General features: G+C 38.3%; 4 protein-coding genes and 1 long non-coding RNA gene across 5 annotated transcripts in view; 1 reads left to right on the top strand and 4 right to left on the bottom strand.

The window, feature by feature from the left end:
- Nucleotides 1–457, bottom strand: part of LOC144712705 (uncharacterized) — a 1,725-nt gene extending 1,268 nt beyond the window's left edge. Inside the window, exon 1 of the long non-coding RNA XR_013583867.1 lies at nucleotides 320–457. This is a non-coding gene — a long non-coding RNA (uncharacterized LOC144712705). The remainder of the gene's footprint in view (nucleotides 1–319) is intronic.
- Nucleotides 458–507: 50 nt separating this feature from the next.
- EPC1 (Nucleotide-diphospho-sugar transferases superfamily protein) lies at nucleotides 508–2,502 on the top strand. The gene is made up of 5 exons (XM_078586927.1): nucleotides 508–726; nucleotides 804–1,197; nucleotides 1,545–1,783; nucleotides 1,879–1,949; nucleotides 2,042–2,502. The coding sequence occupies exons 1-5, from the start codon at nucleotides 512–514 to the stop codon at nucleotides 2,200–2,202; spliced, it is 1,080 nt and encodes a 359-aa protein (XP_078443053.1). The 5' UTR covers nucleotides 508–511; the 3' UTR covers nucleotides 2,203–2,502.
- A 26,291-nt stretch (nucleotides 2,503–28,793) lies between these two features.
- EIF2 (eukaryotic translation initiation factor 2) lies at nucleotides 28,794–32,068 on the bottom strand. The gene is made up of 6 exons (XM_078571264.1): nucleotides 31,746–32,068; nucleotides 30,144–30,223; nucleotides 29,646–29,875; nucleotides 29,371–29,492; nucleotides 29,170–29,283; nucleotides 28,794–29,047 (listed from the first exon to the last, which is right to left on the bottom strand). The coding sequence occupies exons 1-6, from the start codon at nucleotides 31,968–31,970 to the stop codon at nucleotides 28,958–28,960; spliced, it is 861 nt and encodes a 286-aa protein (XP_078427390.1). The 5' UTR covers nucleotides 31,971–32,068; the 3' UTR covers nucleotides 28,794–28,957.
- A 475-nt stretch (nucleotides 32,069–32,543) lies between these two features.
- LOC144717116 (glycerol-3-phosphate 2-O-acyltransferase 6-like) lies at nucleotides 32,544–34,723 on the bottom strand. The gene is made up of 2 exons (XM_078592443.1): nucleotides 34,040–34,723; nucleotides 32,544–33,582 (listed from the first exon to the last, which is right to left on the bottom strand). Exons 1-2 carry the CDS (start codon nucleotides 34,706–34,708, stop codon nucleotides 32,674–32,676), a joined length of 1,578 nt encoding a protein of 525 aa, XP_078448569.1. The 5' UTR covers nucleotides 34,709–34,723; the 3' UTR covers nucleotides 32,544–32,673.
- A 1,003-nt stretch (nucleotides 34,724–35,726) lies between these two features.
- LOC144699910 (putative aquaporin PIP1-2) lies at nucleotides 35,727–37,098 on the bottom strand. Its single transcript, XM_078571253.1, has 4 exons — nucleotides 36,718–37,098; nucleotides 36,328–36,626; nucleotides 36,096–36,236; nucleotides 35,727–35,994 (listed from the first exon to the last, which is right to left on the bottom strand). The coding sequence occupies exons 1-4, from the start codon at nucleotides 37,043–37,045 to the stop codon at nucleotides 35,899–35,901; spliced, it is 864 nt and encodes a 287-aa protein (XP_078427379.1). The 5' UTR covers nucleotides 37,046–37,098; the 3' UTR covers nucleotides 35,727–35,898.
- Nucleotides 37,099–72,089: the final 34,991 nt, after the last annotated feature.

The following is a 72,089-nucleotide window of genomic DNA, read 5'->3' as shown; positions in this document are numbered from 1 at the left end:
TCGATCCCTAAGAGAGAGAAGGGGGAAGAGAGATTGAGAGAGAGAAGGTGGGGAGAGAGATAGAGAGAGAGAAGGGGGGAGAGAGATAGAGAGAGTGAAGGAGAGCGAGAAGGGGAGATAGAGATAGAGAGAGAGGGGGAGAGAAAGTGGGATCTGGGAACAAAGAGAAAGGGAGAGATAGAGAGAGAGGGGGAGAGAAAGTGGGAACTGGGAAGAGAGAGAAAGGGAGAGAGAGAGAGAGGGAGAGAAAGAGAGAAGTGGGGAGAGAGAGAAAGGGAGGGGTAGAGAGAGAGAGAGAGCAAGAGAAGCGTATGCTTACCAGGGACATGTCCTTTGAACGAAGGAGATGATCCGCAGCGCGCAGTCTAGAACGCGTCCGACCATTACGCAAAGGGGCCCCCAAGTCACGTCGTGGGCCGTTACAAAAGGTTAGCCATCTCTATGGATCGTCTATGACGGTTACCGCCTTCGCATTGGACTCGTAGAATAGGTCAGCCGTCGAGAGGGGAAAATGCAGACCGCTGAGCGAGGGTGGAGATCGGCAAAAATGGGCGTTACCCCGCAGCACTCAGGCCGGAGGGTGATTCTGCGTTCCCGCTTCGTTGTTTCAACGAGGTTTCTCCTCGCCAGCTGTGTTGCAGTCGCCACAGTCCTCGTCATGGGAATCTTCTTCTCCGCTTTGATGTGCCCCAGTCACTTCCAAATCGACCCCGAGTTTGCACCCAGGTCCGTCCATGGACAATCCTCCTCCTATATGAAACAATCCTGATATCCGTTTACTCACGTATGAATGTGACTCACAGGACGTACACCATCTTAGTAAACACGTACATGAGGAATGACCTTCTAAAAAAGTCTGTCGAACACTACTCGTCCTGCACCGGCGTTGATTCCATACGTGTCGTTTGGAGCGAGGCCGAAGGTCCCCCTGGCGCCTTCATCGCGCTTCTAAGAAACATTGCGCAGCGGAACTCCGGAAATGGGATGACCGTGGATATAAAATTCGACGTAAATGCAGAGAACAGCCTGAACAATCGATTCAAGGGCGTGAAGGAGCTGATGACTGATGCGGTCTTCTCGGTCGACGACGACGTTCTCGTCCCCTGCACCTCTTTGGACGTTGCTTTCCGCCTTTGGCAAAGCTCTCCATCAGCCATGGTCGGTTTTGTTCCTCGGATTCACTGGCGGGAGAGAAGGGTAAGACGGCCATGGGCTGTTATGTTTAATGTAGATTGATTCTAAGCTATCATATACGTCCCAGCATTGGCTCAATTGAGATAATATGGATTTTGATTAATTTGTAGAGCTTAAGTGATGGGATAACTTAAGATGGGCTAAACAGGGTTAAGTTTCTCCTGCTGCCTTTAAATAGGAGACAGTCCTTGAGTCCCATTAAGGTTGAACTTCTCTGAGAGCACCCATTACTCCTTAAGAGATTAAGATCAACCTATTTCAATGGACTCGGGCATGTTCTCTATCTTCTGCAAATCAATTGATTCATTCTCAAGAATGAAATGGAAAATGATCCTGAGGTTTTCTTTAAGGGAATCTACCGGCCGGGAAAGTGGCCTTCACTTTTTCTCACGAGAGCTCACCTGGATGATTCGTTCTTCGCCCAGAGGGGGGGGAAAGGGAGCTACAAGTATGGCGGTTGGTGGGCGGTCTGGTGGACGGGCACCTACAGCATGGTTCTCACCAAGGCGGCCTTTTTCCACAGAAAGTACCTCGACATGTATACGAAACGCACGCCGGCAGCCATCCGAGATTATGTGACAAAGAACAGGTGCATTCTCAGATTCTTTGCCTCCTGTGTGAGTAGACACGAGGAAGAGTACAACGGTTTCCTTCGTCATTGCTCTCAACTGCGATACATTGCAGGAACTGCGAGGATGTTGCGATGTCTTTTCTCGTTGCGAACGAGACGGCTTTGCCTCCAGTATGGGTAAAAGGCGAGTGAAAGATGACAATGTTCTTCATCCCAGCTCTCATTCCGCTTGCTTGCCACTGCCTGTTGTTATATTGCTGAGTCTCTTTGACGCAGGGGCATTAAGAGATGCGGGATCAGCTGGAATTAGCAGCTTGGGGGGGCATAGTGACAGGAGGTCGCGGTGCATCAACGACTTCGCTGCAGTCTACGGGCGGATACCGCTGGTGACGACATCCGTGAAGATAGTGGACGCCCGCCGCAGCTGGTTCTGGTGATCCCTTAAATGGCCGAAGATCTGGCGTTGCGTAGTTTGATACTCGTTAAATTATGATGGGGAGAGGAGACTTTCTATGTTTGAAGTTCAGGTGTATAACAAGGGAAGAGGAGAATATAACAGTAGTTGACTAGATTGGATACAAAAGAAGAAGATTCAAGACTTTTGAAAAATAGTTCACGGTCTTCGGAAGGTAACAGAGTCTAGGAATCTTTAATCCAGAAGCCTCAAGACACTCCCACCCAGTGCCGAGTTCTAGAATATTCTTGAACCGTGATGCATTGAATCAATTCAAGCACAACGTCTGTGTCACTCTTTATATGATGTGAGAACAAATTCAAATGCGATTTAGATTTCTAAAAGAAATTCGCTCTCCTTCATTACAGTGTGTCTTGACTTCAAGCTACATTTTTTTCAATAATGATAGATCAAGGAATATCGAAGGTACTATAGATAAAAAATAAATGGTGCTAAAATTCGATCGATCATGGTAAGACACAGTTTAACTCATAAGAGGGAGATCGAATGAAGGTAAGAATAGAAGAAACTCTGATGTAGATGACAACTCAAAAGGATGGGTTTGTATAGTATGCTGCACGGTCATCGTCGGACGATTCATCTCCTCTCACCGTATCTCTTTAGCAATTAGAACAGGTCAATAATATCATATGAAATAAACGCCCAGTGATCTCCCACTTGACCGATAACGTTTTCATATAGTTCATAGGAGTAGAGTAATCACAACTCAAGTGACTGGAATAAAGTTTCTATTTTGTAATAGCATTTCTTACAAATATTTATTGGGGGATTATCATACATATTTTATATGGAAACCCAAGCATGCGTTAAATACCTGCATTTGATGTCAGGCATCAAACGATTGTGTGGAAAGCACAATGAAACGAACAGATAATGCCATGGTGGTCTGAACCCCATTCACTGATTTGTCTGATAATATATCTTATTTCATAGGCAGACAATAATCAGATATATAAAAAGGTTGAGATCATAAAACAATTTAGTGGCTCTAATAAAAAAATCGAACCAAAAACATGGTCAACCCCGTACCATAAACGTGTCCACCCTAAGTACAAGGCGAAAATGTCTTTGTAAGCAGGTCTGTTTGCGTTACTTCAGTCCAAATGGGCGCAATTCACACTAATTCTGTCCTTAGCAATCAATAATTTTAATGAAATTCAAAGCATCTATTCCAAAACATATAGATGATAAGTTGATAAATCGAATGGTAGTGCTTTAATCCTTCTGTGAAAATAAGAAGTTATATTGTCATGATTCCAAGCACCTGAACTCTCTTTGTTACTGGATAACACTATATTCTTTCATCGTCACAAATATTCAAATGAATTTCCGAATCTTACAACTCCCAGATGTAAAATAAACTCCTGAAACTATACTCAACATTCATCATATACATTGTGGTTGTCTTATGCGAGGTATTGTTGAGACACACCCACGGAAGAAAAAATGTTTAAGCATATTTTCATATTATCGTATCCAAGTATGTATAAAATTTTCAGTCACAAAAGCCCAAAACTTCTAAATGATCCATTATTTTTAGGCAAGCATTTGATCCTTCCTTCATTGCAGAAAGTAAAAAACGCTAGTTTCATCTTGCAATCCTGAGTCCCAAGAAAAAGCATGTCCCGGTAATTTTCATTTAGCATTGTATCAAGCAATATACTCACCCCCTCTATCGTAATTATCCATGAAAATTTGGTAATCATAAATTCTGATAATAATTCAATATTTTCATGCATAAGTTAGTTGCATATGTGTCTAGAATAATGGACAATGCAATAACTTTGAAAGTTTGTGAAATAAAAAGAACCCAAAAGACTACTTCAGCTGTCCGTCCATTCTGTCATAAGATAAGCATTCAAATGATTATACCAAATCTCTTTCAATTGAATGGAAATTAACTTCAAGCAAACCATCTATAATGTTTGTACCAACACACGTATTCCCCAGATTGGAAAATGACAGTAAAAAAAAAAGCTCTATATCTATTTTTAACTAGTTTGATTACATAATTAAAATTCTGAGAAATATATGGGTTGAAAAATGGTATCTAACAGGATATTGTGTTTTCCCACTAAATTGACATTTGAACCCATTAATTTTCATAGATAACTACATCTGTCTTAGGATCCCTGGGATAGCATAACATCAATATCTGTCATAGGCTGCCAGGACAAGAAACCCCGTGATCATATTTGAAATCTGACATTATTATCACTTTGAATTCACCTAGATTATTATAATGAAGAATAGAAGTTAAATTTATTACGTAGATTTTGAAATAATATATCATAAATGACTGAAACTTTTCCAATCATTCCTTCCTTTAATTGTAATTCTTCTTCTTGTGACCACATTTCCTATACCTATGGCACTTTATCTTTGCCCTAAAATTTATAATTATTGTTTGTTTATCCTTTGATATGCTTGATCTTTAAATTATGGGAATTAACATTATTTTATTTTTGAAATCAGTGGTTCATGAGACTCATCTTACTCTTAAACATCATACTTGCATTTTGTAGAATCATAGCTGCATTTGACACTCAATTTTTGATTTCACATTCCTCTATTCAAAGTGTTGTAGGTTAACTTTATGATAACTAAATTTGATGGCAGAAGTTTTTATTTGTTGTGAACCATTTAATTTTGCTACATGTGGACGTTAGGTGTCGATAGTTGCCTGACAAAATCATATAGAGCCATGATACAAAAAACGGCAATAATGTTTTCATATATTGAAAGGTAATTTGAATCCTTATATTAAAATTGCAAATTTCAAATTTTTATTTACAGAAAATTGCAAATTTCAAATTTGAATCCTTTTGGGCCTCCCTGACTGAAGCTACTATAGAGGCCAACGATAGACAATAACCCCCCCCCCCCAAACAGCTTGCAACTTTCATCTTAATGTGCTCTCCAAAGAGCTACTCTTCTCAACATATCAAAGGATGCTGAGTCAGAATCCCATTAAGGATTATTGTGGCTCTAGAGAATCCAGCTACATGAGAATCAGGAATATAGGGCTCCCCCCACCTTTTTCTGCCTGACTCTTTGGTTTTAAGAGTGCCGGTTTTAAGAACGAGTGATTGCCTTTATCCAACCCCTACAGCCCAACCAAAGAACGCACATATAATGGGTTCCACTTATTGAACATGTTCTATGGTCAGTCTGTGACCCCTAGATGCCAAAGGCATCCTTTGATTGATCTCGTAGTTCCTACGAGGTGGAGACGATGGGGTTGGTCAATGGATTTGCCTTCCTTTTGCCACTTTTCAATCAAAGGGTTGAAGGGAGGTAGTGCATCAAGCTGTTTACAAGTTCCAACTTGATCTTATTTCCTAGAGATCTCAACTGAGAGAACCCTAGAAAGTCACCAATGCCAACTAAGGTCCATGTACGATCCATACTAGATCTGACCAACTATCCATCCTACCTCCTCTATGTTTTTAACAGCCAATCTTTGTATCAATAGAGTCTTTCTGTTGCATGTTCCTGTCCTCTTCCCCATTACTTACAAAAAGTGAGCCACCAGTTCAGGTACAAGATACTATCATTACTGCATGGACAATTAGACATCCAACCCTTGATCACAACAGCCAAATTGCAAGAGCATAGCTCTACCAACTAAGCTATATCCCCCTGAGCCAAGTGGAGGATGCATGAAGGATGCAGATGTGTCTTCTATTATTTTCTGTAGCAGTGTTGGGCCATCCTGTATTTCAACTAGAGACCTCGCCCGTGAAGTAAACCATTGGCACATATGATCTAAAAAATTGGGGGAGAATCAATAGATTCTTTTTCAGGATAAATTCATCCATCCCAAATGCAGCATACAGCTCTCCGTCGTACTGCACTCTACAAGTGTGCTTTGGTTATTCCACCCTCCCTTCTTATCATGGCAAGTATTTGTGAAAAAACTCTGATCCTTTGTGAAAAAAGAAGATGCTAAGAAACCCTCCTGCCCAACCCTAGACACTCTAAGATCCTTTCTCAAACTTGCTCCTATTTTGAGTCAAGAGATAGATAAAAATAATTTCATATTCTTCCCTTTGGGAAGAAAGGTAAATCCTATTAATTGTTACTTTCTCGAGACCTTCATGAAAAGCATGAAAAAAATGTTCGAATGTTACGATCCCTCCATCATCCCCGAATGAAAAAAGGTGTGATCTCATAGTTCTTGATCTGTGAAGACGCATTGTTAGGTGCTCAATTTTCAAATTGAGGCCAAACCTAAATGCGTGCTCGAGAGATAGTTGTCCATGCATTGATAATGGATGTGTGAATTCTTAAGAAGAGAGGAGCCATATTGGTCTCTCCCCAGACTGCCAGGATCCTAAGAGTGAATAGAATGTTAGATCTATATTGGATCTCACATGAATTATGCCATCTGTCCACTTGAGGATAACTTTGGTTCAAACTCTAATTCTAATATGAGTAAGACATGCTAAGTACCTTGGATGATCCACATGTCTAGGTCACGCAGTGGTGAGCAGTTTTAGACCCATCATATTTTAATGAATTAAAATGAGATGTTATTATCTTGAACCACTCTCGAGGAAATGAATAGCTTTATTGAACTTATGGATATGATTTAGAAATTTTGGATCAATAAAATTGTGTGGTTATTCCGTGTAAAATGTTTCATGCATATTACCATGTAAAATGTATTTGAAACATCTAAGTGATGCATGTACAATTTTTGGGTCGTAACTATAATTAGTAAGAGATATATGGCTATGTTTCTTATAACAGGGCTAAAAGTTTCTAAATAATCGACTCAGTTAAAACTAGTTGTGACTTTTGTGGTTGAAAATCGGTAACTAGGATCCAATTTTTGGTCTTGATCAAGGATTGGAATTCTCGATTCATTGTTTTGATCCAGTGTGGAGACTGAGAAAGCTCGTACTTTATAGTTATGCAAAATAACATGTAACACATAAACACAATGGACGATGAGGAAGAATATTGGTTTTTCTATTTTTATTTTGATGTTTTTGTATGTGAGATTACCAGAGAGTGTCAAGGTCTGACCCTAGATCAAAGCATATGTATTATAAAGGTCAAGTAATGATAATTAAAGATGTTGACTTATTCTTTTGGTCAGCACTCAAAGATAAGGGGTCAGTAAGATGTGTTTAAAAACCAGTGATTTTACTAGTGGTTCATGAGGAGTGACTATACGAGAAAAATTAAAATCTATAGCTAAAGCAGCTTTAGTATAGTAACAGTGTGGGAACAGGACTTGAATCCACAAGCCTTGCACTACTTGGAGCAGCCAAGTCCTAAACCCACAGAACTAGCATCTCTAACCCTTCAGTTCACAAAGGGTTGTGCTTAAATCCACAAGCACTGAAGCACTCTCTAGCAAAGAGAACAGTCAAAGGGGAGAAACCACAGTTCCAACAAAACAATAGACTTCAATAATGATCCTTCAAGGGTACATGGGGGGCTTATATAGGCCGCAAGATGGGCGGGGTCATCCATAATGATTATACCCATTAAAGGACAACTAAAAACATTGAGAAAAATAAATTTTACAAGCTAAAACAAAGGATAAGCAGCCTGATAGGCCTCACCATAGATATTCTGCAGATTTTGGGACCTATAGAGTTTGGCATGAGATATTTGTGTTGCTTAAGAAGATCCTTATGGGATAAAACTGAAGATCTTCAGCTTTGACAAGTTAGAGCAGAGCTATTTTGTAGATCGTGGCAGAATAAGAATCTGTCAGAGGATTCTGTCTGAGATGGATCTGTTAGTGAATCTTGTTACACAAAATCTGTCAAAGGATCTTTTAAGAGAAAATCTATCAGAGAATCATGTCAGAGAAAATCCTGCCAGAGAAAATCTGTCAAAGGATTTTGAGGGGCTCTAGGTTCTTTTCTACAGATCCTGTTTGCTCTAGAAGGATCTCCTTCTTGGCCACCAGTTGCTAATGGGCTATAGAAAATGGGCTTGTAGGCTATATCAATATCAGAGTTAGTTATTAAAGTTGTAGGAGTTGAAATATAGGTGGATATATGTGCTGGTGGGTAGATATTAATAGGATGAGACCCAAGTAAATTTCTGCAGATATTATGGACATGATATTGAGGAGGAGGTAAAATTTTCATGGATTCATTAATTTTATATGGAAAATTACTTTTATTAAATACAACATTACGTAAAATATAAAATTTACATGTGTGAAGTGACATATACATGTATCTTTGATGCATGGTAATCTGTCCAAAAACACTGATTGTTCTGTTTCTAAGTTTGTTTGTAGAATAGGTCTAAGGTTAGGATGACACAAACACCCAAAGGTTTTTAGAAATTAATTTTCTTTTTTTTTGAAAAAAATTCAAAAAGTGATTTATAGTGTAAAAAAAAGGTGGGCATTCTGTCAATGAGATATGTCGCACTAGCAATTGCCTTGTCCACGAATCTTGAGGCATAGAGGCAGGACATAGAAGAGATGAATCAGTTTTTACAATTTGGATATCTATAGATGGATGATTGGATTATGAGATTAGTGAAATAGGCTTGAGGTCTCTTAAAAGGTTAGTGTCCATAGCTTTGGGTAGTAGTGCGGTTCCAAATCTGAGTTTGATATTGATTGTTAGGATACCATCGGTGAAGTTTTCATTATAATTTTCTTTGCATTTGATAACTTGCAAATTAACATGATTAATTGATGAATTTTATATTATATTTATGTGCTTTAATTACCATATTTGCATGTAAAAATGAAGATAAATGACTTACACTTTGATTTTACTATTATTTCTAATTTTTATCATTTTTCACATGGTATTTAACCTCATTTCATTGAAGAAATATTTTTTACAAGGCCTTAAATACTTGGCTAAAGGTTGGTAAGGGCTTTCCTAATTTTTCTGGAATTTTTCCATATTTTTATATAATTTTCTGACTAATAATTAGCCAAGAAATTATTTTTCTTATTTAAATAATACATATGCTATTTATTTGGCATTTTATAATATATTTATATATATATCAAGGGGCATCCACGTCATTCGCCCAAAATTTGGGCGAATAAGAGAATAAATATTATTAAAATAATATTAAGAGAGAGAGAGAGAGCATTATTGACTTATTATGGCATCGCAAATCACGATGCCATAATGAGCAAATTATTTAATCATATTGATCTACATGGAGCGGAAGGCGAGAGAAGGTACGTTTTTTTTCCTTTTATACTTTTTCATGCAATAAATGCACGCGGAGAATTGATCTCCACGTGCATTTATTAAACACGAATATTCCTCATACCGCAATTGGTTAGCCGCGTGCATTTAATGCACACGGCAACCGACACACGTGCGTTGAATATAAATCAAATATTACGGCGCGCTTTTAATCATGAAAGCCGCAATCGATTTGCCGTGTGCATTAAATGCACATGGAAATTGACTGTGTATTATTAAATATAACGAAAAGTAAAGTTCTCTTTTTGTCTTTTTTTTGTTTTTTTTAATTAAAACAGGGCGATGTGGCTCATTTTAAACCATCAAAAGAGCATTGATGCAGCAATGATTGCGCGCTGCGGACACGGACAACGACGTGTCAGAACGCGATCCGAGAAGGCAGAAAACGAGAAAATAAATACCAGCCATTAGAAAAATGCCATTTTTTAATAAAGATAAAAGAGATCCAATGGTGGAGATTAAGCGCCAGTAAAATGACGATATCTTGAGATCTAGACGTCCGATTGAGCTGAAATTTTGAGGGCATGTTTGTCTTTTTCCCCTCTACATTCCTACGGTTGGATCTTTAAATAGAGGTCTGGAAAAGGGCAAAATTGACTTTTTGAAGCTCTCCCCAAGGATTTGGCCAGGAAGGACACAAGAGTTGCTTTGGAAGTCGACAAATCTTGGTTCTGGATTCAAAGTTGTAAGTTTCTGATTTAAATTTTGAACTTCTTCTTGAGAGATTCTAAAACGCCTTGGCATGGGTGAAATGTACATGCCCTAGAAGTTGTTTTGAATGAAATTAGCATTGCATTTTGAGTCTGATTCAAGATCTGATTTTTAATCTTTAGTTTTAAATAGATTTGGAGCAATTCTGCATTTTTAGATTTTTAATTTGGGTCACATTTCACATTTTCCCCAAATTCTTTACTTCTCTCTCTAGGTTAATTCGTCTATTTTCTCTCTCTAGATTTCAAAATTGATTGTTTGGAAATTTAATTTAATATATAAAAACCGGAAATATAAAATTTCATCCATAAATTCATCCATCTTTGACTCCAATTTTAAAATCCCTTTCTTGATTATTAAATTCCCAATTTTAATTCATAAAAATTGTCTTAAAATTTTATAATAATTGGGAAATTAATAATCCGAATTAATCTGATCTAATAATTGAAATCATTCTATCTTGAGCTTTTTGACCAAAATATTTAAAATCAAAATTAAGTTTTTACTTAATTTTGATTAATTAAAAACATTATTAAGGATTGTTAAGGTTTATTAACTGCAAAATTAATTCATCCTTGAATTAATTCATTAAAATTTGATACAAATTCTTGCTTGCTGCCTCCCTGTGGTTCGACCCCTTGCTTGCTCTATATTCTATATTTAGTGATTAAGGGTATTTATAAATTTTATTGTATAAGTCTAAACGCCAAATCAACGACATATTTACACACATTTTTAGGCTTATCAGCATTCAAGAACTCTTTGACCGATCTGGCCACACAGCTGATATCTAGGAGTGTATTTATTATTATAGCCTCTTCCTTGTCATGATATGTTTGTGTTTCCTCCTCATTTTGATAACATGTTTTAATGAACCTGATTAGTCATTGATGGAAATGCATGTTGTTCTTTGTTTATGCTCCTTTTTATTGTCATTTCATGATTAGATCAGATTTTGGTAATAACACCATCCAAGGGCATACCAACAAAGTGAGCATTCAGACCTGACACGAAGGCATTGTACTCAGATGGGAGACCTTTAAGAAAATAAAAAATGAGTATGGCTTCACTAACTGGTTCTCCTATGTCAGCTAACTCATCACTCAATGACTTCAGCTCTTGAACATAGCATTCAATCGATTTGTCTCATTTGATGATGCTTTGCAGTCTACTATGGAGGCTCATGATATTGGACTTGTTTCTTTCTAAAACACTTCTACATGTAGCTTTCCAAGCTTCTTTGGCAGTTTCATCTCTTATTATGCATCAGCATTGACTCAAATAAATATGTGATTATAAGCATGCTGATCTAAACATGCCCAAGCATCATAATCAGGGTTAATTTGATCATTCACTTTTTTAACCATAAAGGAAATAGGAGGGGGATCTTGCTCAATAATTTAGAAAAACCACAGCTTTGAATCAAGGGGAGGAACTAGGTTTTCCAGAGAATAAAATTATCTCGAATAAGCATCAAAGGGACACACATACCAGCATGTATCACATTCAGAACATTGGCATGACTTTAACTGATGGATTGTGGCATTGATGTAGTGCTTTTTCTGATATTTAGATATGTGTTGACCATCTTGATGGATTGGCGCCATCAGGCTTTGAGCTCTGATACCATGAAAAAAATTGAAGCACCATAGAAAGAGAAGAGAAGAAAGAAGGAACAAGAAGAAGAAGAAGAAGAAGACTGATGAAGAAAGACTGAATTCTATTTACAAACCTACTAAAGATTAAGCTTTAAGGCTATTTTTAGCACAATGTTTTGATGTGTGTTTTGATGAATATTCAAAGTGATGCATGCCTCAATATGGATTGTGATCAAAGCACAATTGGCCCTCAGTCAAGTAGTTGATTGATTGTATGTGAAGATAAAATAAGAGCCTTCAATATATTAAAATGCTACTTAGTTCAACCATACACTGAACAAGTCAAATCATGTATTTAGGACTTGTAATTTTATGACATGGAGATAAATATAGTTTTTACCATTGTTCAGTTATTTGTGTGTATTTGTCTTCATTTGATTTGTTGAATAACTTGTTCAAAATTTTAATTACTACCTTCTAGTATTTCAAGCTGCATTTATGATGTATTTAATTACATAAAGATATTATTATCTGATAGTTATGCTTTATTTAAATGATGTGGTAAACATATCTAAAGTTTAATATTATTTTAAGTCACAATTCCTTGGCATAACTGTTCATTTTTGCTCATAACTCTTGAAAGGCATTTTTAATTGATGGCAAAATTGTAAATATAAAAAATAGAAGTTAAAATGATTATTATTTTATATTGCTTAATCATAATCAATTAATATTAATGTTGGAATTTTGACATATTACCATTATGTCCTTTTGGAATTCCAAGTCCATATATGCAGTTTTGAGCCCTAATTTCAAACCCTCCTTGCCCTATGAAAATCACAGTCCAAAAGCTAGAGATATCTGTCGATTCTTGGAGCAATTTTCAAGCTGTTTTTGCACATTCTTTGAAGAGATCATTTTTCTCTAACATCAATCCAAGTCCATAGAACTTGGAATCGTAGTTTTTGGTGCAGGGTATTTCAAGATTCAAAGAAAAGAAGTTTGGGATCTGAACTTCGCACATCCTCGACCTTGTGATAAGTTTATAACTTTTAGCATATTTTTATACTGATTTTAAGATTTTTTCAACATGAGTTGTTGTTAACATCCATAAAAACCCAAATAAATTTGAATCACATCATTTAGTTGAGTTTAAAAAGAGTTACAGGGGTTTAAAGTTGGACATAGAGGAATTAAGTAGTAAACAAAAGACGTTGAAAGATTGATCTCTGGAGATTTCTTTAATTTATTTTTTAATACTTTGAGTGAGATAACCGTTGTGCACAATAGTGTTAAAAAACCGTTCCAGGTAAAATCATTGCATTTGGTGCAGGATTGAAAAATATATTTTAATTTTAAGCATCAAAGGTCAAAAGCAAATTGAAAATTTTATCCAAAGAAAAATATGGAGGAGAAAAGGAATGAAGAAAGAACGGCCACAAACAAGGAGGTATTACTGAAGGGAAGTCATAGTCATATTAATGAATTTTTATCACTGAATTAATGATATTTTTAAATAAAATTTTTCTTGTTGAAATACTTAAAATTGATCATTGTCTTGAATACTATTTTGAGTAGCCATCAGTACTAAGTGATGTTGAGGAGAATACATTATTCAGAAATATACTGTTATTGCTATATCTTTTTTATCACTCAGGTTAAGGCTTTGGGGGCAATAATAAGAAGGCTTTGGGGCCTAAGTTGAAGTAGATTAAGCAACATCATTCTGTGAAAGTCTTTGATGGTTGAGGACGACAAAGCTTCATCAACTTTTTCTTTTTTCATTGTATCCTTGTTCATCCCTATTTCCAAGTGATTTTCTTGGGGCATTCACACAAACTTGGTTAGGACACATCATCATCTCGGGACGGATACCCCCGAACAGCATTAAGGATTAGCCTAAGCTGTCTAAAAAATGATTGTTGTGTCTCCCATTTCCCCTACCTCATTTCTTAAGTAGAAAAACCCTAGGTAATGAAAATAAAAATAAAAAATAATTATAGAACCTAATTCACCCCCCTCCTCTTAAGTTACTCCTTGGCCCCCTAAACTAACACCTATGACAAAAGATCACAAAAAGGAGATATTTATGGGGAAGAATGAGAGGGAGGAGAACTGTTACAGTTTACTCATTTATTAGTTTATTTCCATCATTGGAGTTCTAGCCATTGTATTATAACCATTAAGATTTCCAGCGCCCTTTTATATCTTGAGAAGTAAAACTCCTCCAACTTCTATACTCATATCCCATCTTTGTTTCATCATCAGACTACATATCGTTCAACGTCTCATTTTTACTCTAGTTATCATTCTCTCATCCTCTCTATCTCTCTCTACCACCAACATCTTGTTGCCTTTGCAACAGCTAGAGCTGCCACCACCACCTTTTGATGCTTTATCAGACTATGGTTTGGTGCTTGAAAACCATTTTGCAGTACAGAAAAATGCTAAGAAAAAATAGTATATACATACACCCCAAGCAAATCCCCTAGCGGTCTTGCCATCATGCCACAGAACAGTTTGTGGAACCATACCTTGAATGTCTGGCATAACAGAGGTAGAAAGTAACAAAATGACCACGGTTCTAATCAGGTCAACACAGGTCTTACCATATTATAATTTTTTCTACTTAATAAAAATTAAAGCAAAATAGTTTGAATATTTCTAGAAATACATAAAGAAGATACATGCTCACTCGGTATATATTACTTGTATTGTAGGATATATATTTGAATGAAATTAATATTGATAATTATGTTATAAGTGAAAGTTACAATAGAAAAAGGGATTTATGTATATTATATAGTCTATTACTTATATTGTTATTTATATAAATAAGACACCATTTAAGTACTTAAAATAATTTACATGTTATGATATTTAAATTTATTCATTTTACAAGATTTTCTTAGAATGAAAAAATATTGAATAAGTAAAGAAAGATTCAAAATAATTAAACATTTTTTTCTTGCTTATTATATGATTCCTTCCAAATTAAATAATATTTGGTTTGAATATTGATATATTTCACAACTTATAGTTAGTAATAATCTTCAATTATTCAAATTTAAGATTTGGTTCAAGGATTGATAGTTGGTGTATCAAGGTCTTAAATAAGGTTACAAAGTAATCTTCTATAGAGTGTTCTCCTCTCCATGCCTTATCATTAATTTGTGCATCTATACTCTTCAAAATCACCTCATTTAAATTAATCTATATGTTGATATAGTTTATTCACAATGTCTGCAAATAAAATGTTACTGTACCATTAAAGTTATTTTCTAAATAAAAGGACCTATAGGGGCACATGCATAATATTACAAGAATATTTGAGATAGCAAAAGGGAGAAGAGAGGGGGATGATGAAAGAGGTTCACAAGCTGCATTGTCATTTTTCACTGATGCAATATCTTGGATTTGAGTTTTGTTCATTGTAATTTTTAGACATGTTTTATTATTTTAATGAATTTTAAATTTGAGTGTTAAGTTTGTTAAAATTCAATAATGCTCTTTTTTTAATTCTAATCTTACAAACCTGCAAGAAAGAGCTAATAAAAGGATAATTTCATCATATTTGTAGGCTTTTAATGTTGAAAAATATTAAATTCTAGTGCATGTTATCATGATTTTATGTTAAAACAACACTTTTTCTGAATTTTCAAGATAAACAATACTTTTGATAAATAATAAGGTTAATTAATACAATTTAAAAGTCTTGAAATTGAATTTTATAAGATTTTAAATGTTTTTTAATTGACCTATTTCTATAAACAGTAAGAAATTAACAAAAAAACTTAATTTAGAAGTCAATAAAGCATTTTTCTTTGCATTAATACACAGTTTTTACAATTTAGTTCAGTTACTTTTAAATAAAAATCATTTTTTTATTGAAACTGGCCCTTATTGGGCCAGTTTAAACCCTAACCCTAACGCCCTTATTGGCCCTTACCTGGAGAGCACTGGTCAATCGGAGCTACGATAGGTGTTTTCGATGTGCGGCACGCACGTACACACCATCGTGCATATTGTGTCCCATGCGAAGCCAGATGTGGACCAATCCCGTGTGGCTTAACTCACTACGTGCGACGCAGTGAGTTAAGCCCGTGCGAAGACAAACGTGGACCAATCAGTAGCGCAGATCGCATGTTGACTGGGATGTGTTGTCCGTGCAAATCATACGTAAGCGGCACTGTGTGTATGAGGAATGAACCATACGTGGCACCAAGTGAACCAATTGCGGTGCGCCATTCAGCCTGCATAGAAAGAAAAGAATTGGGCTAGTAACAGAATGGGAAGAACGAGTTCTTCTGATTTTACATCGATAAATTGGGGAAAATGAAAAATACATGGCATTCTTGATGATAAAGCGAGAGGAGAAGTCGCCTAGCTCCCTCTCAAACTCAAGATCAACCTGGAGTGCATTTGGAGCTAGAATTTGACGGCAATTCTGACGATCTTGCACCGCATTCTTCCCCAAATTGAAGCATAAATTCGTGCGAAATTTGGTTGTTTGTTGCGGGAATCTGTTCAAATCGACTCACAGATCGTTTCTGGCACTTCTAGGCTCAATTTGAATTCAATTTACACTTGATTTTGTGTTCAATTTTATCAATTTGGTAATTCAGTTTAGATAATGATTTCGCTTAAAATTATGCTTTCCATTCTTTTAATCTGCGAATGGCATTTGTTTTCCACTAGTTTAATATTCAGTAGCTCAGGATAATTCATGCTAACTCGAATTAAATTTTAATTCCAAGCAATTTAGTTCTTAAATTCCTCAATTATCACAGCTTAGTCGAGCTGTGTTAATTGAAGATAATCTTACAATTTCTTGAATTAAGTGGATAAAAAATTTAGTCCAAATTGATTTATCCAAATTCTAGATTCAATTTGGATAAACGAATTCTGAATAGTAGTTTTTGACCCTTAATAATGGGTAACGCATTCTGAATTCATTCCGAATAAGTAGAATTGGTAAGAAAAATTGTGAATCACTTAGAACGTAATCGATTTGCTACATACATTCTAAATTCACTAAAAAACCTAAAAACACAATCCAAACAAATGTAATCCTTTAAATCAAATGAAACATTAATATCAATTCTTGACTGCTAATCTAGGCTTCATTACCCAAACACATTGTAAAAAAATTTAACATGAAAATTACAAAAATTTAAGTTTATTTTGCGCATAATTGATCAAACTTAGGAGACTGCTCAAAAATCTTATCAATACTTGCTAAGTAATCATTATTTTGATTCTCATTGATTACTAAGAATATAAAAAGCAAGTCATCTTGAGTCTCTATTAATTGGGATGAGTTGAATTTAAAATTTTAGAAGGATAATTACAAGTTATAAGCTTCTTCTATTACTTGAGTAAAAAGATTTTATATCAATTAAATTTAGAGTGCTAAACCCTTATTCGATAAAAATTGAATTTCACTATCGCCTCCCTAGGGTTTGACCCTTTACTTGAGCACTAAGGGATAAATAAATTTTATTGGTTAAGTTCGAAAACCCTGAAATAATGACATATATAGGCACGTACTTTCCGAACTCATCAGTATTCTCCATCATGTTGGATGCCCAGCTACAAATTGTTCTCTGGAAGATAATTAGTAGTATTTGGACTCCCATATGGAACATTTACTGTCATTGGTTACCATATATGTATAATCCTTCATCTATGTGAGACTCTCAAATGCCATTTTGTTAGCACTAATCTCCAAACCCTAATCAACTATTCAGTTAGCACTAATGTGTACTGGGGATCATTGAAGAATGCCTTACCTAATATCCCAACAACCTTGCCTAGGGACTTAATCCACCTTCTTCCTCAAGTAAATTTCCTATCATAACAAGGTCAGACAATCTCGTCTTAACCACTCAGTCACCTTCGTGTTTTTCTTTTTATGTCCACGTTGCAGCATATTTTAATCCCATCTTTAGAAAATCATATGCCTTAGTCAACATATGTTGTTCATACACAAGATGTCCTTAGTGTCTCACGTCCATGGACCAAATATACAAGCATGAGATGAATCAACCTAATTGATGTTTTGGTAAAATACCATTAAGGGATTCATATAAATCACTTTAGAGAACTCTTTCACAAAAGAGCACCCACTATATATCCTTTGTTTCCCTATAAACAAATGGCTATAAGATCAACATTAGTCATCATAGAAGTAGGATCAGAGATTTTTATTCCCTCAGGATAAATTAACATCCATCTTGAGTATCTAAAGAATAGGATCATTAAGAATACACACTTGAATACTAGTTATCGTTGTATTATGATCTCATCGTATTTGCTAAGTTATTACCTGCATTTAGGGGCTTCATTATAAATATCACAAGAATAATAATGAATGAGTATTTATTTCAATTGACTTAAAGTAATCATGGAAGTGAGATTGGCTTGATGGCCACATAATATCCATCACTGTGAACATGTGAAGATGAAGAAGGGAGAGTGAGAGAAATGTGAAGAGGGATAGAGATAGGGAGAGATAGAGAGGGAGAAGAGACGGGGAGCAGGAGAGGGAGATCAAGAGAGAAGGAGAGAACAGGGAAAGGGAAGGGATAGCGAGAGGAGGGAGAGAGAAGGAATAAGAGAGAGAAGGTGACACATTGAGAGAGGGAGAGAGGCAGAGGGAGAGGTAGAACAGGATAGAGAGCGGGAGGGGGAGAGTGAGATAGAGAGGGGAAAGGAGAAGGGATAGAGGGAGAGGAAGAGAAAATCTATTTCCATTGGCCATCCCCCACATCACTCTAAGGCCATCTGTGACTGTCATGTCTGCTAAGAAGAATGTTGGGCATGGATCAACATGAATCAAATTCAATTATACAGCAAAATTTTGAATCGAAGACATTGAAAAACCAAAACTATCACCTTTGCACATATTTGCCTCTTGGATTTATTGGCTACTTGAGTGAACATCTTCAAACCATTCAGATGTCTAGCATCTGGATCTATCCAAGAGGTCTTCAAGGCATTAGATTTCCTCCTCTTTCTGAAAAGTGTCTTCTAGAAATCTGGTTTCCTCTGCATAATTCAGGGAATAGGAAGAAAAGATAGACGCGGGGGAATTCAAATTGACTTCCATGGGTATCGAATGAGGATGCCCCTCTATTTATACAATATAGGAAAATTATCATAGAAATCTATGGGAAAATATGATAAAGGTCATTATCACTGGGAGAATATAAAAAAATTCCCAAGCTTAAACTCTTAATAGGCTGACTACATCAATTGACCATATCATGTATATATTAATTCATTAAGGATTTATTTAACCCAATCAATTAAGTCATCAGCATGTAGGGTGCAAAGCTACACCTCGTTCCCTAGAAGAAACAAAGGGAGTGTGTCAAATATTTCATGGAATCTTTACAGTCATATGTTACTATGTATGTATAACCACTCATTTTTTCAAGACTCTCTAATGGTTTTGGGTATAGTCAACAATCAAACCTTAACCAGACATTGATGTTAATAATTATGCATGGAAAATCATTAGAGAAAACATTCTCCTATATTTCCACTACCCTTGAGGGGGGTTTAACTACATCATCTTCCTTGAGTAAATTTGCCCTAATATTGAGGGTAGATAATTCTATTTTTATCACAGAATCTCTGTTGTGGACTTCCTGTTGCATCCAAGAAAGAACAGTTTTCAATCCCATGATTAGAGACTCACAAGTTAAAGTAAAAAAATAATTATCCATCTAAAAAGTGCTTTGATCTAAACAATATTTATACAACTATGACATGAATAAACCTGATTCACGCTAGGTATAATACCTCTCAGTGATTCATACATATCAAGTTAGTGAACTATTTTCCCCAAGAGCATGTACCATATATCCTTAATATCTCCACATTAATGGCTACGAGATAGATCATAATCACCATCTGAGTGGGCCGAGAAAGTGTTATTCTTTTTATATATTTTGATGCCCTTCTTGATTATCCTTTGGATATAAATTTTCAAAATACATATTTAAAGAAAAATGATCGGCGCATTATGATTTTATCATAATTTGCATAGTCATTACATGTAATAAGCATCACACAAGCATTATCTTAAGATATTGTATTAATGAGTACCAAACTAAATGTGAAATGTGTGATTGGCTTATGAGACACATATTTCTCAATACTTCACCACTACTCTGTCACGTCATTTGTCAAAGTCTCATCATCCATCATGCCTCAGCCATAGTAACAGAAGATCTGACAAATGATGTTTGTGGAACCCCTTTCATAAATTAAAATTGATTTAGTACACTAATACTTTACACCTTTTAGGGCTTAAACCTCTCACCTATCAAAGTTGTGTTCAAAAACATTTGTAAGAGAAATAGTATAGAGAAGGATTTATTGTGAAGCTATAGTTCTTCCATACGAACTTAACTTTTTGATGATGTTATTGGCATAATAACTTATATATCATAGGTTGGGCCAACTCAGTCATCTCGTACTAGGGTTGGCTCCTTGTAGTTCTTCTGATAACACTAATATTTGAAAGGTTTTGGTCTTTCACTAGTGAAAGACCAAAACCTTCACAACTTCTTCATCAGTAAGATGTGTGATGAGCCCAAAATAGGGGTAAGAATTATGCAATTTTGAGCCCTTGTCGTTGTAAATTTTGGCTTATGCAATAAAATTTATAAAACCTCACTTAAGATGCACAGTGATGAGTGGAGGTATCGTCCAAGGGAGGCTAGCAAGGAGTTCAATTTGATGATTTTCAATAATTAGTACCGCTTGATCTTCGATGAAGAGCAATTTAACCGAATTGGAAAGAGTATTGAGAGACGAAGGTAGAAGAGATGAGAAAAGTTGAAGAATTTAGGAGCTCTAAGCTGAATTAATTGATCCAAGGGATAGGATCAAGGAATTCACTTCAGAGGGACTTAAGAAGAAGGGTTTTTAACTTGGTTTGTTTGTTTTGTAGATTGGATAATTCAGAACTAACTACTACACTATTTGATTAGGATAAGAGAAACTAAAGTTTTAATACCCTAGAATTCAAAGTTAAATTTTTTTAGAGTTTTTCTTTGGGAATGCAATTAAATGCCTAGTTGAATCCCTCAATTTCTCCTCTCAATTCTAATCAGGGCTTGTACATGCCGCTCAAGCCAAGCGATTTAGAAGTTCAGATCAGAATCAAGAAGAACAAACAAGAAATTGAACTAATTTCATTCAAAATGCACCAAAATTCAAATAGAATGAAGGAAAATGTACCAAACAGGTTGATCCAGGCTGGGGCTCCTCTCTGTCTTGCAGCTGTGACAGAGAACCATCAAGAATGACCCCCTCCTCTCGAAATTTGGCTTTTATACCTAGGTAAAATGGAATAAATTACCATTTTACCCCTAATGAGTAATTAATTTATATATATATATATATATATATATATATATATATATATATATATATATATATATATATATATCAATACAGGCTTGATCTTAATGATCCAACCATACAGATAGAAAGATGGGATCAAGACGAGCAAATTCATACAAAAATCATCTCAATCGGACTTCTGGATTGAAAGTTATGAATAAATGAATTTAAACCAATATTAGCCCTTGGATTAAATTCATTTATTTAATTTTTTTCTCTTTTAACCGCTCGTTGACGTGTCGCTCTTTTATTGGCAGCGACTTTTCAACTTCTCCAAGCAGGGCGTCTTCTCGTTGCGCCACGTACCCCCCTGGCAAAAATAGAAATAAACAAAAAAAAGGTAAGACGGAATATGCATATACATAGAGCATGTACGTGGCCCTGCGTTTCTACCAGCGTAGACGAATCTGCAGGCGCCACGTCACCGCCCGTGCATGCGCATTGTACGCGCCGCGCGGGCAATGAACGTACCTCTTGTAGCTGACATATGCACAAGCACCGTTGGATCTTTATCTAACGGCCATTATTTTGCCACGTCGACACGTGAGAAACTCTTAGACGTTTTTTTTCGGCAAAACCCTTTATAAAATGTGAAATTGCGTGTGGACGCCGCCCTGAAATATTTGTGTATATGCCCTTCCCACGTTCTCTCTCCTCCGCTTTTTTTCTAAAATATCAAAACAATTAATAAACCAATTGCAATAAAACCCTGAAACTTTTTAAATCACATCTTTACGCCTCCAGTCACGGCCGAGAGCTATTTCGAGGGTCTTTTTGCAACGAAACTTTGCAAAAAGGCCCTTCAAAGTTCAAAAATGATATAAATACTTTTTTTTCTTATTAATATACCTTTTTTCCTTAGAATAAATACATTTCCCCTTCAAATAAATCTCGGAAAAATCCTAAAAATCGTAAAAAATTCTAGAAAATTCACTGATTCATCCCCATGCTGATAAATCTCAAAATTAAATATTAAAATTGCCATTTTCAGTCAAAAATAGTTATTTCGAGCTCCAATAAATCCTTTAAAATTAATAGAATTAACAGAAAATTGGGGAAAAATCAGAAATCACCTGAAAACAATATTTTCATCTAAATATGTGATAACAACCCCATTTTATGCTCTTTCAGTGCATAAAATTGTGTAATAACATGAAATAAAAACCGAATTTTGGGTGTTATCAATGTGATAAACTGGCATTGAGGTGCCAAAAAAATCCATCAATAAGGAACTTGGGAGTCAGCAGCCTACTATATCTAGTGTAGTTTTGATCTGTTGAGCGATAGTCATTCCAAATAGGATTCCTAGATAACTATGAGCATCTTTCATTTCTATTTAACAGTTGGACTCACATTTAGGTAGGCTTATACCATTATGCTGAGAAGTAAAATCAGCGCTTAACACTACCTTCACACACCTTTGTTACTCTTTAGAAGGTATTTAAAATAATTACCTACCTTGTGATATCCCCTCTCTGCAATGATTAGTGCAGTGATTAGAATATTGAAAGATTGATCTTTGAATATTGGTCATCTGATATAAGATAACCTACACCTATCCTTCACATTTTATCAAGGTCATCACTATTTAATCAGTGATTTATTGGTTCATTGAATGAGCATCTTTAAGTTGTTTAGATTTCATATCACTAAACATATCCATATGTTCTTTAGAGTGTTGGATCCATTCTTCTTTTCCTTGATTTATGCTTCCATAAATCTAATTTCTTCTTCATCTAGTTTCACTGGAAGAAACACTAAGCAAAAGCAAAATAAGGAAGAGAAGGGCACTCAAAAATGGCTTACATGAATACAAAATGAGGGTACCCCCTTATTTATACTCTCTGTGAAAATCTAATTAAACTCGTTGAGAAATTTTTAATAAAACTTAGTGAAAGTCCTCAAACTTGGAGTATATCCACCAACATCATAAACCTTAAGTGTGTGAAGCTCTGGCCCATGTATTAGTCGACTTTATAACTCTAATAGCCCAATAACCTTTATTAGTTGACTGTATGAATTAAATTTATCAGCATAAATATTTTTTAAGAAATGTTTTGACTTAACCCAATCGATAGATTCAATTGTCAGCCCATAGGGTACCAAGCTTCACCTCTTGCTCTAGGAGTTATTGGGGAGAATACCAACTCTCTCATGGAACCTTCACCATCATCAGTTCTCTGTACCTACAATACATCATTCACGTAAGACTCATGAATGACGTAGGATTTTTTACCTTCAAAAACTAATCAATACTTCTAGTACTGATGTGTGGAGAAATCATTAGAGAAAACCTTCATTTATATTTTTAATACCATAGCTTGGGATTTAACTATTCTTCTTTGTTCTAAAAAGCTCAGATCATCTCATCTTGATCACACAATGACCTTCATGAAGTTGTTGCAATATGTTAGCTAGGACAGTTTGGAATCCCATGATTAGAGACTCCTAGGCCATAGTCAAAACACAACTGTTCACAAGTGTCTTAGGTCCAAAGACCCCTTCAACAAATGTGACATGAGTCATCCTGATTGGCTTTTAAGAATAAAACTATTCAGGGATTCCTGAAAATTAATTTAGTGGACTCACTATCCACCCTTAGTTTCCCCACACTAATGGTTCAGGGATCAGATAGAGCTAGACAACACATGGAAATTTCTTTCTTAAGTATCCTTCAAATAGGAATATTTATAATGAATAATAATGACCCACCTATGTTTGCATGTATGCATGAACTTCAATTATAAGAATCACATGTGCATTATAATGAACATCATGTATCAATTAATATTGAACCATACATACAATGTGTCATTAGCTCTCAGGCCACATAATTTCCAGCATATGGGGTAAGGGATATATGTAGGCATATAGCATCAAATACGAGGAGATGTTAAGCTCTAGGAGCCAACTAAATACATTAAATAAATTTATTCCAATACATGCAAATTTAGGATATAAATTAAAAATGTGTTTTATCATAGAGGTCTGGATGAAGATATTTTCACGGAACTGCCACTGTGATATTATATTTAGAATTACAAAGGTAACAGATGTAAACTAAGGCATTGAGTAGGTTTAATTTTTTTCATTTGACTTGGTTAGACGTATTGTCTATATATGTAAAATATAGGTTATTATCAAAGTATTTGTGATCATAAATTATTATTTAACTACTTCATGACAACTATTTAATTAGAATAAATGATAATGACCCAATTGGTGTACATGAATGATATTCTGCTATAAAAATAATTGTGAGATATCTGGGGGGGCCTAATTGCCCTATAGGTGCACGTGAACAATATTTAGTTAAAAAACTATTTGTGACATGTCTCGGGGCTAGTATCCCAACTATATTATGTCAAGATTATTAAGATATAAACTATTTGTGACGCATCTGGGGGGCCAATGTCCCGACTATAGAATGTCAAGGTTATTTAGTTAAGAATAGTCCTGAAACTTCTGGGGGGGCGATGACCCAATCAGTGTACAACAATGATAAAAAAACTACACGCAATAATGAACCTGTAATGTGAGGTATTTCTTAGCATATTTCAAAATTATTTGTCATTTCTTGGGTTATGAGATTATGTATTCCTGACTTGGGATAATCACTACTCAACAAAAATATTTGTTAGACTTGTTGAACATTAATGGAAAGCTTGATTGGAAGCTCTCTAAAGTCCCTATTGATTCAAATGTTAAACCAAGGTTGTGTGTGGTTGAAAGTCTAGTGGATCAAGGACAATATCAAAGGCTATGACACTCATCCGTCTGAACCATACAAGATCAGATGGTGTAATTACAATTGGAATGTTGATTCAATTCATGCATGATTCTACATGCATATAGAAGAAGTCTTCAAAGTTTGAAGGGATAGTTAGACAGGCCCTTATATACAAAAGGTTTCAGGAAATACCCCTGAGATATATAAAAACTGACTATGGAGTGTTGGCTGTCAATTGAATTTTAATAGTTTATTCATCACTTGAGGGAAATTTGAATACATTGAGGAAAAAAGATGTGGTGGCTGGGTCAAGTGCTGAAAATGAGTTTGCTATCCCAAAAAGGAACATGTGGAGTGATATGGATTAGGGGAGTACTTCAAGATCCAGTTATTCTTCATTGTGAGATGAAGTCCATGATTGATATGCCACACAATCTTCTACAACACAACAGGACTGAGTGTATTAAGATCAATAAACATTTTTTTCACAGAAGGATAGATCCCTAAATATGGTAGGCTCACCAAAGGTCTCAACATCTGATGCAGGACGACTAGGAAATGGACGACTGGAGAGACGGAGAAATGATGACGGAGGGAAGGCAATGGATGGATTGGGTAAGGGAGGGATAAAACAGCCCACCGAAATCCACATGGTCAAATTCGGGAGTTTAAAACCGATGAAATACTGGTGGTGCAGCTCCGATCCTCGTGGAGGGTGGGAGTACTGTCTTCACCCACCGCGACGATGCCGAAGCACCAAAATCAATACCCGAATTCGCGTCACGAGGGAAACTCACGAATGAGAGAGAATGTGGGGAAATCCAAACCAAATCAAATCTGACGGCGGTGGAGACTTCTCGAGAAATACTGGACGAGGAACACTTCAACACCAAAGAGTTCAGGCGTACCTTAGCACCGTAGTGCGTGAAGAGGCTGCGGGGAATTCTGATCGTGATGAGACTGGGCGAATTCGGGCGTTGAATGGCCCACTGGACGAGATAGTCTGTGCATTCCGGGCGTTGTACGGCCCTGGCAGAAAGCGTGACGATTGACGGGCGCTTCGATGCGGGGTCGCGGATCCAACTGCGCGCTCAGTTGGGGTCAAGGGTGGGTCGCCCCCTTGCGGGGTGCGGGGCAGCGCCCCAACACCAGAACGGTATGCACGATGTGCAGTGGCGCCGATGGCATCCTGGACGTTGGGCGGCCTTGGGGCGGCCTTGGGCAGCCCTGGACGGGGCAGCCTGGGGGCGGCCTTGGGCAGCCCTTGATGGGCAGCTTGGGGCGGCCTTGGGCAGCCCTTGATGGGACGGCTCTGGGCGGCCTTGGGCAGCCTTGGACGGGGCAGCCCTTGATGGCGCAGCCTGGGGCGGCCTTGGGCAGCCTTGGACGGGGCGGCTTGGGGCGGCCTTGGGCAGCCCTTGATGGGGCGGCCTGGGGCGACCTTGGGCAGCCCTTGATGGGGCGGCCTGGGTTGGCCTTGGGCAGCCCTGGGTGCGGCGGCCTGGGGCGGCCTAGGGCTGCCTTGGACGGGCAGCATGGGGGCGACCCTGGGGCAACCCTTGGTGGGGCAGCCTGGGGGCAGCCTTGGGCAACACTTGATGGGGCGGCCTAGGGTGGCCTTGGGCAGCCCTGGATGGGGCGGCCTGGGTGCCCTAGGGCAACCTAGGGAGGGAGAGAGAGAGAGAGAGAGAAGGGACGAAGGGTTGGGAGAGATGAACGGGAGGGTGGCCGGCGACGACGATAATGGCGGCGGCGGCAGCGGCGGCGCTCGGAGTGGAGATGAGATAGGGGAGGCAGGGCAGTCCTCCAAGAAGAGTTAAACAAACTCAGTTCCTGAATAATGACTGCCTAATTGTTTCTTGAAACAATGGCATATACATATAGGCCTTGGAGGAAAGAGAAAATACAACTTAAAGATGAGAAATTATAAACGAGAAATTAAAGACGAGACGTGCTTCATGTCACGCCAAGGGGCAGTTGTTGATCTGCCGTTGGCGACGTGTCATGATGCGCGAAGGAGCGTGCGTGTGTGGAGACGTGCGAAGTGGAGATGGTTGCGGCATGTCCGTGGCGGAGGTGACGTCGGTTGACTATGGCGGCGTGTCCTTGGCGGAGGTGTTGACGTCAATTGACTGTGGCGGAGATGTCGACTTCGATTGATGGCGGTGGCGCGTCCGGTGTCGATGCGATGGCATCCACGCCACCAACATCAAAGCATTTTGTAGGATTGACTTGCATACTGGGAATACAGGCCATTTGATCTCCAATTTGAGGGGGAGTATTAGCAGATGTTCCCTCATGTTTCTTTATCCTTGTTTTCTTTCTTGGTTTTCAATAAGATGTATCATACTGTGCCACTGCCCTAGTGAAATTGGACTAGAAAAGTGGAACTTGCAACCGGGGTATCTCATCGGGTCCACTAGGCCTGATCACAGTAGGTCATAAACAGTAGGTTATTGTCTTATCCAGCCTCTATATTAATTTGCCACTAGAATGTTTGAAATTGCAGTAACAAAATATACTAGATGCATAGATTGTTCTAAAGTTTTGTCTACGATATATATTGTTTTGCATTTAATAAAAAGGCGTCTTATGCCATTTTTGTTTTCTTCAAAGACGAGTTGTTGGAAAGGTAGAGCTTTGACAACAATATTTCACTCGCACAACCAATTATCTTCCTTAACCCTTCCATTAATTTCCCTCGTATAGATACTCAACAAAACTATTTAAATAAACATATATACATTTATGTAAATTCTCATATTAGTTATCTTATTTCCAATCATTTTTATCTTCTGCACTTTCTTATGATTAGATACATCTATATATAAATTTGTTCTTACATATATTTCCAGGCCTTTAATTCTTTAAACAAATATCTGACTCAATATCTTCATTCCTTGCAAATTTGACCCACGCTTTGATAAAGTATTAATGACATTGCTTGAACTAGGAACAACGAAATATTTGATCCCTAAGTCAGATTCATCAGTTGTATCATCTTCTGAGTTCTTTTGCGGAAATTAGATCCAGCCCAACAAATCTAAGGAGCTTTGACGACTTCCCTGACTCAAGTGATGTGCCAATACAGTGATTCAACTCTTGAACTTCTTGGATCTACCCATATTGGCCCCTTTTTTTTGTTTTTGCTAGTACACGGATTAATGGGTCATGCTGGCCCACTGACAGCCAGTGTTTTGTAGGCATGTCATGGTCCATCCGGAAGGGCACCGGTTGAGATTTGAGAGCCTTATCCATGAAGGCTCTAATTGTTCTCCACTCACATTTCTCGCTGGAATCCATATTCATCAATTATCTCGTTTACCATCATTTTTCTCCCTTGTGAAATTCTATAATGGGAGGTATCATACCGGAGGTTTCAAGAATTGGTAAAAACTATGATAGAGGGATAATAGAATGAATCTCATTATAAAATATGCAGAGTTCTCTTCCATAAATAGCATGTTCACATTTCTTTCACTCAAAAAATAATAATTAGAACACATTTAATTATATCTACATAAGTTAGAAGGTTTGGTAGGATGTAAGGCATGATGTCAATGGTAGTGTATAACCCGTTATTTAATGTTAAACAAGTCTTTCAAAAAACTTTAAATGACACGTTTCAAAACATTTAAATGACAAAAAACCGACTCTACTGCCATGCATCATTTGGATTTGGACCGTGTATACTTACCGTCCTGAAAATACCTCCCCAGAAAAGACCAAGGTTGCGTTGGATAACTCCTGCCGGTGGCCTCCATTATTCGACCCTTGGTTGTCCACCAACCTCATCTCATTTCAAGTATTTTCTTTTAAGCTCGACCGAATACAAAATTAAAAGGTATAAACCGTTCTCTGGCATTGAGTGTCCAGCATGTATCAAATTTGACATTAGCATATCAAAGACGAACGAATTCCAACAAATTGCAGATAATGGATACGCTGACTACATAACTCCGTCAAGAGAAAGAGAAAAATTATAAAATTTTGAGATCTCCTTAAAAAATACAAAACCATGTCAAAAAACGACGATGATGGAAATTACAAAACCTGGGCCGCGGTGTTCAGCTTTTCTGCAATTACCAGCTGTGTCCTCGCGATAGATGAAAGATAAGCCAAGAGTGCGTTATCCTTCATCACAGAGAGACAGGGTTAGGAGGAATAGAGAGAGAGAGTAGAGAAAGAAAAGAGAAACGCGTCTTCCAGAGAAATGGAATCCAAAGACAACGCATCGTGAATGAGCATCTTCTGACCTGTAATCTATCATTAAAGAGCTTGTCCAGAGCTGCAGGGCTCATCTTTGGAACCAAAGCCAGGGAGTCCGCAATAGATCTCCCAATGTTATTATCTGGGATGATTTCTCCTTCCTGAGGTAACGACAAGAAAGCCCATCATTTTTTCCATGTGCAAGAAATGAAGATCAAAACTAGAAGAAATGCTACTAAACTACCTACCACCACCCCATCGACGTATCTGTAGATATCCTTGACAAGAGAAAGCAACCCAATCATTGACGCTTCCATCCCCTCCAAGTCCCCAGGAAGTTTCTCAACCTTTGGCTGCTTGAGAAGTCCGACTGCCGATACAATCCAAAGTTACCATCATGAGTATCATCAAAGAGAATAGTAGGATATTTACTAAAGGATTATCAAAAGCATTCTCTAAACTATTGAATGAATCGGCATTAGACTCAACAGGTCCACTCAGAATGAACTACACCGAAACTCACCTCCTATTCTTTCAGCTTCCGACATCAGTAGTTCCACGGGGATTTCGTGGAATTGGGCAGCAAGTTGGCGGTCACCGAGGGATAAGCTAATGGATACATATGCCTTAATGCTAGCCTCCCCGTTTACGAATCCAGTGTCAACTGTTAAGTGAACAGGGTTTGAGGTTTCTCTAGAGTAGAAGTCATGGATTAGTGCACTTCCTCCTGAGACACCAAAACCTGTAGAGAACCTGGGAAAAATAATATCGAAGTGAGAGGGAAAACATACCGAAATTTCTAAAACTACGTTTCTACAGACCACAACCAAATTGGCACGCGACAATGACCACAGCTCCACATCAGTATAATGACAAAGGAAGGTGGAGAACACAATACGAAGAGATAAAAATGAGTTCAACATGGAATTATAGAATAAGATAATGCGTTAAGAAGGATTAATGGCAAATAGGAATGCAAAAAATGGGCTCTAACAGAACCAAAAAAAATGGAATTATATACCATCCAACCAAGACTTCCTTTGGATTCACTTTCTGATGGGAAATAAGCATGTTATGATGATAGTCGATGTCCAACGCAACCTGTAAATAGAAATAAATTATGTTAGTGAACACAAGTCCCTCATACCTTGCGTACCATGAAAAAGTTTAGGTCAACTTGATCCAACATAAAAACGTATACATATTCATCGATAGATAAAATTAAGTTTGGCTAATTCGGAGGTCACACGATGCCTGCCGTGAGTAACAAATATTTTTGTTTATTTCAGTTCTCTCATATCACTCTGTAGATCAGACGCGCCATGCAAAGCATTACACGGTTGTGAGACATTTGGAAACATGAGTCTGAAAGGCCCAGAATGTCTGTATTATTTAATGAGTTGCTCAAATTAGAGTAAATAATACTGACATTTTCTTTCAAAAAAATTTCAGTAACATTTAAACCCCTTCGAACAACTCATTGAGAATCGGACTCTCATTTCTCGTTGGTGTTCTTTCTCTTCATAATCCTTCTCGATAACGGAGATTGGATGACAAAGTCAAGCTATCACAAGACTGGAATCAGCAACTTTTGTGGCCAAGCTCTAATAGCCAGTTAACAGAACAAAGCTAACAAGAATAATAAAAATCATGGGACCCCAAAGATTCGATCAGAATGAGCCTTGTTGAAGAAACATAGTCAAGCTAAGAATTAAGCGACAAATCAAATCTCATTTTGGCAGTCTAGAACACGTTGTTAAAGTATCTACTACTGTTTGCCATGTGCATTTCTTACTTCTCAATATAATCCAGATGATACAAGATTGATTTATGGCCTTCTGGATTTCTTTTTTGGAACGTATATGAAAAAATTATGGTCCACTGATACCATAGGATGTTTGAATTTATCAGATAAAAAAATTATGGATCACTCCGATGATAATGCAATGTGCAATATGGAAAAAACAAAAACCCCGAGGAAGGTTGTTCTAAGCGACTGCAAAATTGCAAGGCTCGACGAATTTATTTCAGTAGTAGATTCAGAATAATAAACGAAGTATTGAAAACACCAAACCCAATGTGAAATCCTCCAAATATACTAAATTTTTTCTTTGGAAAACGCATTAACTTAACATAGGTCGCCAACCCATGAGACGCAGTTCACTTGTCAAGCGCCATGACAATAAGGTCCTCATTCCTCTAGCATATTGGGGCTTACAGCGTAAGATAAACTAATGACTGGGCTGAAGCTTTGTTTTGGCTGTTGAGAGCTATGATACACTCTTTCTCATTGCGTTATGCCACCGATAATTCTGGCGCAGGAAATCCTATTTTCGAGGTTAAGCGGGAATATTCGACTAAATACGACAGTTTGAATTGATGGGCAGCGAGCTCTTTCTCTATTACAAGAAAATTTTCCAAATATAACTCCGATCAATAGCAAATAAACAGTCGGCAGCATTAATATAAGAGAAATCCATCAGGTGCATTACAAACACATCAAAGATTATTTATTTAAAATTCTCATGAATTACGCACGGCGCATTCAAAAAATTGTTTAAAAAATGTCATCTACCCATCTAGGCAAAAAAAAAGGTACGCAACGACGGAACAATTCGGCTACCTGATCAGACGACTCGTTGTGAGGGACGGCATAGGAGTTGCGAATTTCGACAGTGCCATCAGCGGCAACGTACCCCAGGAGGGTCCCGATCACGCGCTCCGCCTGGTCAGGCCTCCGCACGAAGGAATCGCAGATGTTGAACAATACGACGGGGTGGATGTTAGCAGAAGCACTCGCGGGAGAGGGGAAGAACTGAAGCACGGTCAGATTATCGGCGCCGGCCATTCTCCCCGCACGAGAAAAGCTCCTCGAAAGAAATCGACCAACGATCCACGGCGCAACCCTCTCCCTAGGGTTTCTACTCGCAACTCGCAAGAGAGAAATTTCAATAAACCCCCTTATTAATTTCTCAAATAAACAAAAATTCTCTTCCGCGGCTTGGCCCGGCCCATTAGCCCAGCCCGATAAAGGACGGATTTATTGGGCCCAAACGGGCCGACAGGGGAGAGGGTTTGAAGGAAGGGTGTAGAGCTGGGGAGGGGCTGGTTGGGGGCCACGCGGACTCTGACAGAAGAGTTGTTGCAATTAGGGGGGTAGTGATAGCAGCCCACATGGCTCGGGAACAGGTCAGGGGACGTGAGCTGGCGGTGCGGACCCTACCGCGCCAGGATAAACCGGACTGGATCCGAACTGCCGCCGGCATAAATACCGGCCCACACGCTTCCCATCTCACGTGCCCCCATTTATATCGGGCCTCTGCGAACTGGAGTCCGGGCGGGCCCGATTCGCTGTGTCGGACATCGAGGGATCGGGTAAAGCCCGATCAGGGGGAGCCTAAATGTTGAGAATTCGATCATAGGCATCGTCGAATGTTCAAAATTAAAATTAAGCGGAAAGCGACGTCGTTGATAGGGACTAGGGAGGGATAATCGAAGAATACAGTAGAAACGGTAAGTTTAATGGCGGGTGAGGGGTGAAAGGGGGGGGTTCATTTGGGGGGCTTCTGGGAGTCGTCGTCGGCGGCGTGGGGGGAGTCTCGGTTGGGGGAGGGGACGCGGCCGTCGGTGCCGGCGAGCATCCCGTACTTGTCCCTGCGCGTGAAGTTGGTGCACTCGAAGCCGAGCGTGCCGGCGAGGGCGCGCTGGATGTAGTTGGCGACGTCGATGGCGGACTTGCCGCCGGCGCAGGTGAGCTCGGCGGGGAGCTGGTTCAGGAAGGTGATCTCGTAAGTGGGTCGCGGGTTCATGAAGAAGAAGTAGGGGTCCATGAGCTTGTGCCCCCGCACGGTCGTGCCGTGGAACATCCCCTGCTTGGTGTTGATCGCGACGGGCACGATCCTGTCCGTCAGCTCCGCGAAGAGCGCGCTGAAGCGCAGCAGGAAGGGCTCGCGGCAGGTGGTGCCCTCGGGGCAGATCACGAGATCGCCCTCCTCCAACAGCCGTCGGATGTTGGCCGCGTCCTTGTCGCGCTCCCGGGACAGCGCCACCGCCTTGATCGGGGAGATGAGCTCCGAGAACTTGCTGATGCTGTACGTGACGCAGCTGATCTTTCTCCCCAGAGCCACGGCCGTGACCACGGGGTCCAGCACGGTGCGGTGGTTGCACACGAACAGCACGCCGGGGTGGCCCTTCTGCGGGGGCGGCGGCGGCGTGCCCTTGACCACCAGCTTGATCCCCATCATCTTGTAGTTGTAGAAGACGATCCGCTCCGGCAGGGGGATGTTCACGTACATGCGGACCAGCGCCAGGGCGAACCCCAGAGGCATCCAGAGAAAGGTCAGCAGCGCCGCCAGCGGCGTCGGCCGCTGCACCAGCCGCCCGTCGTGCAGGATCACCGGGCTCAGCAGGTCGCTCCTCGGCGCCGGCCGGCACTTGCTCGCCGGCACCACGTACCCCTCCTGCCATGAAAAATAAAAACCCATGAAAACCGTTACGGATATATCGATAGCGACGCGAAAGATATGAAAAATTAAACTTGGGAAAGGGAGAGATCCGAGGTCTATGTTGGGCCGGGTCGGGCCCACGATGGAGGAGGCGAGATGGGTTGTGACACGCGCTGTGTCAACGCTTTTTCTCGTCTCGTAGATAGGATAGGGAGGATGAGATCGCTGCGGCAAGACTGCATGCAGGGTGGGAGGGGAGGGGGGAGCTTATCCGACCTCCCGGCGTATTTAATTTCTACACATGGCTTTGTTCCCGGTGAAATGAAGGCAGCACGGCTGGGGGCCGACGAACGGGGCGTCCGCATTGGGGAGGAGCGTCGGCAGGGGGAGATAGAACACCGGGAATTCCGCGGGTCTGGGAGAGAGACGAAAGGGGGAAGAGAGAGAGAGAGAGAGAGAGACGGCGCAGAACCTTGCAGATAGACATGAAGTCGAAGTCGGTCTCCCGGTCGCCGAGCCCGAGGTGGGGAAGGTTGTCGCCGAGCTCCTTCCTTAGAGCGTCGGCCTTGAGCTCCCCCACGAGGACGCCCGGCGACTTGACGAACCCGGTGGCGCGGCCGGACTTGGTGACCTCCATCTCGGTGCCCAGAACCACGTCCGCGCCGAGGAAATTCTTGACGAAGGGTTCGACCATGATGCGGGGGTTGGCCGTGACGATGAGCCGGCGGCCGCAGGCGTTGAACACGCGCCAGCCCTGCGGGTGCACGTCCTCCGCGTAGAATCTCGGCAGCACCGACCGCGCCACTATCTCGATGTCCTTCACCTTCAGCCCCGCGAAGGAGATGAAGATGAGAATCTCTATCGCCAGAGGCTCGGAGAAGAAGAGGTAGACGACGATGACGAGAGGGACGGACGCCAGGAGGAGGAGTCCTCGGAGGAGACTCCCCGCCTCCAGCGCCACCAGCATGAAGTACGGGAAGGCGCTGCGCGAGACGAGAAGGGTGCCGTCGAGATCTGCGGCTACCGTCTCCTCCGACCTCCCCTCCGTCCTGCACATCTCCACTGTTCTGAACCTGCCCGCCATCCCCATCTCCAGCGGCCTCCCCTTCTCCTCACCACCTTTAACAAACATACATGCCATCTTCCCTCCCCCGACCATTTATATACAACACCCGTAAATTTTCTCCTTCCCAAGTTGTCGAGTTCAGCCAGTTAGCACCGGAGAGAGAAAGAGAGAGAGAGAGAGAGAGAGAGAGAGAGATAGAGAGAGACGGGGGAGTTTAAACGGAGAGGGGGAAGGGTGAAAAGAGCTGCGCACCTCACTGGCGTGAAGGGTAAACGAGGAAGGAATGGAGTTGGGCCGGAAACATGGGTTAGCCTCGCGGTGGGCCCACAACGGGAGTGAATGGGAGGTAGGTGAGCAGGCGAGCGCCAGAGTGGTTGAGTGTTTAAGCCCCCTCCCCCGCCTACGGGCATTCATTCAATGGCCCTACTTTGGTGGGCCCTCGGCTGCTGTCCTCCTAATGGGCCCATCCCACCAGCTGCGGCGGCGCGGCCCATTAGGTAGTACCCAAATACTGACTAGAGGGCCTCTACTGTTGCGGTAAACGCAGGGATGAAACAGACAGGATGGACGCAGGAAACCGCGAGCAGGGTCTGGTGAATGACTATAAAACGCTGGACGAATGTTAATGAAACGGCGGACTTCTCGGTGAGTAAGAGCGGTCACGTTGCCGGTGAGACCGCTTCAATGTACGGCGGCTCGCACCGCCACCCCGGGCCCAGCCCTGCAGGCTTCTTTAACTGGCGGTTCGTGGGGTCACACCGTTTACCCCCTACGGTGAGGCCCTGAATCGGGCTGAGCCCACGAGACCAATCATGGGCCGCGATGGCCCAACTGTACACCGCATTTTCCCTTATTGGGCCGCTGTCTGCGGTTGTCGCAGTGGATGGGGTTTGGCAAATGGATGATCGCATATCGGTCGGCCCGGACCCACTTGGGCCGTCGTCGATCTCGTCAAGAGTCTCAAGATGGAGATCGTAGGCCTGAGGCAGTCTGCTAGCTGTCCAGAGAAGGCCGTTTCACTAGTAACCCGGTGAGAGGGAAATGGAGTTCTGCGCTTTCCACTTCCACAGGACCACAGTTCAGAGGCGATGGATGATACAATAAAATATTCTCGACGAACAAGGAAACAAAGATGAGGGAGGGAGGGAAAAGAAAGAAAGAACAAGCGCGCTTCGCTTCACAGCAGCGGAGCAGATACACGGTGACAAAGCCGCGACATGGGCGGAGGAGAGGACGGATGAACAAAGCTGTCGAACCCTGTCCTCTCAGGATCTTGTCTTGAACGGAATAGCCCGGATAACGATCTGGTGGTAGATAGCCGCCAGCCCAGCTCCGATGAAGGGTCCGACCCAGAAGATCCACTGCGATTCCAAGAAGAGAAAGAGAAATCCGACGGTGAGATAAGAGAGGGTATAAATTCGAGAAGAGAAGAAGACGGGCTCCCAAAGTTGGGAGAGCTTACGTGGTCATCCCAGGCCTGCTGCTTGTTGAAGATGATGGCCGCGCCCAAGCTCCTCGCCGGGTTGATGCCCGTGCCGGTGATGGGGATGGTGGCGAGGTGAACCAAGAACACCGCGAAGCCGATGGGCAGCGGCGCCAGAACCTGCAGCATCGAATTAAACCAAAGTGAACAAATATTCACGAAATTCACAGTAGAGTAAGATTTTAGGAATTAATTCAGAACCGCTGCTCACCGGAACGTGAGAGTCGCGCGCGTTGCGCTTGGCATCAGTGGCGGAGAACACAGTGTAGACGAGGACAAAGGTGCCGATAATCTCGGCTCCAAGCCCGTCGCCCTTTGTGTACCCGGGGTTCACAACGTTGGCGCCGCCGCCGAGGAGGCCGAACCGGGCGTCGCCTTCCAAGCCCTTCACCACACCGGCGCCGCAGATGGCTCCCAGGCACTGCATCACGATGTAGAACAGCGCCCTGGTCAGCGACAGCTTCCTCGCCAGAAACAGCCCAAACGTCACCGCCGGGTTGATGTGCCCGCCTGCAAAAGCCCAGCCCAGTCAAAAACCACGCCCCGTCGACGAAGAAGAAGGCATCGATTTCACGGAGGAAACTGAAGGGCGAGCGCGCACCGGAGACTCCGGCGGTGCAGTAGACGAGGGCGAAGATCATGCCCCCGAAAGCCCAAGCGATCCCCTGAGTGCCGACCGTAGCGCATCGGTTGGGCTCGCGCTTGACCCCCATCACGGTGAGGACGGTCACGTAGAGGAAGAGGAAGGTCGCGATGAACTCGGCAATCCCCGCCCTGTAAAACGACCATGACTTGAGCTCTCCGGGCTCGAACAGCGGCGCCGGCGGCGGCTCAACGTAGTCCTTATCCTGCGCCGCCGTCCCAATCGGCTGCCTCTCCTCGTACTTGTTCGCTCCCAGTCTCACATCCTCCTCCTTCGCCTCCGCCATTTCCCCCCCCCCTCTCTCTCTCTCCCTTCTTCCGCTGGTGACCTAATCCAAAACTCCCCCATCCCTCTTCTTTATAGGGAGGAGAGAGCAGAGACAGCAGGACAGCCCACCCGGCGGTGTCCCGACTCCGGGGGTGGACAAAATATAAACATTTAAAAGCTGGCTCTCCCCATAGTTCTCCGGATACGAGCATAAGTCTCGCCCCACCCAGAGGCCCAGACTATGATCCCGTCACCTCCCCAACGTTCTTATCCGCCGGCAGGAGGGAAAAAACGTCCGCCGTCAGCACGCTGGGACCACGAAATGACCGTTTGCCCTCGTTGATGCCAGGTGGACCATATTATTGAATCACGTGATGGGCCCCGCATCCGTTTACCAAGCTGTACACCTCATTAACGCCGTTATCTCCACGTCGGTCGGCATCGTTCTGAGATCTCCTCCGAGACGTCCCATCGTTAACTTTGGGGGAGGGCCCACAATCTCTCGGCTAAACGAGGGAATATTCGTAAAATAAGAGTAAAAGTAATCTCAACGGAAGCGGACGAGGAGGGCAGCTGCCGGTGACAGGGACGATAGGCGATCCAGGCAATCAGGCCACGTGCCAGCGAGCCGAGGTGGCCCCCTTGCAATCGGCCACGTGGTGCCTTGTCGGGCATTCCAGATGACGACGCGTGGCTGCGTTAACGGCGTTTAAAATTAGGGCTGACTGTCCTTTCCAAGCCGCCCGCGCGATATTTTAAGAGAGATTAGTGGAAATCCGGTGGCCCGCCGCCGTCCACGGCGGCCACGGTCGGCGCCGCCGATGCTCCGCCGGAGGAATTTCAGCCACAGAGAAGAGGATGGGCGGTGGAGAAGTTAAAGGGGGGTGACGTAACACGCGACGCCGGGCCACACAACAGTCGGCATAGTCACTGTACTGATTGCGATGGATGGGCCTCTTAATTCCAGAAATATGCCCATCAAACATTAATGATCGATACCGAGGAGGATAACGTACTTTAATTGTATTGCAGCTTAATAATTCCATGAACGAAAAAGGATTTTCACCCCAAAATTGGTCATGGCTTCTGGAGTTCTTTTTCCCATCTTGATATCCAACGAAATGACTCTGCAGCGCATCGTTGTAGGTCTCGTATCTAATAATTGGCCTGTGATTGGCTCCACCAAGTGTTCAGGTTAGCTTTGATTACCCATGTCTTTAAAAGAATAATCAAACTTCGATCAATGCAGTCTGACCATGGTCAACCTCAGACATGAATTCTTCATACATTCTGCAGTGAATGATGGTATCAAATTAATGTGGAATGATTGGGTTAGGGGTTATTATCTTCGTAAAAATAAAGATAGCGGACGGTTCATGGCAGGATCCATGGGCTGAAACTGAGATTTTTATCTGAAAAAGCTTACGATTAAAAAACCGTGAAACGGAGCAGTATGCAGATTTTAAGATAATCTCAGTTCAATTGACCAGTCAATTAGTCTGGTTAATTTTTCTTTTGTGGAGTGGTCCACGTTAACTTTTTCATAACTATTATAGGGCTAAATTATTGAAACTGATCGTCGTTGGAATAAGATGTGGGCGAAATTTTAGTTACGTGGAATTTTTTTAAGGATGACTGATTGAAGTTATAACACCTTATTGCGAGCTTTTAAATGATACTTAGTGTACGTGATGATGGTGATATTTTTTTATGTTAGTCCCTTATCGTGACATTGGCTCCTCATCTGCCATTTCCTGTTCATCTTATCTCCACGATCTTTCTCCCGAAGTGAGGAGCAATATCAAAAAGAATCAACTCTGTCACTTCTCTTCTTCTCTTAGGTGTTGATCTTTTAGGAAGGATTAAAACCTATGTTATCATCTCCATTCGCATTCTTCCCTTAAAGCCCTATTTCTTCGAGAAAAGGTTCGGGACATCCTGAATTCCTTACTTTGTTTCATATTTTTTTGCCCCCTTCTCAAGAATTTCCTTCTAGTGCCAAAATTCATAAATTTTGATTCAGATTTCGTATGAAGTTCAAATTTTAAATATTAAATTTATCATGTTATTAAGTATATTCTTTGATATTTATTTATTTTATGCTATTAAATTCATATAAACATCACTTTATGCATATTTTGGGCATTTTTAACTAAGCCTACTTGACTTTTTATGTCAAACAGCTTTAGTAGTGATGAATATTTTCATGTCCAGTGCATGCATAAATTTATAGAAATTAAATAGGATGATGACCAATGCACTTGACATTCCATGTGATTTTTAGAGATATTTGTTTGGGCTATTCGGTCAAATTGGAACCATTTTAGTTTTGTACTCAAAGAAGAGTTAGAGGATTGGAGGCAATGTCCTAAATTCCTCTGCAGTTCTCTCCATGCTTCCTTTTAATGAGGAGCAAAAAATTCAAATAAATCTTGACAATTTCAGATACAGCCTATGAGAAAAGAGGAATGTATAACAAGGTGAGAAAATAGGGGAGAAAGAGAAGGACATTTAAGATCTTGACCTATGTAGATATATTATCTTCCTGTCTATATTTAACTCGTTATGGACTTGCTCGGGCAGTGGCTAGGCAAAAGAAGATGGCTCTCCAGGATCCTAATTGTTCAACTTGGTTGACGTAAGTATTCTGAATGGTTCTTCCATTTCTATTAGAAAAAATTTCCTGATCCTCAAAAAATTGAAGGATTCAAGTTTATGAAGAGTTAAATGGTGTCTCAAAAAAGCACGAGGAATCACATTAGGAACCTATATCCACATTTTCACCATCAAAATCATCTATCTCCTCCCTTTTCTCTTCATTTTTACCACTTTCCCTCTCTAAACGTTACATGCTATATTTAGTGTATACTCCTAAAATTTCATAAAACTCATCCATTTATTCTTCCAATTTTTCCTCCCCCTTCAAACCTTTTGATATATGAACCTAGATAATTTTTGGCTAAGACAGGGCTCCTCATAGGTGATCCTCTAATGTGGATCTATGTCCGTTGTTGCCTCCCACAACCAACTACCGAAATGGTACTTTATATATTTTTATAATTTAAAAATTAGATAAAATAGAAAATTAATTGTGGATTCTGAAAAAAAATGTTGAAAATTATAAAAGAAAAATACATTTCTCATTTTCAATATTAAATAAATTTACATGTATTTTTTAATATAATAAATTCAATAAAATCTCTGAAAATTTATAAAAATATTTATTGACTTGTGAACTTAATTTTTGTATTTATAAACTAAGAAAAATTAAATATAACAGTTATATATACTTTTGACCATTCACTTATCCCATATTTTTTATAGAGTATTAAGTGGTTAAAATAACAACAACATAGAACCCTTAAATTTGGAATTATCAGCACCCTAGTGACTTATTTCAGCCCCTTTATGTCAAATTTCCAACAACCATTGCCAAAGAACTATCAGCTATACTACTCTACCATGGGTGTTTCTATAGCACTATGTTAGGCCCCTAACAAGGCGGCATTCCCTGCACAGAGATCTGTGTGCTTATTGGGAGGGCGTGTTCGCGTGAGACTCACGACATTTAAGGATTGAGTCATATTTAGTGCTACATGCACTCAGGGTAGCGATGCCCAACCTGATCTTTCAGGCCATCGCCCCTGTATGCGGTGATACACTGTGGACGGTGCAAGTGCCCGTTTGCACCTAGGCAAAACGGATCAGGTGAAGTCCGCGCATGCTGGGCGCGCAGGCTGACAGGCATGAGCGCACGCGCGCCAAGCGTCGTGCGCCAACGCCAAGCGCCACGCGCGGGCATCAACGCTTCGCGCGAGCACCAAGCGCCACGCGGGAGTGCCAAGCACCGTGTGCGGGCGCGGGACGTGCAGGCCGGATGGCATGCTGCGGATGTAGCGCACGGAGTTGTGGGGAATGCCGCGCAAAGGGCCGCAGGGGTGGGAGACATCTCGCCAGGAGACTAAGGCAACTGACGCACAGAGAGCGCCGAGGCAGCACGGGGGGCGCACGGTGTTCCCGCAGGTAGTGCCGAGCGCACAACGCTCGACTTAAGGCATCAAATACAACGGCCTCGCACAGGCTGTGCGCGATAGGTGTCAGTGCGGGTGTGGGTGGCGTGCGTGATCGTCATGGTAGGGGTGGCGTGTGTGATCTCCACGCACGCAGGCACATAGTGCCCGGCCCGGGGGCACATGTGTAGTGACAGAGCAGGCGCTCGCGGGGAGCGCGAGCCTCGAGGGGGATAGGCGACACTACCATGGCGCGATGCGCCTAATCTCGTTCGGTTGTATCACCCCACGTCTTCCCCTATGTAATTGTCCCAACTACGATGTAACCTTCCTATGATATCAATGCAATGACCCTATTCCTCGACGGGGCTTGTCCCCGCACTTTCCTCTAACCCCTTCTATGCGATCTTAAGCAATTGCAAAGACTTTCGCTGCAAGAGATCAAGACTGCTCAGTGTTCTGCTCCAAGCATTGAGGCTGGCACGCGCCAAATTCGAGCGATAGACATAGCTCGGAATTTGACCGCGTGAACACTAACATAGGTTCATTTTTATGGATTTACTATTTTCTCTCAACACCCCAAAGAATAATATGATAACACAAAAATATTATTTACCCATGGATTTAATCTTTTTTTCTGAACATCCCATAGAATAATGGGGTAGCGGAGAGCAAATCTAGATGTATCATAGAGACAACAAGTGCAATTATTATTCATAAATCAGGGACCTAATTACTCAAGGGAAGCTATACTTATGAAAAATGCCCATCTAACCAATCGAATACTCATCCTATATTAACCAAGTGATAACCATGCGTTCTAAAATACTCATCCTATACTAACCTAGAAAAAAACTTTCATTGGAGAGTAAGCATTGTACTTTGCCCACTATTGCAGCAAAAATATCCAAGAAATACCAGTTTTGCTGAAATCTACGTCTAACAGTTGAATTTATTCAAATTACCTCAAACTCTCAACCATGATCTTTCGTTGCTTAAAACTTTGCAAGGCCTGAATTTTTTGCTTCAACAAGTAGACCCAAATTTATTTGAAATGGCTTCTACAAGGGTCAAATATAGTGAGATACACAATGAGACAGAACATTTAATTGGGGGAAAGTATCACCATGGGTTTATAAAAATACCCATATTACTTTGAGTCTCAAGCATAAATCTGACTAGCAATTTCTTGGACTTGATGTTACATAAGCATCACAAATATGTAGTGCTCACATACATTGTTAAAAAAACTTCAACATTCTAATGAATTTTAGATTCAAAAAACCTCGAAGTTTGAGTCCATCCATGATTGTCGAATCATATGGCCAAGCATCATCCACATTATCATTTTATGTAGTTTCTACTACCAAGTTTATCCTCTTATTTGTCGTTTAGTTTTCCTTTTTATTGCAATTTATGGAAACTGATATTCCTCTTAAGTGAATGCTCTCCTTCTCATGGTATAAACCTTAAATAACCGAAACCTCAAATGCTTTCCTTCTCATGCAATCCATCTGCCATATACTGGTTTATGATCTTGTCCAATGATAATGTTTTGCACATTGTTGGCAAAAAAAGATATTTAAGAACATAGAATAAGGTATCGCAAATGCAGTATAGGATTCAGGAAACTACATAAGGGGTATAAATAATTCTCAAGAAGAGTTCTTGCATCCATATCAACATCATTGGTACTATTGCTTTTTTCTAGAAAGACGAGAGTAATGAACCATAATTGGCATTAGTAAATGTTATTTATGGCTTCTGGTTTATGCAACAATATTTATAATTTTCCTTAAGAGTACACGGAAAGCAAGGGATGAATCCAAATGGAACAAGTATTGAAGAAGTGAACTTTAACTTTTAATTTCTATTTTTTTAGATTGGGGGTATTTATTTCAGGAATTAAATATAATTTAATAAGATCAACCTAGTAAATTTATTAACAATAATTATGAAATGTTAATAAAAATATTTGTCCAAATCAACCTTATTTTTTCAAAAATTAATTAATTCTAATTAAAATATCTTGATTGGCGCGTTGGCGCACCAAGTGACGGTTGTGGGAGATGGATGTGAGAGAAGTGGATCAATGAAAAATGTACTACCATAGCTTTCATTGTATATGATGGCAGATATACATCAATGAATAGCGGAGAAGGGGGGGGGAGAGAGTGATGAAGATTTTACCACCACTAGTGTAAAGGAGATGGAGGCCGACAGATGCCGATGAGTAGTGCAAGCGGAAGAGACGTGCATGATAGTGGAAACTGAGGCTATCAATGATGATAACATAGGGAAAATGACAAAGACGTGAGTCGAACAAAGATGAAGATCACGCTAACCTCGTTGTTACATGCCTAACAGGTGCAATGGTGCTTTCTCATCACAAGTATTGAGTTGAACATCACCCCTTCAATCCTATACTCTTGGAATGCAAGAAATGGATCCAAATAAGATTTTTAGTGGTCAAATTACTTTGTTAATTATAATTAGGAACAAAATCTATAGGTGCCTTTTATAAAAGGATGGAGCCTCTAATTTATAAATAATGTATGGATAGAGAATGTGGAATTACCCTCAAAATTTTAGCCAAAAACTCCTGGATCGTAAGATATCATCATTTGAAGTTGGATCAATCTAAACCATCTGATTTTCTCTCTCCTCCAACTTGTGTGGCTGATTATGAGCCTAGCACAAAATTCTAGGAGTAACTAAGTCAATTGCCAAAGTTTTTTGTTGATAATTCATGAGTTAATAGTAGTACATCGGTTTAATAATTCATGAGGTTATCATCTTTGTGATAAACAAATTGTCACTGCTTTTTTGTTGATGTGTAGTTATGTAAATATCTCAGACAACTTTTTCATAGATGAAAATAAATTTGTGCCAGTGCCTTTTGACTCCAGTTCATTATATAACCTTACCCCAAGATGTGGGCATTGGTTTAATTTCATTTATTCACTATGTTTTACTATAATAAAAGAGGGTTTATAATCAATTAATATGTATTCTTATGGCATTATTGAGTTAAAATTGGGATTAACAAAGATATTGACAAAATGTGAATTGGCTAATGTCAACAAATGATGACATTAGGATTGATGATGTGTATCCACGGATACATGATGCAATTGCCCTCTGTGTCATAATCCGTCTCCTCATTTTGTTGCATTCTGTTCCATAATCCTGATTTTAACTTTTATAACATTATGCCCAGGTTTTACATCCCATATGCCCACATCAATGAGCCAATAAAAAACCATATTAGGCTATATACTGCGTAAATTTCATTACATGATAGAATAAATGAAAAGAATACTATTCACTTTCATGGTAGTTATTAAGCACCCTGAAAACCTCACAGATAAAAAATGAATCAAACCACAAAACTTAATAATTATGTTTTTATGGAGGCAGAAAGGATGATCAAGAAGCATTATGTCATACTTTATTTCAAAATAAAGGTTACATCCGATGAACAGATGTAAATAATATTATAAATACTTTAAATTGAATACTGTTTTAAAGTTATATAGGCCCCTAAGTGATGGTGAACAGAGTTCATGTTCAAAGTCTGCGATCATAGATTCCTTTGTGACATATCCAACCATCTTCATGTTCATGTTAGCGTAAGTCCTGAAGCAACAAAAAATGGGAATATTTTTTATGGAAAAATAAAATAAAAATGAAAAGGAAAAATCGAAAAATCTATCAACATGGCTAAAAGGTTATGGTGTTCCATGGGAAGGAACCCTAGGCACTAAGTAGTCGCTTGAGATAGAAAATGAAAGGTGGTCAGGAAGAGCAAAAGGTAGCCCATTCTCATTCATGTGCAGCAACACATGAAGATTCTTAAACTTGTACCAAATCTAACCCATTATTCTCCCAAATCAAGTGGGCAACAAGAGAAATCATTTTAGAGTGTTCAGGATGCTTGAGTATACTCATACTTAAGAGATAAATTAAATGTTTCATCAGCTGTATTCATTGATAACATGCACCATGTACATGCATATATACATCATATTCATGATTCTAGGGCTTAAATTCGTATCAAATGATACATGTTGTCATTGATATAGGTCATTTTCTCCATGGACATGTCATTCCATCAAGTTCTGAATTTTTAGATAATTATAGATAATGATGTGATTTAATGAGAACTGACCTTTCTCAAGGTCAACTCCTTTTGATATTAATCATTTTATTTGAGTAAATGCTGCAGAACTTGGGTGAGATGCAAGCCAAGACAATGATAAGAAGAAGTGAAGAAGAATTCAGAGTCAATTCGCATAGTTGACCAAGTTATTCTTCATAAGGGCAAAATGGGTATTTCATTCATATTAAAAAAATTATCCAATTTTTGATTGCAGGTGGCAGGGAATTAAAGACAATTGAATTAAAAGACCAGCGGAGAAAATTTCAGAAAAAAAATAAAAAGGGGTGGGGCTCGAACTCAGCTAACACGGTGTCTATAAACAATGATAAACACTCTACTTTATTTATAAAATCCCCCTGGGTGGCGTCCAGGGCATGGCTGGATCGGATTACGGGCACAACCACAGGGTTGACCATAACCGGCACAGTGTTTTTTGCTAAAAATCTCAAAAAAAAAAAAAAAAGCTAACGCGACGCACAGCTGATCAGGCTGCGATGATGGTTGGCGCCGCCACTGGCACTGGGGCCGGCGAGCCAGCACATGCCACGTGTCAAGTGGCATGCAGTTAATATAACCGTCTCTCGACGTAAAAAAAATATTGATATGGGACTTAAGTTCCACCTTTAACCGCAGGTGTGATGTAGCGGCGTCTCAGGCGAGTGATCGCAGCCGTCGCTGCGGTGATCTTCGGCGGGAGAGGCGCATTGCTACACAGCGGCCTGCTGGTCGTCAGATTGGTAGTGAACGGCAGAGATCGGCAGACGGGGTAGTGGGTCCCATCACAGTGCACTACGCGCCTCTCTTTCAACCGTCTGATCTCACTTAAACGAGATGGACGGGCTGAGATCTCCCGGTTTAAGGACTAAACTTACCTCTCGCGGGACAATGGAGGTATCGTTGAATCCTCCGAAATAGGAGCGGGAAGTTGTGTTCTTCAATCAAATTCTTGATCTAACGTGTTGAGGACTGAGTGACGCCTTTTCTGGCACTGAAAGCTCGCCAAATTGATCAACAGACCAGCAAGATTTGTCTCTGTCAAGCCAATTCATCTAGAAACCGTAAATTCTGTAAGAATCGTCCATTAATCCTGTTTGAAGGCCTTGGCTTCGACGAAATTGGGTCAGGAATGTTAATTTCTTCGTGCCTTTGATCGTCTTATTGTAGATTTTAATTTAGATTAGTTTTTAGATACAAATTTAAATAAAACTGACCGTAGTTCACCATGCTTGGTTGCAATTTCCGTAAACGAATTCGATTGAAGATTTCTCCCTCGAAAGTCAATGGATTCGAATGATTGCAATTGCATTCGAAGCCCCGTTGACATAGCTTTTGACCAGAGTTGATTTCGCTTGAATTGATTAAGAATTTACACCGGAATTCGACTTTTGACTGCCGCATGTTGATGCGAGTCGCGAACGTTATATTACGGCGTGGTTTTCTCCCTTGTGTGTTAATCATTAGATGTGATTCTTGTGGCAAAAGATGCCACTCTCCGATAACTATATGTGGACCGCTGAATTTCTCGATTTGGTATCAATTTGATTCCAGAATCCTGCTTTGACCACCACATCCTCATGCATGTCGCGATTTTCCAGAGTCAACTCGCGAACGCTGACTCTCTGCGAATATAGCTATAATCCTAATGTTTTAGGTATCATTGGAAGAGTCTTTAAGCCAGCTTTCCATTGCCACTAGTTTCATTTGATTCTGAAACTGTTTGATCGCTGAAATTGGACTTTGACCAAGACCTCCTTCTTTGTGAAGCGATTCTCAAGCTTTGACTTTAATTGGTCATAACTTCGTAATTAACCCTCAATTATCTTTGATTTTGTTTGCAATGGATTCCTCATTTTAAGAGCTTCCCAACACCATGAATTTTGGGGAAATTTGGACACCATTTCACCCTTCAGTAAAGCGTTAACTTTTCATTGTTTCGTAGGTCAAACTCAGCAACTTTGACTTTGACCTGTCAAAATTTTGGGTCAATTTAGGTCCCTTCAAGCTTATATTACTACTTTTCTTTAATTTCCCCTAGAAATTCCAAATTTTAGGAGAGTTGACCATGTCAACGTAGAAAAGTAGCCCACTTAAGTCAACCTTAATTCGACCTGTACTCCTGCTATACTTGTCTTTGAATTTGTAGTTTTCAGTCAGAAACATCACAATTTGACAAGGTCGAATTGTGGTTTTTGATGCATGTGCCTCGGTGTCATGTTAAAAGACCATGTGCCGAGCGCGCAATCATTGATGCGATCAAGATAAGGATAAAAGAAGCTCAAAATGTGCACATATCATTGTTGAAAGAATAGAAATGAGTTAAATTTGGGGTGTTGATTATATTCTAAATTCACCACTATTCCATTTACTTAATGTCATGTGAATGTATTACTATCATGGTGTTCAAAGCATTTTGTGAGTATTCATATAATTTGCAGATCTATAATTTCCCTGAAGATTGTAAAATAACATAGAAAATTCAATCCATTTGAGACATTATTTTATCTGTGGGGCATATCAATCTTATTAATAAAATTATAATGATAGTTGACTTTATATTAGTCTTGAAGTTATATTTTTCATTGAAGATTCCGCGTGTCATGAATACTTATATTAAAATAAATGGTTTCAGTAATTACTTGGGAGCTCGAGGAGCTTGTCAATATGAAAGATAGAATTCTCAAAAGACCATATATGGGATGAACTTCTGGAATTTCCAGTGAAGGCAAAGGATCCATTCAGGACAGAGCCTAGGTGAATGGGTGGAAAGATACAAAGACGTGGAGATTTTCATGGTTTGTGGTCCCTCCACTAATGGGAGGCAGAATGAAATGGGATTCTTGTAATTTTACAAACTAAGAGGAGCATTTTTTACCAATAGAGCTCATGCAACAAAAAAATCATTACATTTTCACAATTGCATTTTCATAATGAAAATTTGATTTTTATTGATTTAGTGGTACTTCAAAAAACTTTCTGACATTTATTTCACAAAAAATAATTTTTTAAGCCTGGAATATAATTTTGGATTTATAAAAATAATATTTTTATAAAAATAAAATTATTTTCTGGTTTCTTTTTTTGTAATTTTAATGGAATTTATGACATTAAAATCATAATGAAAATTTCTATAACTCATAATATATTTGGGGAATTATTTGAATAATTTTAAGGGTTAAAGTAGAAATTATTTTCTCTAATTTACTATATCATCTGTGGAAACCTAATTTTCTCAGAATGTGGTCTATGATTGGCAGTGGCCAATCATTGATTGGGTTGAATGATTGATACTTGTCAAGGTCAATGATTGCATAATGCATTTCAAAAAATTATTAAATATGGCATACACAATAAAAAAGAATCCATTTTAATGTAATAAATGCACTCCGTTGCACAAAACATGTGGCATACAGAATATAGCATATTAAATTTTTAATAACAAAATCATTGTAGAAGACTCATAAGAATACACTATTTCACACAAAAAGAGGAGCATTTAATGTGACAAATCCATTTTCTTGTTATTTTTCCTTTTTTTGATATATGTTGCACTTTGGGATTGGACATATGGAATTTGAAGACAGTCATGAAAATTTTTCCCATAATTCTTAGACACTTTTCTGCATTTGATCAAAGTGCACATATTTCTACTCCAATTATTGGCAAAATTTGATGAAAACGAGAACATGTATCTCCCCAGTTTTTGGATCATTTTAACATGGATTTTGATACAAAATATTTTGGAAATTTGATGATTCTATTGCATGTTGTCAAGCCAAGACAAGAAGAGAGAATATTGCTCAAACTTCACAAGAAAATATCTAAAAATCTAGAAGAATTTTTAGGGTGCAATTTTGAAGGTAGTTTTATCTTGTCCCCTTTATCGGATATAAATTTACCCCTTTATTATTTTAAAAAAGGGACCTTAGGACAACTCTCTATTAGGAACATGAAAGAAATAGCCCCGTAACTTTGGGAGCCGGGGTGCTTCCTCACAAAGGTTGTCACAATGACCAGGCCTGGGCAACTATTTATCAAAAACACAACAGGAATCAAGTGTTATCCAAAATAAATAGGCATAAAGCATATGTAGCTGGCTTTTCGAGTCTGTCATCAAATCTGAGTACTCAATCCTGGACAAATGATGAACATATATAGATAAAGCAAAGAGTGAAAGAAATTGAATATGAGTGCGAGTGATAATAAATCTTTAATATGAGGGTGATATACACTATGACACTGTTTTTAACAAGAATAAAAATTGATCATAACTTGTAATATCTAAAAATCATCATCGCGTATACTCTGTCATCTCCATAGGCAATATGTCATCCAATCACACCACTCCTTGCATGCCACTGTCATCATCAGTCATATGGTTCTTCCAAAGTGCATACTAAGCTATTTGTATAAAATAAATTAGTATTTATATATTTTCTACAATAAACTTCAATTAAAATTCTCAAACTAATCTATACAATTTGTATATATTAGTTTAATAAATAATTTTGGTTTCATTATTTAAGAATCATTTTGAATTAATATTAAGTATTTTGATCTCATTCCAGTAGACTAACCTCATCGGCACATGAACAGCAAATATAGTGGTGCTTTCTCTTCATGATTATTGATATGAAAATCAATCCTCCACTCTTGGAATATAAAATGGATCCAAATAGATCTTGAATGAGAAAATCACTCAATAAGTTATAATTAGAAACAAAATCGTAAGGTCCCCTTTTTAAAAGGATAAAGTTGTCAATTTATATATGATAATGGATGGATAGAGGGGACAAGACAAAGCTACCCTCAGAATTTCAGCCTTAAAATTGTTCTAGATTTTTAGATATTGTCTTATAAAGTTGGATCAATATTCTCTCTCCTTGTCTCGGCTTGCTAACATGCAATAGAATTCACATGCAATAAAACAGAGGGGCAGAGTTGTTGGTTTTTTCATGATGTGGAATAGTTGAATAATGAAAATAGATGGTGCATGCTTGATCCAATCAACCAGGTCATGTATGAAAAAGGTTCAAATCTCTCAATATGTAAGGATGGCTCACCTGCATACATTCTACTACTTCTACTTGGAAACTATCTTAATGATAAACTGATGCCTTGCCCTTTTCATGTTTACCTAATTGTTTTTTCCTTTTTATTACTTTATCTCTATATATCCATAATCGATGCTCATTTTTTTTATTTGTGCATATTTCCCTATATTTATATCTCAATCTCTGGTCTATAAACATGTTTTTCTCTCTGGTCTAACTAAATATAGTATATTCTTTACAATTATGGGTGAAACAGAAATAAACAATGCACCAGGTATATTTATTGGTGTAAGAATAAAGGAAATAATGAACCTCTGGGCCAGATGGAATCATTTCAATGTTCCCCTAGACACTTGAATTAAAAACAAATCAGTTATACATCAACAATAAATAGGGATTCCAATCGTAGTTAGACTGCTGAGTTATATCAAACACTTGAGTTCACGTATAATACTTTTACTAGTTCTCTTTGTAATTAAATATTATTCTACCATGTGCTTCAGATATTTATTTATATGGCTGACCACCCATGCACTTCACATATTAAACTAGCACCAGCGGTTCATTTTCCTAAACCAAACCACTGTGTAGAACTGCATATATAATGTATTTATAAAGATGCATTGTGTCATAACGACTTAGCTCAAAATAATTATATTTTTCCATATATGTTCTGATATAATAGTTTCAGTTTTTACATACATCTCTTGTTTATCAAAGTAAGGATTATCTTATATGCAATTGTGATTATTCTGAATAAGCCCTACATAAAATTTGTTATAATTAGTTTACTTCATGTCCTAAAATAAATTTCAAAGGTACATATTGTGGGTTCTTAATATCTTTATTTTAATATGGGATCTTGATTAGAAGAAAACATGGGCCAATGAAATAATACAATGTGGATCAATTTTATGGCATATTTGTTAAACTGACAAAAATTATTACTTCGGTACTGATTAATGGCATCAGATTGATCATAGGGAGGTAGCACATGGAACCCCACTTTGATTTCAATTGAGACATTAATGGGTGTTCCCTTTGCCGAGATATCCAATGATGTAATGACCCTTGAGATAATTTGATAGTGCCCAATGAAATGAAGTCCATGGATCCAATGGAATGGTCAACTCAGATGACACACAAGACATTTATACACATTTTGGGCATGTGAAGAAATTTATATCAATGATGCATGTTTTAAATTTCTTTCTGCATAGAAATTTATCGAACTTAAAATTGATGATGGTCCATGGGCCACAACATCCATATGATTTTTAGTGCTATTTATTTTGGCTGTTGGGCCACATTAAATTTCTTTCTGCATCCTGGTTTCCTCCACAATTTTTTCTTACTTCCCTTTTAATGAGGAGCATGAAATTGAAAGTAAGGTATTCTAGAAATTCAAATTCAACCTAATGCAAAATGATGAAGGAATAGTAAGGAGAAAAAAATGGGGATAAAATATAAATGTATTGTATATCATGCCTTATTTATAAATATTCTCTTCCTCTGTCTCTACTTCATTCTAAAAAATTCTCTAACAGTGAATATCTATAAGGACAAGGCCCTCCGAGATCCTGATCATTCAATGTGGTTGAAGTGAGCTCTTTGAATTGTTCATCTTTTTCTCATATTTTTCTTGGAGAGAAAATATCCCCCATCCTTAAGAAATACAAAAACCTAAGTTTCTAAAGAGGCATTGGGGGCTCAAGAAATGACTATGGATACTTTATGACCTATATCTAGAATTTCATCATCAACCCATCCACTTTCCCTCCTTTACTTCATTTTACATCACATTATGGGAATATCAGTCTATTTTCTACAATTTCTCTCTCTAGAATAAAAGAAAGTATAACTCTAAACTTTACATGCTATTTCTTCACCAAAAGAAATTATTCAAAATTCTTCCATTTACCCTTCAAAATTTTCATCCCATTTCATCTATATAAAAATCTCACTCAAGTTTTAGTGTATTTTTAGGGCAGCATGTCTTGTTCTGTTATCTGGCTATAGCCAAATTTTGGACAAGTCCAGGTGCACCCAAACATGGCCAAGTTTTCTTCAAATTCATATATATCATTTATTATTTTTTAGACTAATAAAACTTCTAGAATTTTTTCTAAAAATACAATTTATTTTCTAGAGTCACTTTTTTATTTTAGCTTGTCTAGAAAAAAACTAGAAAGTAATATATATTTCTATTTTATCTCTGTTTGGATTCTCATAATGTCTCTATAGTGACTTTATTGGCCAAGAAAAATAGAACTCTAGGATCTTATCTCTTCATTATGATTTTCTTGAGTCACAGGAATTTTCAACGGTTGGTTCAAAATTTAAATTTATCAATGATTAACCAATAATAACATCAAATTAAGTATATTAAATATGCTTCATACATGATTATTGCCTTATATTTTTAAAATTTTCACATTCATTATTCACCATTTAAGGCTAAAAGGTAAAACTACCACAACTCCTTAAATTAAGTGGATTTTTCTCACATATTGTTGGAGTCGTAATTGTAATTCAGGATTTAGATAAATTAAATATTAATTCGTGGATGGCAATGAGAAAAAAGTAAGCCTAATCCACATCTAGGGCCAAATAAAAGCAAGAATTTTGGGAATGGTCTTCAATTTGAATTTGAAAGGTCTGATTTGAAATACGGGAAGAATAAACACTGATCAAATCTAGAAATCAAGTTACAATAATACTCCAAATTCCTAGAACTCTTCTTCCCTCTCTATGTATCTCATCTTGGATTTATGCTTCTAACATGTTGATGCCCCCAAGGTGCTAATAATAGATATCATGTTACTTTTAGTAGTAACTTCATGTATTTTACTGATCAAATCTAGAAATCAAGTTAAATGATCATAAATGCATGTTACTAAAGTTTTAAATGATTTATTGCATTTTTCATATGATTTTCTATTTTTCTTACTTTTATGGTATTTTAAAATAGCTATTGGACATTAATTTCATGAATAATAAAAAATACACTTAAAAATATTTTTAGATTTACTTAAATATTTTTTGGGGTTTATTATATTTTAGAAATATAGACTGCTTTTTGGATTTTCTGGTACTTTCTGCATAGAATTTGAACATTAAATTCATTAAGAAAATATGTTATAATTTAAAATTGAATCCATTTGAATATTTTAAATGGATTTATTGAATTTTCACTCCAAAAATTATATGCCAAGATGATAATCCACCACACAAATTGGAGGAGAGAGAAAATCAGAGAGCTTAGATTGCTTCACCTACAAACAATGATATCTAACAATCTAGGAGTATTTTTGGGCTAACATTTTAAGGGTAGTTCCATCTTTCCCTCCAATGTCTTGGATCTATTGAGAAAAAATTTAGTTTTATAAAAAAAATCACCCTAGGTTTTGGTTCCTAATTTTGATTATTGGAGTGATTTTCTCATTCAAAATCTTGTTTGGGTATGTTCTTGCACTACAAGAGTGAATGATTGAAGGAGTGATGTTCAGATCAAGACTCAAGAATAAAAAGCAACACTCATCCCTTTGGACACGTGATGATAAGGTTAGCGTGATCTTCATTTTCTTAACTTATGTCTTCATTTTTTTCCTAGGTTATCATCACTGATAGCCTAGGTTTCCACTATCACACATGGCATCTCCAACTCAATTACTCATTGGTGGGTATCTACCTCCACCTCTATTGCAATCAGTGATAGTACCTTTTTCATCTACTTCACTATACACATCTACTCCACAATCAATCATCACATGACACTACCCGAAGCAGCAAGGAAGGTATTTATTTAGAATTAATTAGTTAATTTTTTATTAAGTTTTATTTAACCCGTTAAAATTATTTTATAAATTATAAATAAATTGGGTTAATTAGGAAATTATCTCGAATCATTTTGAATTAATTTTCACTTTTTTGATTTTATGTATTTAGATTAAATACTAAAATAAATACTAAAAAACCATAAACATGAAATTAAAGCTAAAATTCACTTATGCCATACTTGGTCTTTGTGGATTTGACCCTTACTTGGCCTATGCTCGAAAAATTATAAATATTGTTGCATAACCAGAAGCTTGAAACAACATTTTTAACCGTAATTTCTGGTTCAACATATTTTTTGATTCATTTTTTTATAGATGAATCTTGATGCGGAACGAATGGGTGGGACGAAATGACAGTTCAAATGTCAATAAGGCGGGAGAGATATGGTTGGATGCAAATACAAATGCGAGGATAAAATTCAATGAGAAGCACCAATAAGGTGTCGATGGATACTAATAATCACTAAGTCATGGCACGAGAGGCCTGTTAATGCCACTAGGCTTCTGATGGCTCTAACGTCGGTCTGAAGGCCGACGGAGCAAACTCAGCTACTGGTGCTGGTGGGGGCACCCGCGTCAAACCCAACCTAGGGCATATCGATAGAAGTCCTACCCTTCAGTGAAAATTCCCTTTCTACGTCTACCCTAACTCGAGCAGTGGAGACGGGTTTGGAAGGTACTGAAAGAAATAAAGGGGCGCTCGAAAGGGGTTGCAAGCGTACTTGTGGGGCTGAAGTCCGGTTGATCATGGTAATGGTAATGGGAGGGCGTCGTGTGATCAGTCGATGTCAACGGCGTTGTAGGTCGAGGTGCAATGTGCACAAACGGCTACAGTGCATGGAAGGTGACGTACGTGACGCGGGCAGTGACACGTTTGGCGATGCGTGTCACGGGGTGGGTGGCGATACTAGTGGTGCGCAACAACATCAAGGGTAGCACTGATAGGGTGGGCAATGGCACTACTATGGTGCATTGGTGGCGTGACTGATGGTGCAGTGGTGAGTCGGTTGGGTCAAGGGTTGTGCCATAGTTGGAGACACGGGCAATGGCAAGGCGACATGCAGTGGCGGTGGCGGCAATGCGGGTGGCAAGGGCCACATCGGCGGGGCACGGATGGCAGCGCAGTTGGAGGTGTAAGAGATGGCAACGAGTGGCCTCGACTAGTGGCAATGCAGGACCTAACAATATCTTTCAGCGATTGGAACGACATTAGCAATGGTGGTGGTGGCGAGGGCGTTAGGCTTTCCCAACGAAATACCAAAAAAATGTGAAAAAGGCAAAATCAGAAAATAATGATAATAAAAAACAAAGATTCATTTTCTTTTCTTCTTCTGTAACCTTGAAAGTGAGGGTTGTACCACTCCCCTTACATAGTGGTACAATTTATCTCCTAGAGGAGAGAGGCCCATACACTTTATGGGCCTTCTAGAAGAGAGAAGCCCACACTTGGGTCCACATACCCAAGTCAAAACACACAAACATATAGGCCCAAACACAAACAGAAAGCCACAGATTGAGAAGAAGTCCCAAAAATACGAATGAACATAACGTCAACCTCCGTGGGCCGGTTGACTAGGCTAAATATTTAAAGGCCGGGGCTTTCACCTCAGCCCTAGCTCCTCTATCTAGTCGGGACCGGATCTTCAGGGCTAAATGGTCCCCATCAATTTTCATTTTATTTCCCATTTATAAATTTAAAATCTAATTTTTTTCATGTAATTAAAATTTCATTTCAGAGATTCATTTGCTCTATTTCCTTATATTTCAATAGATATATTTCCTTCAAAGTTTTCCATTCAAATACAAAAGGTCTGATTTGATTTCAAGAATTTTTGGGTAAAGTCGAGGTTCTATATTCAACCAATATTTTTCAAATATGAGTAAATAAAATAAATTTTATTTTTGGTTTGGCCAATAGGATATCAGTGTGAATCCTTTTTTTATAATATGAGAAATCAATTTTTTTCGTTATTTTTTAAAGAATGTCAAAATCACGGTGCCGACTACGTCCAACCCTGCGGTTGTACCCATAGACCAATCCATCCGTGCCCTGGACACCACCCAGGAGGTTATTTATAAAATGTAGTGTTTTTCATCATTTTTAGGCATGGAGCGAGTGTACAAATACCAATTACACATGAACCCTACTCGCCCATGCCCATGTTGCAGGAAAGAAAAAGTACATAGGTGTTACCTAATGAAGGCCGGGGATATGGTCACTCGTGCCAGCAGGAGCTGGGGGAGCCCTCGTAGTGATGCAATGTGCGGAGTGCGTAGTCCACCCCGCCGTTCGCAGATGTCATCGTGGAGGTGCGTGACTTCACGCACTATCAGGCGAGAGGGTGAGCTCTCCCTGATAAGAAATCAAATTAGGACAACTTTTTTTTTCTTTAAGAAAACAGAAGTCGAGACGTTTTAATATGTTTTCATGCCAGCATTGGTTCTTTATGAAACTCCCAATTGGGATTAATGTGACCAGGAGGGGGATGAATTAGTTTCACAATTGTTCTTTATATTTTAAAAAATGTTTTATAGGATTCATGTACTTATGGACCATAGCTCAATCCTGGGTTGAGGACCTAAATGCCTAGTACATACAGTCTCGAGAATGTCTACCTCAGCTTCTCTAATTGTCTCCATGGAATCTTGATCTGCACAACCCTACCTAGGGTTGTAAGAATACTTTTATACGATATGTAGAGAATGCCCCAGGGTCGTCTATACCACTGACAGTTGTCCTCTATCATGAGTCTCTTTGGTCTTGATCTCCTCTACTGCCAAACATTGTCTCCCTTGGGCTGACCTCCTCATTTAAGATCCCCAGTGACTGCAAACTTGTGGTACCTACACATGTTGTGGTTATTGACAAAGGTAGAGTCTACTAAACTCAATGGACATCCAGTCCACATGAATCCAGCTCACAAAAATCAATAAAATGGTATAAGGTGTGTATCTAAATCCTAGATTCACTAAGCATATGATTTAAACTGGAGAGAAGAAAATATGGAAACAAAGTAGGTTACTTATTTTAACATGGATCAACTTTACTTTTTGACTTTTTCTTAGGGGTTTGGACAATCTTTGATTTGATTGACCTTTCACTGGTTTGACCTTTGAACACTTTGACCTTGATCAGTAAACCTTGACTAGTTAAACTTTGACAATGTTAACTTTTACAGATTTGATGGTGAATTTTTGCAGACTTAGACTTAGGTTCTAAGTTCACTCTCTCAAATCTTCAATGTTATGTAAACAGAGTAAATACAGTGCCTAAAAGGAATATGACAAGCATTGAATATTAATAATACTGATTAAACATCTATTGATAATGGAAAATTTACTTAGATCAACATGTGTAAATTAGAGAAAGTTAAAATATATCTATTGAAATATTTTGAGATGAGTGATAACATTGGACAAGTGTTGATGATAATATTCACGGGGTAGGATAGTGTGAGATAGATGGGTTATCTTGACGTAAAAAATATGGAGATCAAAGTGCACGTTAGAATAAACCTCGCCTAAAATTGTGACCAATAAAGTAGATTAATAGCTATGTGAAATCCTGTTCAAACCTTGACAATTTAAAATATATGAAATATGTTATAAAAAATACAATGTTCTAATTATTATCAAAGAATTGGAATGAAGAAACATCTAAATGAAAAGATAACCTTTTGACTCTTGTTGATGAATACATATTCAGAAATATGTAAACAAAAACATAACGCTCCAACTATTTCTTGATAAATTGGGATACACAAATATGTCAACAAACAGGTAACAATCTAACTCTTAAGAAATAATTAATGATGTATCAATGTATAAACTGTGAAAGCAAAAACCTAGTGTTCTTAATTTTCTAATCATTACTATTGAAGCCCAAAGTGTGAAAAAAAGTCAAGATATGAAGCCTTTCAAAGTGGAGATCAGAAGCCTTTTGAAGCCAAAGTTATCATGCATGAATATCGAGAAAACCTTCACATGAGAGGTTTTCTTGGATCCTTGAGAGTTAGAAAAACACAACAGAGAGAGAGAGAGAGAGAGAGAGAGAGAGAGAGAGAGAGAGAGAGAGAGAGAGAGAGAGAGAGAGAGAGAGAGAGAGAGAGAGAGAGAGAGAGAGAGAGAGAGAGAGAGAGAGAGAGAGAGAGAGAGAGAGAGAGAGAGAGAGAGATGTACAGGTACAAACCCATACTATTATTTTATTCTCTATCTTGATGTTTTTATCATTCCCCCTGCTGAACCAGAAATTGATGTTAGATATGTCTTTTAAGGCTTCAAATTTATACACCAATGGCTATAATTATCTTAATGAACCAGAAATAAAGGGAGCATGCATTGAATAAGTGAATTTTAACATTCCTTTTATGTATTTTTATATTCATTTTAGGAGGTAAATTGAATTTAATAGAATTAAAATAGTAAAAAAGAAATTCAAAAGAATTCTAAGAGGAAGAGAAAATATTTGTAATAATTATCCTATTTTCTCCAAATTCAAAGAATGATTTTGGGATTTTTTCATAAATCTTTCTTGAGAAAATTCAAAAAAGTTAGGGATTGCCAAGTGAAAGTGCATTATGCTGGCATGATTGGAATAGCTTAGATGAACAAAATGCCATCACTGATTGTGATGGAGACAGTGGCAAATATGTGTTGGCTAGCAGTTGAGGGGTGGAAAATGATAATGATTTAGTGTCACTGATGGTGATAGGAGTGAAGTGGTTATAAACCAAAATTTATATTAAATAATTCTTTTGAAGGCTCTGATTTATACAACAATATTTATTAAATTTTCCTTAGTATATGATAAGGGTTGAATATATAACGTGGACCAATGGGAGAGGAAATCACATTTGAAATATATATTTTAAAAAATTGAGGTGATTTAATATCTTTCTGAATTTTTAACCATGTTCTAAAGATAAAAATCAATGAAATGAAGGAAAAATAGTGAAAACTATTTTAAATAAATGCAATAAATGAATAAATATTTATGTTGTTTCCAATAAATTCTAATGTTTATTATGATTTTTAATACATTTTTGGGTTTTTGAAGGCAACAAATAAAATTTGAAAAATAGAATATTAGGCCTCCTTTCCCGCAATGAAATTTGTTGGTGGCTGTGTGGATGACATACAATTTTCCAGTGGCTGAATTGGGCAGCAACGTTAGTGGATGCAAAAACCTTATGACTTTTGCTACATGAGGAATTTTTTAGTGTTATTTTATGCGTTGGAAAGGTTGAAGTCTAGATTATCCTTTAGGGTCTTTGCCTAGCAAAAAGATGAGAAATTCAAATCAAACATTCAGGAGACCACACAAACCTTATTTCACCTTCCCCAGGAGTCAAGTGGCTCATTTCCTCCAAGAATCTTGATGACCCTTGAACTCTCTCTCCCACACTCTTTTAGAACAAGAAAGGATCAAAGAAATCAAATGCATTAGGCCTCAAAAAAATATTTAAATATAAATTAAAGGGAGATGAGATTAAATCAAAATGCCCTAACTTTTCCAACCATTGGATTTAAATCAAAGGGTTTGGAGGGCTAGCTTAATTTCCATCCTGGATCCACGTTCTATCGTTTCCATATGTGAAAATTGGCCTTTCAAATTCAAAATGTGGGTTAGCTCCACAATTATGGCCTTTTGTTGACCCAGTTCTTAAAGAGGTTTGAATGGGCTTTTAGACTAGGCTTCTTGTGTATGGGGCCCCGTCTTAGTATCTAGGAGATGACTTGGGTTTCTCTACTCCCATTTGTATTCCAAATTCACTATTTTATTTACCAAGTTTTTTTTTTGAAATAAAGCTATAAGAAGATGTGAGAAATTCACTTGACTCTGACTCAACTGGGGTTAGTCTAAAAAATCAATGAAATACATAAAAATAAAGCTTAGGAAAATAAATAATAAATTTCTGATTTATCCATAAATGGTGAATAATGGAAGTGCAAATCTAAGAAAAGGGATAAAAAAAAAGTATCAAAGCTGTTGAACTAAGAGGGGGTGAATTAGTTCTACTTCTTTTATTTATATAGATTTCTTCTTTAACTCTCTCTTACTTCACTCAAGGGACAATAAATTTTTACCCTGCTTTGGGGCACTAATGTGCCCTTACTGCAGCCGCGCCTCGCCCGAGGAGTCGCCCTGACTCCACTTAATCACTTTGGCAAATGCAAAGTGAGAAAAACTGTTCGCGATGTACAATCGCTCGCACTGATCTCAAGTAATCACACACTAAAAACACTTGCTCGGTGCCGACGTCTTCCTCAACCTCAATCGAGTGCCTTCTCAGCTTCCAGCAACGTTCTGAGCCTCTCCTCAGTCCACTCTGTGCTGACGAAGTCCTCACGTCTCAGGCCACCATCCCATGTTCAAGTGGATGTGATCTTTCTCCTGTTAGTGCACTTCCCTGAAAAGCAATATAATGACGATATCTTTGTTGACCTTAAGTCAACTTTTCTCCTAACCCTAGTTTTCTCCTAAATTCTGTTTTTCAACTTTCAAGTCACAAATCGTGTATCAAATGTCAATTGATGTCAACTACCAATGGATATGATCAAATGCAGTCAAAATCTAAACTTATATCAACTGGTAATAATTCTTCTCAATTGTAATAAGATAGTCCAATGAGATCAATTGATGAATACTAATATCATAAATATTCAAAGTAGACAATCAGATCAATCAATATTAAAGATCAATTGTCTTAACTCAAGTTAAATGTGATTTAACAAATATCAATTCAAATAAAGTAATTATAGTGAGTCTGATTGAATGTGATTTAGAAATCTCAAATTAAATCAAACAATTTCACTGTGTAAATCCTGATTGAATGTGATTTAGAAAATATCAATTCAAATCAAATAGTTATATCAATTCTGATCCAATGTAGTTAGATGATATAAATTTAAATCAAACACTTATATCAATTCTGATCCAATGTAGTTAGATGATATCAATTTAAATCAAACACTTGTATCAAATCTGATCAGTTATAACAAAGATATATCAATTCAAATCCAATAGGTATATCAATTATGATCGAATATATATATATATGGGAGATATCAAATGTATTTGAATTTGCGAGTTAATGCATTCAAGAAATCGATTTAGATAGTTATTTAAATTTCATCCAATAAAAAATTCAAATTGAAGTTTACAAGATGAATGAATAATTTTCTAATTGAATTTCTTATATCTGAAGAAAACTGAATTTCAACGTTACTTAAAATCAATTAGAATTAGGCTGCCTAAAATATTCCAGTATTTTGAAATCAAATTCAAAACTAATTTGAATTAATCAAAGAATTCAAATAGATTTAAAGCTGTCAATATATTCAATAATCAAGAAGTCCAAGAAAGTTGGTTATATGATTTCAAATAATTGCAAACATCAAAATCGAATTGAATTTTATATCAATTAACTATGTAGTAAAAAGCAATTTAATCTTTAATCTTTATCAATCAAGATTTCAATTAGATTTTATATTTGATTTCACATAATCAAGAAACCAAAAACAACTTGTTATTTAGATTTCAGAAATCCAAGATCAAAATCAGTTTTTCAAATTATGAATGTTCAAATTTCGATTTTAGATTCTAACTTACGAAAGTCAATGAATTTCAAGAACCCTCAAATTAATTTCAACAGAAATCAAGAAATTGGTATCTTGATTTCAAGAAATCAAGAAATTGGTATCAAGAACCTTCAACAAGATATGGAACAATCTAACCAGGATTTTCTTGAAGAATCAGTAATCAAAAAGATGCAGATGATGACGTCCACCAGTCTTGAATTTCCTCACCACCAGCCAGAACTTTCAAGAACTTTCAGTTGAGAGAGAGAGAGAGATCACAATTTTTCAAGAGAAGAGAGAGAATGAGCACCAAAAAGAATACCTTAGAAAGAGGCTACATTGGATATTTATAGCCTTCAACTGTTATTGGGCCCAATTTTCCTTGTCTTATTGGGCTTCTACCTTAATTATAAACTTATTATCCCTAATATACTCCATCACATATTTATCTAATAAATGTCTATATATTACTACTATATTCAACTACTTAATTAATTTCATTAAATCTCTATTATATTAAATCATCAAAATCCTTTTCCTAACAAAAGCATAACTTTATTGATCCAATTTGATGATAGCAAGCAGATATTCAACAACGAGTCATGTAGTTTGGTTGAGGCATCCAGGATAATGAAAACCTAGGCTCTCAATGACAGTATCCTTGGGAACAGGATAAAAATGTGAGTTTAAAAGACAAAGCTCATAGCAATGTCATCGTCGTGTGCCAAATGGGTCAAGCAGTTATTTTTATTATGTGTATTTATCTGAATCTAACCCCTTTAATCCTTTTCTCTTGGAATGAAAGATTTTGAATAATTAAATTACACCATCAATTCTAATTAGGAAGAAAATTCAAGATAGCATCTACACAAATGAATGATTCTATCAATAGATCCAGGATGGCTGATGGATAGAGTATGTAAATATGGAACCAACCTTCGATCCGTATGGTGGATTGCAAATGTACCAATAAATTCTAAGAAGACGTGGAGAAGGAAAAAAATCACTAAAAATATTTTAATAAATTCAAAATCACATCTTTTGACTTATAAAAAAATTTTATTCATTAAATTCCACAAAATCTATCTATAGATATTAGGGGTTTTTTATATTTTTCTTTGTGAATTTAATGTAATTTTTTTTATGAAATACAAAAAAATATAGAAAAATCAGAATATCATTCTAAAAATATAATAAATACCCAAAATATTTAAATACATGTAAATACTTATACTCTCCTTTAACAAACATTCATGATCATTTTAATGAGAATATGGACATGAAATTACTTCTGAAAACAGCATGTTCTTTGTGGTTATCACCCTAATATTTTGAATAAATTAAAAGAACATGTAATAACATGCTTTCCATGGATAGAAAAAGCAAATGAAGTGTCAAGATAACTGAGAATTTTGGGTTATAAATATTCTCACATTTACCTCAATCATAATATAAACATATAATTATAAATATCAACTATTACTTAGGCAAATGGTTGAATAAGCATTTTTATCAAGAGATATATCAAACTCGTAGATGGCGTCAATTAAAAAATATTACATCAAAATAAAACTTGTTTCAACACTCTAATTGTCCTGGAATATGTTTTTTCCTATTTTTCAGAAAGGGCTACGATATTAGATACATCTGGTTTTATAGGTTCTCACTCCATCCTAGATGCCATACCATAATTCTGGACATTTTGAATGAAATGGAAAATACTACAGATAAACCTTTAATCGTGTTAAAACATAAAACTAACTATGAAATCATGAATAAAATAAAAAAATATCAGTTTTCACATTTATATTCATATTTGATATTTTTATTGAATTTTAAATTATTTCATCTTTAATTTATTTTTATATAACTTGATGGTTTTGTGTTGTGAATGAGGGTTGTTTGTTCGTTTTCTATACATATCTTAATTGGATGTTATCATTTACGCCATTGGTTAATTTTGTTCATTCGTTATACATATCTATTAACCAATGTATAAAAATTTTGCACATGGCCTAAATGAAAAAATCTAATATTTTCAGATTTCAATCGAAATATTATAACTTCATCTACTTATGTGCCTGAATTTGCACAAATGTCGATCTAAGAAATATTTTCATCTTTGGTAGACAAATTTCTTATTATTGAATATTTTTTCTATCATTTCTGCTCTTTGAGCATTTGTTGCCCTAATACTTTATTTGTATCAATATTAATAATTAAGATAAAACTAGCTTCAACCCTAGGTCAAAGGTCAAACCAATCAAACATTACCCTAATTAGAGGTCAACATGATAAAGACAATCATAAGTAGCTGCCGACCTTAGTTTGACTCAACGATAATTCAAGGGTATCAGTGATAACCACAAGCAATAAATTCAGTAGTTAATACTCATAGGTAAATTGCATCTTGGAATTAAATACAAACTTTCTTTAATCTAATACTCTTTGCGATCCAGGTGATCCCTGTGGATCAAAATCATGAAGATTGCAATCTTTACTAGGATAACATGATACTTGTTCAGTAATAATTAGGTTTTATATCAGAAATTTTTACTTTAATATTTCTAGCAAATGAAGAGAATTGGAATATTGATATTAAGCATATTGATATTAATCAGATTAATATTTGGGCCTCGAGGGTTACGCACATAATTTCAAAATGAGTACTTTAAAATGTAAGAGATTTGATTAAAAACCTCTGTTGAGCTCAACATATATAAAATCAAACAAATGTACTAAATGACAACACACAGAGTAATTAGAAATCAAAAGAATATACTCTGTGTTTGGATATATGGGGCCCACAACTCAATCAAACATTTAAATTCTTGTATGATATTTATGAATTTAATATATATATTGATTATAATGGATGTGTGATGCTTATAATTGAAGTTTATGTATCGATGCTCGAGATTGGGGGATTCAAACTGATCGTTCAAAGGTTCGATCAGATCAGGCATTCAAATAATCGAATCTGAACCTTGATCAGAATTTATTAAAATTCAATTCGAACCTAATCTTTGCATTGGGTTTGGATTGATTTTTTGAGCTGTCTCAATGTTAGGATCGAATAACGAGATTTGATTCAATATGAACGTGTCATTCAAATTGGATTGAATCAAATGTTGAAATCTGAAAACAGAAAGTTATAACATTTTCGACTTCTCTTCCTGCTGACCCGGAAAGTCTGCATTTGTGGAGCTAGTGGAGTTGGAGTATTGTGTTCATGAAGTTTGTGGAGACTGAATATTGCATTCTTGGAGATTGAAAGGTATGTGATTCATTTGAGAGCCTTTTCTGCATTCTGCATTGTTCATTGTGCAATGTGCATCATAGTTGGCCGTTGCCGTTGCAATCAGAAAAACAATTATTGATGTCTCTGATAAATTATTTTATCATTTAGATCATGAAAAAGGGGTAAGTCTACAACATGTAATCCTATGGCATTTAGGAGTTAGTTATCTTCATTGAGAGAGCTCACAATATGACCTTATGAAGTGAGTCATAGCCTTCTATAATTGTAGTTGTGATTTGCAAACTCATATTGCTAGATCCGGTGGAAATCAACCAATATGTGCTTCAATTGTTTCATCCCACTCTTTTTGAGTTGATCTTATGATGCATTAGTAAGGCAAAGTCTCCCAAAGAAGCATGCTAAACATTTTCAAATACTTGTTCCAACAAAAGTAAATCAATATTATGGAACTTCCATCGGCAGCTCCATAACATGAATAAAGGAGATATGACCACAGACTAGTATATTGCGCAATACTGCTGAATTGTTGACTCCTTGAAACTCACCGACCAAAAAATTGGTGAACCATTGGCGATAATGATATTTCTTCAAGGCCTAGGCATGGAGTATGCCCAGTTCATTGTCAACATCAATAGAACTATTAACCACTTTAATTTTGAAGACATAATGATCAATCTAAATGTTCATGATGCATATTTAGCATATCAACAAACTTCTAGTTCAACTAGCTTCTCTCCGATGGCAACTAATGTACAAGTTTGAGGCTTTCTCGTCCAACCCCATATCGCTTAGAAAGATTGGTTTTTTTGAGATCTGTTATTTAAATTAGCATAGGATCTTAATAATTATTGTATTGTTATGAAAATCTTAAACATGTAGTTGAGCTTCTAAAGTTAATACTATCCCCAATGGTCACCCGTTCGAATATCAGCATTGCCTTTTGTCTTAGGGTCTGGATAATGATTTGGGATTTTGGTGGAAAATTTTGGTTTTTTTATGTGTTATTTAAATTAGCATAGGATCTAACTAGTGATTATATTAATATGCTGGTCTTAGAGGCTTTGTGTTAGGCTTTTATTAAATGGCAATATGGTTAGTGTTCCCAGTCTTAGTTTGAAGCTAAATGGTGATATTGGGATGGTGTGTTTTAAAGATTAATTGGATAATGCATTCCCCTGCCATGGTTATGATTGATGATGTAATTTCTTAATTCTCCTATTGAAATGTTACTTTTTATTGGGCACCTTTGTGCTGGATTTTTCTGTTTTAAAAGAGAGAAAATCTTTGAATCTGTGTCTGTTGGTGTGAGAGGGTTTGTGGCAGGCTTTTATTAAATGGCAATTTGGTTCGTGTTCCCAGTCTTAATTTGAAGTTAAATGACAATTTTGGCATGTTGTATTTTTAAGATTTATTGGTTATTGTCATTATTTCTCTCCACTCATTCCCTCCCTCTCTCTCTGTCTCTTTCTCTCTTCTCAGTCTCTCTCTATCATCCTTATTCTTTCTCTATTATCTCGCCTTCTCATTCTTTCCCTCTTCTCTGGCTATCTCATTTTTCTTGCTTTATCTCTCAATCTCATCCTTACTCTTTCTCTATTCTCTCGCCTTCTCATTATTTTCCTCTTCTCTCGCGTTCTCATTCTTTCTCTCTTTTTTGACATGCATTATTTAAATTATCATAGGATCTAAATAATGATTGTATTATTATGAAAAGCTTAAATATGAAGTCAATCTTCTAAATTTAATACTATTAATCATCTTCATCCATCCGAATATCAGCATTTCATTTTGTCTTAGGGGCTGGATGTCGTCATCCATCTTAATACTATTCGATTAGTTGATTATTACAGAATTAAGTCAAGCGTAATGAACTTTGTTGGAGGAATACCAGTCAGATTGCATCGCCCAAACCCTATGAATGATGATTTCATCTGATGTCTACGTTTTGGAAATATCTTAGAGTGGGTATAGGTTTTCTCATTTTGCTCTCATTTACTGTAAATTTTGGTCTTTTATTTTTTTATTTGATCAATTCCTTTACAATTAAATTGATTATTGGGTAAATTTTTTGAGCCACCTTTTAATAGACGGTTGAATCTATCGATCAACTCTAGTCCATTACCAGGGGCAATGGATTCCATCGAGTCACCTCTTGGATATCCGTCTTCTAGCGATGAGAAGACAATACCTGCGGTTGTAGGTGTTGTCACGTTGTTGAATGCCCACCTAGGAAGATCACTCTTGTACTTCAAAAACAATACTAGGAGCATGACAGAAGTGGCATGTGTTTTGTTATTGGCTGCTATCAACCAAATGGCAACAAAGTTGTCAAAATATACACTAATGCTAAAATGCAACATAGTTGTAAATGTTGCCGCTATGCTTCATCCATCAGTGAAATTGGCATCCACAGATCCTTTACGACACTCAATCTTCTTGAGCTATGTGAGCCATATGCTTCAGACAATGGCAGAACAAGGAGCTGATACTCCATGCCAAATCGGTCACACAAAAGCATTACCGACGCCAAGCCTCTCCAGTGATATTTTCTCGCAAGGATTGAAGCTCTACATGATACATGATTCAGATCATGGGTTGACCATATCTACGAATGAGTTGTATGACTACATATATGTTTCGTTGTACTCTACGACAAACACATTCTCATGGTGGAAGCAAATTGGGGAACCACAATTACCGCGATTGGTGAAGATAACTGATGGAAGACCATCTGTAAGATCAAGCCCAAGCTCGTCAACAGCCGCGTCATGGAGCCCGAGCCAATGTGAAGAACCCGAATTTCTAATATCAGGTTTGGCGGGAACTTCCTAGCGCTTGTTTCTTCTTCGGGGTTCCTGCATCCTCCATCCATGGAAAATCTCTTCTTTGTTTCTTAGAGTAATATTGAGTAGTTGATCATTTGTTGATAACCCCCGCTAGTTCCCCGTCGTGTCGCCATCGGAAGAACCATCATTGCTGCCTACCATCGACGTCCTTCTCCACAACTATTGTAGTGAATCTTAGACTCTTCCTGCCTGCAGTGGTCACTGTAGAGTCCAAGCTATTGCCCGGAGTCTGCCGTTGACCTGGCCGCCGTCGTGCACAATAGATCATCCCCAGGACTTTCTATCGGTGCAACTCGGCCATGCCCTCGGGAGCTCGATGTTCACAGCTCATTGTGGATTCACCGGTATTTCCTGTCCGATCGTCAACTGACCGAGGGCCAGATAGTCATCGGTTTGCCAGGTCGCAAGACCCTTGGATCCACGACCTTCGCCTCTTGCCCGGCAATCAAACCGGACCAGGACCGGATATCAATTAATAGATAAACAATATGATTTTTGTTGATTCGTCCTTTGATCGGTCGCTTGCCCCTTGAGCCCTACTGTCGCGCACCCCTCTGGGTCGCGCTCTGTTTGCACGACGACGATTGGGAGAGCATGACCCAGGAGGTTGGGGGGGGGACACGACCTGGGGGAGGGGGGCGTGACCAGGCTGAGAGGGGAGCATGGCCAGACAGGGAAGCGCAAGTGGAAGGGGAGGGGGAGTGCGAGGAGGACCCCATGACGAGTGCAAAGGGGTGGCGGGAGCACGACCAAAGGGAAGGGGGAGTGCCACCAGGAGGGAGGGCGAGACCGGAGGGGGTGCTATCTAGAGGGGGTAGGGGTCACAACGAGGGGAAGAGTGCGCGACCGGTAGAAGTTGACCACGGTGCTCCCCCTTTTCGTCCGCCTGCCCTCGTCTTCTTCTCACTATTCTTCTCTTCCTTTTGTCTTCTTTATTCTTCTCTTCTTATTTCTCTTATACTTTTCTTCTTCTTGTTCTCTTTTCGTTTTGTTCATGTTTTCATCTTCCATTCTCTTCTCCTTCTTCTTTTCATCTTATGTTCTTTTCTACTTTTCATCTTACGCTATTCTTCTTCTTTTCTTCCATTATTTTCTTCTTTTCTTCCGTTCTTCCTTGCTTCTTATTCTTTTTATCGCATGTTTACTTCTTTCATCTTCCTTTCTTCTTTTCTTCTTATTCTTTTCATCTTCGGCTCTTCTTTTCTTCTTATTCTTTTCATCTTCGCCTCTTCTTTTCTTCTTATTCTTTTACTCTTCATTTTTCCTTAATTTCTTCTCTTCTTCTTCTTCTTCTTCTCTTTTTCTTTTATTCGTCATGGATGTTTCATTCTTTTTTGCTCTCTTTTTATTTTTATCTTCTTTTCATCTTACGTCTATTTGTGCTATTCTTGTTCTACTCTTCTTTTCTTTTAATCCGCCTTCATTTATCCCTCTTTTCTTGTCTTTTTATTTTCTTCTTGGTATCTTTTTTCTATTCTTATTTTATCCTTATATGCATATATATATATATATATATATATATATATCTTTTCTTCATCTTTATTTTTATTTTCTTCTTATTTACTTCTTTTCTTCCTCTTTTTCTATTCTTGTTTATCTCTTTATTCTTCTTTTCATCTTCCAATTTTTATTTTTATAGATCACTTTGCAATACATTTTTCCTTTAACGATAAATTCCATGACAATTCATTTATTTTGGCTTTGAATAGTCAACATGACTGGACCAAGACCGGACTAGGATCGGACAAGACCGGACCGGAACCGGGCCAAACTTTAGGAAACGGTTAGGTCCTTGCTAAATAACTGGACTGGACCACGACCGTCAAACCCTAGTGATGAGTACAGATCCTATCCATAGGGAACGATAATTAAGGAATTAGTTTCTTATTATAGTGATGATTAATGCGAAAAGATAGGAAGACAAGAATATAATATGTGAGCTTGTGATATCAAATAAAAGTATGTAATAGTTATATTTTAACTTAAACTAGTAAAGAAAAGAGCAAGTGAACGTAGAATTGTCCAAAGCAAGATGGTGGTGAGATAGAAAATGTGAAGGAGGCGATGATGATCAAGTGCGTGAATGATGATATGGTATAGACGAGATATGGGGATATAAGGAAGTGAAAAGATAATGAAAATACAATGATAATCCCTAATTAAGCTAACTATGATGTGGGGAAAAGAAACAAAATAAGGCAAAGATGCTTACCTTTGATCCTTACATTCTTGCAGGAGCATGACAATTTGCGAGTGCTGGATAGCTCCCCTCTTCTCCAATGCTTCTCCCCACACACCTAGGACACCAAAAAAACACTTGATGGATCTAAAAACTCACTATCTTTCAATCAACATACACAAGTAGGAAGCAATTTCAGGATGAATTTCACAATGATCCAGGCCCCTAGTTATAGATTGGAGTTATGGATGGAAGAGGAGGGTGAGACAAAGCAGTGCTGAAAATTTCAGGTCAATCGGAGCTGTAGATCATCCTAGCCTTTGATTTTTTTCTCTCTCCTTATCATCATCTATGAAACTTCATCTTTTTCCATTTTGGTTTAACTGTCAAATCCCTTGAAATTCCAAGCCGCATCATCGTGTGAGCTCACGTCTTTCGGAGTTGCCACCTATACCTGTAGTTGGAAAAAGACAAAATAGAATTATAATATTTATATTATTTAAATATCTTACTTCTCATTATCCCAGCTGATGTGGCATCGCGTTATCGCGAGCCACATCAATGAAGATCCAATAGAAATCCAACATGTCAGCACACATGTACACGCGGGCACCACGTGTACATGTGGCGCTATGTCCTTACACCTCATCACCCAGTCGTCGTTTTTAACTTTCAAAGAAAGAAGAAAAGTGAAGTTTTGTCTTTTTCACCTCGGTCCACGTGAGTATTTATTGTGTAAACATTCATCCTTTTTTTAATTATTCCACGTCCCCTTCACCTAAAAAACTCAAAAATTGATTTATTCATCATAAATGCAATCATGGCTTTGTTATTTGTGATGCCATGACTGCTCACCAAATGATTGGCTGTCACCAATCATCAGCGCTAGTTGTGATTTGTCGCTCTTAGATGAATCAAACATCGACATGTGGCGGCGTGAGATAAAAAGGGTATAGACTTTGAAATTTCATATCTTTTCAATTCCAGAAAATTGTATTATGTCTCAAAACTTATATTCTTTTAGAATGTATTATCAAAAAATTCCCAAAAATACATAAGAATGCAAAAAAGTCAGAACATCATTCTAAAAATATATTTAATCATTTTAATCTTGATAACATGCAAGTATAAGTAATTTAATGCAAATAAACATGTAAATATGATCATATAAGTTACTAAAAATGCATATTATCAACCTCCCACCAGAGATTGACACGAGGGCCCTATCTGTTCCAGCCAGCGCCCCCTCCCTTCTCGGTTGCCAACTTTTGTGCAACCCTTCCCTCCCCAAGCTGCTGCCTGACATCTGTCGAGATTGTTTTGACACGGTCAATCCCCCAAGTCAACCGACGATCTTTTAACTGTCGCAATGGGCCTCTGGCCCGAGTGTGGGACTGCCACCACTCCGCTACTAAATATTTCAGTTTCTCTACTACAACACCATACCTCAACCGTGACACACCCGATATATTGTTCCCCTCCAGAATTGCAGGTGGATTCCTTTGCCAGAGACGGTCATGATTCACTATAGATACCTGGACCCCAAGGCCTCAGGTCACATCCTCTCTCCCATATTTATAGAATTATTACATCCTTTAGTGCCATCCTCATTTTTGCTTCGTTGCCGAGAGTTTTCGAGTCATAGGAATAGCCATCGAATTTTATTTGAGACTTTTATTTTTTGGTGTTGGATCTACATCGTCTCCCCGACAGTCGGGACGTTCACAGAGAGTGATTGTCCCCCACCCTTTGGCCTTCGATCTGATCATCCGAGTCATCAGGACTTTGGCCGTTGCCAAGACCCCTCGTGTCGACTATCTTGACTATCGCCCCAAGGCAGTGGTCTTCTTCGGTACTTCTTGTTGGATTTCTTCAAACAAATGTGTCATCTTTACGTTTGCATCATGCATATCACCCTCTCCCTGTGGTATGACAGGAGCCGCTCCATCCCGGCACATCGTGTTACATCAATAGCGAACCTCTGCCCTAGTAGAGAGACTGTTCTCCACTGGTCGGGCCATCGTCACATACAACAGACACAATCTTAAGTGGAAAGCTTCGAGGTCTTGAAAACTATGAAGTGTTTGTTGTGGCCATACAAAACCAAGAGGAAGGAGAGGAACAATACAAGTG

The sequence above is a fragment of the Wolffia australiana genome, chromosome 1 (genome assembly GCF_029677425.1).
Source record: "Wolffia australiana isolate 7733 chromosome 1, ASM2967742v1".
In the NCBI taxonomy this organism is placed as follows: Eukaryota; Viridiplantae; Streptophyta; class Magnoliopsida; order Alismatales; family Araceae; genus Wolffia; species Wolffia australiana.
Note: the sequence above shows the minus strand (reverse complement) of the source record. Positions and strands in the feature narration are given on the sequence as shown.

Coding starts and splice junctions, on each gene's coding strand:
- EIF2 (XM_078571264.1), bottom strand. CDS start 31,970: ATGGCCGGCGCCGATAATCTGACCGTGCTTCAGTTCTTCCCCTCTCCC. Junction 29,493..29,645: donor GGAAGCTGAAAGAATAGGAG/GTGAGTTTCGGT, acceptor TTGTATCGGCAG/TCGGACTTCTCAAGCAGCCA. Junction 29,048..29,169: donor TCTTTAATGATAGATTACAG/GTCAGAAGATGC, acceptor TCTGTGATGAAG/GATAACGCACTCTTGGCTTA.
- EPC1 (XM_078586927.1), top strand. CDS start 512: ATGCAGACCGCTGAGCGAGGGTGGAGATCGGCAAAAATGGGCGTTACC. Junction 727..803: donor GACCCCGAGTTTGCACCCAG/GTCCGTCCATGG, acceptor TGTGACTCACAG/GACGTACACCATCTTAGTAA. Junction 1,784..1,878: donor GATTATGTGACAAAGAACAG/GTGCATTCTCAG, acceptor GATACATTGCAG/GAACTGCGAGGATGTTGCGA.
- LOC144699910 (XM_078571253.1), bottom strand. CDS start 37,045: ATGGCGGAGGCGAAGGAGGAGGATGTGAGACTGGGAGCGAACAAGTAC. Junction 36,627..36,717: donor CTGCACCGCCGGAGTCTCCG/GTGCGCGCTCGC, acceptor GGGCTTTTGCAG/GCGGGCACATCAACCCGGCG. Junction 35,995..36,095: donor AGCAGGCCTGGGATGACCAC/GTAAGCTCTCCC, acceptor TTGGAATCGCAG/TGGATCTTCTGGGTCGGACC.
- LOC144717116 (XM_078592443.1), bottom strand. CDS start 34,708: ATGGCATGTATGTTTGTTAAAGGTGGTGAGGAGAAGGGGAGGCCGCTG. Junction 33,583..34,039: donor ACTTCATGTCTATCTGCAAG/GTTCTGCGCCGT, acceptor TTTTCATGGCAG/GAGGGGTACGTGGTGCCGGC.